This window comes from Pipistrellus kuhlii, unplaced genomic scaffold (genome assembly GCF_014108245.1).
Source record: "Pipistrellus kuhlii isolate mPipKuh1 unplaced genomic scaffold, mPipKuh1.p scaffold_m20_p_1, whole genome shotgun sequence".
NCBI lineage: Eukaryota > Metazoa > Chordata > Mammalia > Chiroptera > Vespertilionidae > Pipistrellus > Pipistrellus kuhlii.
In genome coordinates this window covers 38,010,402-38,082,490 of record NW_023425404.1, presented here as the reverse complement: position 1 = coordinate 38,082,490, position 72,089 = coordinate 38,010,402, and the positions used below count along the sequence as shown (strand labels likewise).

The window sequence follows — 72,089 nt, the reverse complement described above, 5'->3', positions numbered from 1 at the left end:
CTGATTGGGTTTAATGGCAACCAGCATTTCTAATAATTTTGCAAGAAAGATGGGTTGGGGATCATTTCATCTTCTAGAGTGAGGGTAAATAATCTATTCAGCAGTGAGCTTACATCATATAGCATAACCATCAGCAATCAACTCAGAAATGCAATTTTTAGTACTACATATTTGCAAATTAAAAAATTACTATTAACTTTAGTCAATGCAGAAAATAAACTTGATTAGCAGAATGCATTAATATCAAATCAGCTTTGCAGATAACGTTGTCTCACTCTTTCTCGAGAAAAGCCCAAAGGAAACCACTTTTCATTCTAATTGTATTATTTTAATATTCATTTTGTAAATAATGCAATATTTTTGCATGAAGGTAAAAATGCAGGTTGCTTTGTAAATAAATCCCCCAGGAATTGGGAAATTAAAACCTCTAGTATATTGTTTAATTGATAACAAAGAACACCAGAGGAACCGCAGGCATCATGACATCATGATTTTCCTTTTATTATTAAAAGTAGGATTATGTAAAGGGGGAAGATTCTGCAGTTATTCCTCTGAGTAATATACAAACCCTGAAATGCATTTTCACACAGCACAAACACACTGTAAACAAAAATAAATGAAATAAAAAATGAATGAAAATCTATAAATATTTAAAAGTACAGACCTTTGTATAGATATTTAATTATTTTGATTATTTAGAAGCAAAAGTGGGGGTCAGAAAGGCAAGAGTATTTTAATAACTCAAATCATGGTGGCAGCCAGCAAAATTCAAACATTTTTTCCAGATGTAAGAATAATGTATTATAAGGAATATAACCAACCCTTCCTGTCCATGTTTTATAATTTCATAATCACAGCCATAACTACTTCTGATGAGATTATGCTTAATTATCAGGAAATAAAATATGATATAACATAGGAATTACCAAGTTATGAGATCTCCAAATGTATCTGTCTTTAAAGGTAAAGATAATCTGACCAAAATTTGATGAATAGTTTAGGAAACCTTATGTCTATTGAGTATAGTAAAATATATAAGATATATTTCTCTCATTTCTCTCTGGCAAATGAGAATGAAAGTAATTACTTTGCAAAGTACTTAATACAGAAGAGGAAAGAAATATTTGAACACATTTAATTTAATATACTTCTCATTCCTCAAACTTCTGCCTCTTAAGTTAGTCTTCAAAAGCCCTGCTAAACACAGAAACTCAGCCCATTACAAAGGATTAGACTATTCAAGAAAAGAAAATCTCAAATGTTTATAACCTTTTCACAGAGCTCAAAAGAGTAGAATTTTATTCCTAAGAGGTGCTGAATGTTCTTTATTGAAGTGGGAAGTATACATTCTGATACCAGCCATATATTGATATTGTTTATCCTTATTTGGTACTAAATTTTGATGTTGATAATGGATTCAACCACACTTTATATGAAGTTACTGATGGTTTATCATTTTCTTAAAAAAATTAAGTTCTCAGATACAGGGAATGCCATATTAATTATCACTTGTGCAATTCTTTTTTAAAAAAATACATTTTTATTGATTTCAGAGAGGAAGGAAAGGGGAGAGAGAGAAACATTAATGATGAGAGGGAATCATTGATCAGTTGCCTCTTGCACACCCCACACTGGGGATCAAACCCAAAACACAGGCATGTGCCCTGATTAGGAATTGAACCTTAACCTCCTGGTTTATAGGTCGACACTCAACCACTGAACCACTTGGGCTGGGCCATTTGTGTAACTCTTAAAGCCCAATTGGTAACTAGGAAGAAAAACAATAATTTAATAAGAGTTTAAATGAATGGAAAAGTCTCTAGCCAGGTGATTCAGGTGGTTCAGTTAGTTGGGGTGTCATTCCGTACACCTTGTCAGGGTACATATCTAAATTTTGGGTTCCATCCCCGGTTGGGGAATATACAGGAGACAGTTGATCTATGTTTTTGTCTCACATTAATATTCTCTCTCTCCCTCTCTCTCTCTCTCTCTCTCTCTCTCTCTCTCTCTCTCTCTCTCTCTCTCTCTCTCCCCTCTCTACAATCAATAAAAACATATCTCCAGGTAAGGATATTTTAATAAATGAGCAGAAAAGTAGTGCATTTTCAAGTGAAGATAATCTCAAGCATCTTAATACCATGTATTTCCTTATAAAATCTGTGTGCATATAAAGTCTGATATTTAAAAAGTGAAAACCTATAAAAAATAAAGCACTGATATTCTCCCTGTTAGTCCAAGAATGTTGAAAATGAGAGATTTTCAGTTTGTCTTAAACTTAGAGACATTATGACATTTTAAAATGAAAAAATACAAAACCTTTACATTAACTTCCTAGAAAAGGGGATATTCTACTCAGTAAATAATATTTTTCACAATAAACTTTATTCTTAGTCAGACTTCTGTTTTGCTTATGAATCTTCCCACTCTAACAAACTAGATATAGGATGCAAAATACATTTACAAACCGTTTCAGGCAGAGGAGAACTGTGGTCCCTGAGCAATGAAAAACACATGAGAGATATCCCAAGATCATCCAAGCTAACGGTAGTTTCTAGGCCATAGGACAAGGAGAACTAACTAACCAAAGTCCTGTAGTAATCACTGGCTAAGGTAACACACACTGGAGTTTGGGATGGAGTAGGTGTCTAGTCTTTGCAGACTAGATCACAGAGATCTGCCGAGTTCTTGGAGTCTAGCTGATTACAGGTCCATTCATGAGGCCAGGGGGAAAACAAAACAAAACAAAACAAAACAAAAAACACACAAAAAACAAAAACCAACCAACCAAACAAACAAACAAACAAAAACACTGAAAAAAACACTGGGCTCACACAGAATTAGGAGTAAAATAAAGAGGCCTTGGAAAGCATAGAGCATCAGACAAGAGTTCTCCAAAGGGTCATACCTCAGGAGTAGGACTCAGCTAGCCCTGGAGTAAAGTCTGCTCTAAACCTGCCACAATAAAGCTTAAAATCAAGACTCAGAAGGATTCAAATAACTTAATATTGTGCAACACGCTTTTAAATGCCTTTAGCACTCAACAACTAAAAGTTCACAATGACTGGCATTTATCAAAAATTATCTGGCATGAAAAAAAATATGAACCATAATGAGGAGAAAAATCTTTCAATAAGAATATATCCAGGAAGGACAGCAATGATTAATTAGCACAGATGAGCCAAAGAAAAGACCCAAATGAAACTTCTAGACAAGAAAAACTTATTAGAAATGAAAATGTACTGGATAGAAATAACAATAGATTTTACGCTGTAGAAAAAACAATTAGGAATTGAAGACATAGGAAAAATCATATGAAGTCACTTGCCCAAGGTTATTCTGTTAGTAAGTAGCAGGGATGGGAGTTTAAATCAGATCAATGAAACAAAAAAGCTGGTTCTTAAAAAATATTAATAAAATTTATAAACCTCTAACCAGACTGATTAAGAAGGGGAAAAAAAACAAGAGAAGATTAAAATACTAATAAGGAAATATTATAACCAACTTGAGCAATAAATTAATTTGGATGGAATTACTTCATTTAAAAAATTATTTATTGTTTAAAGTATTACATATAGTATTATATATGTCTCATTTCCCCCCAATTGACCTCTCCCTGACCAATCCACTCTCAGCACGTGTCCTCACCACCCTCTCCTCCAGTGTCTGTCCATTGGTTATGTTTATATGCATGCATACAAGTCCTTTGGCTGAACTCTTACCTCCCCCTCCCCTTCCTTCCCTCTGAGGTTTAACAGTCTGTTCAATGCTTCTCTGTCTCTGGATCTATTTTTGTTCATCAGTTTATGTTGTCCTTATATTCCACAAATGAGTGAGATCATGTGATATTTATCTTTCTCTGACTGGCTTATTTTGCTTAGCATAATGCTCTCCATATCCATCCATGCTGTTGCTAATGGTAAGAGTTCTTTCGTTCTTTTTTTTTTACAGCAGCGTAGTATTTCATTGTGTAGATGTACCACAGTTTTCTAATCCACTCATCTGCTGATGGGCACTTAGGCTGTTTTCAAATCTTAGCTATTGTAAATTGAACATATGAATGCATATGCTCTTTCTGATTGGTGTTTCTTATTTCTTGGGCTATATTTCCAGAAATGGGATTCTGGTCAGATGGGAGTTTCATTTTTAACTTTTCGAGGAAACTAGGATGGAACTACTTTAGACAGGGAGATATAGATAACCTGAATAGCATGACATCTATTTTAAAATTTGAAGTTTAAGTAACAACTTTCCTGCTAAGGAAACTCCAGGCCCAGAGGGCTTCACTGGTGAATTCTACTAAAAATGAATGCTTTTCTCCGTCAACAGCCAGTTTCCTAGCACACCACCCAATAGGGGTACAATAGAGCTCCTGTGGGAAGAACCTGCTAAAGCCTTAGCTCAGTTACCAATCGCGTGAGCTGAGGCAAATCACATCATCTCTCTGAGTTGCAGCATTTTCAACCATGAATAGAAACACTTCAATTTCAACTATAAAATGAAGCCTAATATCAAATTTTGGACGCAAAGAGCCTTGAGCACCCAACCTACCGTCTGTGGAACCTTGGAGTTTCTCCAGCTCTCTCCCAATCTTTGTTTCCTTATCTCTAAAACAAGGGTGATAGCAGAACCTACCCCAAAAACTTTGTCTATTGGAATCATATCTATAGATATCTAGGATAGTACTGGAAACTAAATCTGAGAAAAACGTAAATATTTATTTATTCATTAAAATAAATAATAAATCCACTGCATGTCATCATGAATAACTCATTTATATGAAAAACTATATTCTCTATAACAAAATTTATTAGAAGAGTACAAGTGTTTTATTTACATTTTTGCAAATCTGTTTAATGTCTAGCTTAATGGAAGATAACTGGATTCTCATTGCTGTTTCTTTTTTTAAAATATATTTTATTGATTTTTTTTACAGAGAGGGAGGGAGAGGGATAGAGTCAGAAACATCGATGAGAGAGAAACATCGACCAGCTGCCTCCTGCACAACCTCTACCGGGGATGTGCCAGCAACCAATGTACAGGCCCTTGACCGGAATCGAACCTGGGACTTTTCAGTCCACAGACCAATGCTCTACTGCTGAGCCAAACCAGCTTCGGCCTCATTGCTGTTTCTGTATTCAACATGTATTGTGTTTCCTTCTTTCTTTGTTTTTGGATATTTTTCCATTGATTTTTAGAGAGAGTTATTAGGTAGAGAGAAAGACAAATAGAAACATCAATGTGAGATGAACACATCAATTGGTTACCTCCTGCATGAGCCAGGGAGGAGCCTGCAACCAAGGAACTGGTCCAGAATTGAACCCAGAACTCTTTGTTCCTCAGGCCAAATGCTCTATCTGGGAGCCAAACCAGCTAGGGCAAGTATTCAATGTGTTTAAAAAAACCCCACAAATTATGTGATTATTATGAAGGTCATTTGAACCTCACGGAACCCATGTAAGGTTCTCAGGTAACTGCAGAGCCCCAGAACTGTACTTTCAGAACTCTTGGACTAACAGAGAGCACTCAATGGCTGGCAGCCATTTTTATTCACAGATTCCATCCCCAATGGGTTGTTCTTGAGGGTCAAATGAGAGAATAAAGTTTTTTGTTTTGTTTTATTTTGTTTTTACAAATAGGAGGGGAGAGGAATAGAGAGTTGAAACATCAATGAGACAGAAACATCAATCAACTGCCTCCTGCACACCTCCTACTGGGGATGTGCCTGCAATCAAGGTACATGCCCTTGACTGGAATTGAACCTGGGACTTTTCAGTCCACAGGCTGACGCTCTATCCACTGAGCCAAACTAGTTAGGGTGAGTTTTGTTTTTTTAAGACAAAAATTGTGAAGAGCTTTCAACATGGACAAACTCCACTCAGATTTTGGTGGCTATTCTTGGGTATGTATTTTCTTTCACCAATTGATATTCAAACTCCTGAAAGAAATGTATTAGAGTCCTGCTTTGCTATTTAATGGCCTAGGTCAGAATTAGTCCTCAGAAATGCTATGGAGGAAGAAAAGGAAGGAGGGAGAAAGAGAATGAAAGGAAGGAGGGAGGAAGAAAAAGAGGAAGGAAAAAAAGGAGAAAGGGAGGGAGGGAAAAAGAAAGAAAGGGAGGGAGGGAGGGGAGACTGGCTGCTTGACTTCTAAGATTTTTTAAGAGCTTAGGGATATGATGATGGAGGTATTACTTTAGCTCCTCATCCTAAAACTGGCAGTCTCTAAAGCCTGGATAAGTATCCCCAAAAATGTGCAATCACCAAACCAATATATAGTGCCAACCAGGAAAGAAAATTCCTTGGGACCCAAAGCCAATTCGCCCTTCATGAGTTCCTGGTCGATTTGAGTTGCTCCTCCTGGTGAAGAGAAACAGAAGGGACAGGCAAAATTTTCAGCATGTAAGGGACTCTGGATCTCTTGAATATGACCCTTTCAGAACTTAGCTCAAACAAGTTCAAGGGAAAAGAAAAAGTTTTGGTTCACATAAGTCTGTGACTCACTAGAAAAGATATTTCTATTTCTTTCTTCATCTCCTCCTCCTCCTCCTCCTCCTCCTTTTCTCTTTCCCCCCTCTCTTTCCCTCTTCCTCTTCCTCTCTCTCTCTCTCTCTCTCTCTCTCTCTCTCTCTCTCTCTCTCGCTCTCGCTCTCGCTCTCGCTCTCGCTCTCGCTCTCGCTCTCGCTCTCTCTCTCTCTCCTTCCATTCCATAAATTCTGCTTTTGCTTTTGTCTCAGAAGCTCCTAGAGACAGTTCTTAACTGCAAGAAGTCTCAAGAGAAAGCTCTTTTCTAACAGCTCAAACCACATTCTAGTTTGCATCCTATTTGCCTGGCTTGTGTTTCTCTATCCATCCTACAACTGGACAATAGTACTAACTTGATTGAAGGTTAGTGATCCAAATTTATTTCTAACTGCCTTAAACTCACTGTTTTGATCTTCATTGGGCATTATATTACAATGCAAAGACTGTCTACCTATTATATTATGGATGACTATAAATCCATCCATCCAAGTTATCGACCCAAGGGAATTGTTCGGTATACTCTGCACAGACATGATTATTGGAGTTTATTAGCAAGGTGTTGGCCTTGCCATCTCTGGTCTGGCAGGATAGAGGCCAAAAAACAAAACACATACACACAAAATACAAACAAACAAACAAACAAAAAACCCCCAAAACATTGTGTATACAAGTCACACTCTATGAAAGAAAGCCATTTTTCCTGTTTCATCAAAATTTATTGTGTTGGACAATCATAAGATGTTTACAAAAGTCTGGCCTCTGCAACTTATTAAAACCATGGGAAATAGAAATGCCCTCTTGCAAACTGCAGAATCACAGTGTCATTAAATGGCATCAGTTTGGGTTTGTTACGCGTGGCTCATTTTGAAAATCATTTCACAGTAAGTGAGTTTCACATTTTAAAGGTAGAATGAAAAGAGAGGGAGGAAAAATATTTTAATAAGAGAAATTTAAAGCTCAGTTCATTAGGAGAAAATGTTTCTAATCCAACTCTGTAAATTTGCCCCCCAATTTTTTTTAAAGCAGACTAGCCAGTTAGCAATAAAGCATATCTACTTCCCATCCACACTGCTGCCAGCAGCTGCTTCAAGAATCTGGCAAAACTAGACCTTGGTCCAATAAGTCCACTTCTTGTATTCCTGGAGACATACAGCCTTTTTGAACTTGGATGGTGATTTTATAAAGTGCTGTTTTATTTGCTTGCAATTAATCACACTCAACTGTAAACAAAGTGTCTGTTTTAGTTCTGCTGACAATTATCCACTTGTCAACATCTCCCTCAAGTACCTTCAGCATCTGGCTCCTGCAGAAAACCTCTACATCAAAATGAATGTTTGTCTCAGTAATTTAGGAATTCATGGGTTTCTTTAGTCCATCAGCAGACAGGATTATATCCGAACAGATGTCGCCGGACACCTTGATGAAGATGTAGATAATCAGATGATAGAGGGTTCCTCTGGGTTTCCTTTCCTTCTTTGTGTTTGCTTTTGCAAAACAGAAGAAAATGATTACAACTTGGGAATCCTGGGGGTGGGGACACAGATCTGTGACTTCAGACACTTTACAAACCACCAGGCACAGGATGACAGCTCCAGAAGCTGCTGAGAAATCTGTCGCTCCATTAGTAACATTCCATTAGGTCAGTGATTTTCAATCCTTTCCATCTCACAGCATATATATACTAGTTACTAAAATTCTTAATGCTAGTAATTCTAAACTATTTGCTATTACATCTTTTGCAGATCTGACAAAAATAGGTATAATTTCGATTCATTTACTCCAGATGGCTATTGTTGTGTTGGCTTTTGCCTTTTTTTTTTTTTTTTAATTTGACAATCTAAGGAAAAAGAGGTCAGTGGCCCTGACTAAATGGTCAGGTACTGCATATTTTAAAAATTATTGCAGCACACCAGAGTGCCAGAACACACAAGTTGAAAATCTCTACCCTAGATCGATAGAACCAAATAGCAGTCGTGCAGTTGGTGGTAATTTATGTAAGGAATGCATCATATGCGTTTTCGAGATTTCACTAGGGTTTGGAAGTGGCATGACTGTCCACTGCCCAAACAACCCTTTTACTTTGGGACACTTTTCTCTCCCACTTAAAATGTGTAGAGAACACAGGGGAAAGTCACTGCCAAGATCATTAACATTTTGCCAACCACAGACTGTTTTAAAAGCAAAGCAAATGCTACATTTGGTGGTTTGCTGAGGGAGGATTAATATGTGGTCTGTGGAGCTCCCATTGGAGAAGGGAGTTCCTCCTCCCCTCCCAAACACATGCTATATCTATTCTGTTTTTTGTTTTGTTTTGTTTTGTTTTGTTTTGTTTTTTTCATTCATAAGAGAGCAGAGAAACCATATACGGTGGGGGGGCAGGGTTTGGAGCTGGGGGCTCTGACAAACCATGCTCCTAGGAGAATGTGTGGGTTATTTACTAGATTTTACATCACAGAGGTTGATTTACACCCACTTCAAAATAAAACAAACAAACAAAAGAACTCAAACCACTTGGCCTCACTCCCTGGAAATTGAATTCCTGGGTGAGTAGTGGCAAGCTCAGAGGATGTAGATCACCAAGAGATGCCAGACATCCTAAACCGCCAGGGCTGAGTCCAGGTCAATGGAAAGTGGTCCAGAGCTGACGTCAGTCTCCTCATGGAGGGAAACTGAGGACCGGAACCGCAGCACCTGCTCAGCGAGGGCCCACAGGTGACTACTGAACCAGCTGAGGTGGATGAGGGGAGTGGCGGGTTAGTATTAGCAAAGGGGACTGTTTGGCTCCTTTCTGACAAAAGCTGATCAATCTAACTGCACATAATTGATTTTAATGAGTAGGGGAGTTTCCTTCGCAGTAAGGATTGCCCAGGGTCATCAGCCTGCTCAAGCGCGGCCTCTCACACAGGTGTCTCGCCTCGCCTGCCCCTTGGTCCAGCGCTATGCCGCCTGGTTTGGGGGCTCTAAAAAAGAGCAGAGAACCCAGATCCTGGCTGGACCACCTTCCCATTTCACCTGGTAATTTATGCACAATTAATTGAGATATCTTTTATACTTGATGTGTTGCAAAATGAATGCCTAATTTATGTAATTAGTCAATTAACTCTAATTCCAGCATATGTTCCCAATGCCCAGAAGGTGTTCTGTTTCCCAGGTACTTATTTTGATGTCACGAAAAAAGCAACTAATTAATTTTGCATGCATATTAATTTGGGATCGCTTTAGCAGTTCCCTTTGTGAGAGTAATTTTAATATTTGTCTTTCTAACCTTTCGGGATAGGGTGGGGGAGGTGCAGGTGGTCGCGAGCCCGGTTCACAAACCAGGATGACGCCAGTCTGAGGGATGGCTCTGGTCTAGGACTGAGCACTCCCCCGCGGAGTTCTCCAGTGGCCGCGGGCGTGGGTGCTGCGCTCAGCCGGCCGTTAGGGGGCGTTGCAGACCCTGACCCCCACCAAGTGCATTTGGGGCACGTTTTGGGGAGGGGGGGGGGCGGGAGTGAGCATTCAGGTCTGGAGGCGAAGCGCGTTCAGCGCGCAGAAGGTAACCCCAGGGACAGACGAATCGCTCCACGCCCAGGAAATCTCATTGTCGAGAAAGAGGGAGAGGTTTTTATTTTTTTGGAGTCCTGAAAGTGGACTCATCGTCAGGCCAGTCCCAGGAGGCGGCAAAAAGCGAAAGGGCTGAGCTGCAGCCACAGCCTTCCTCCACCCTCCCCCAGGGCTCTGGGCGTGCGGGATTCGGAGCGCGGGTTGGAGGGAGCGGAGCGCGCGCCTCTGTGAAAGCCTCCTCTGTGCCATTCAGGCCGGGAGCGACTAAGAAGCGGACGAAAGTTTACTTTCCAACTTATTGGGTGGCACATAAAAACTTTCATTCCCCCTCCCCCCTTTTTTTTGGACAGATTAATGAGCAATTTAATTAATAAAACCAGAGAGCGGTGTAAGTGCTCTGATAATGAAGTTAAATGAGCGCACAGTAAAAATATTCACTCATCCAGCGCCTTGCCAAATACCCCCTTCATTCTGCTGAACTCGAACGGGGCTTGGAGCGCCGTAATGAGACGCCTCTGTCTGCTAATTAATTGACACGCTCCTGAATATTCATACGAGCTAGCAACCGGTACGTGTTCCTAATTGCACCGCGGAATAGATCTCAGAGGAAAGCAAATCGCCATAGACTTCATTAAAATAATGTATTCCGGAGCCCGGACGGGGGAAGATGAGACGTTCGCCTTCCAGCGCGCTGAGCGAGGGGCACCTGGCTGGTTGGGAGGGAGCGAGATCAAACCTCGGCGGCGCCGAGCTTGAGCCGCGCGGCGCGGGACCTGGAGGGAGGGTACCCTGTCCCTTCGGCTTCTGAGAGCAGCGGCTCCGCCGTGTCCGAACCCCGCGGCGCGGGAGGCCGTTCCTCCCCAGAGCATACGTGTCTCCGCCGCCCCGCTCACGGCCGCCCTCCCGGAGCAGGTGGCTGTTGGGTCAAAGCGAAGGACCCCGGCGTCCTGGTCCTTTCTCCCCTCCCCGCGCCTCCCCTCCAGGCTGGGCCGCAATGCCGCCTACGGATGCGCGTGGGCTAGGGTCGTCGGGGGAGAAATTCCCTGGTAACTTTTCCCCGAGGTTGTCAAAGCCACGGCTGGGGAAGGTGATCGGTGGCTGGGGGAGGGCACCTGGACCCTGGGGGTGCCCTCCCTGTCTCCCCGCTCTCACCCCCACGGGAAGCGCCGCTGCCCTCAAACCCCGCTTCTAAGGACGTTCCCGGCGCCTTCTCCCTTTCTGGGCGAGGCCAGCGCGGGGCCGGTCCGGCCACGCTGTCCGGGCGGCTGGGTCTCCCGCCTGCGGACCCGACACCTGGGCTCCTGGCACCGTCTTCGCCAGATCTACTCACGCACGTCAAATACACTCGTTCGTTGGGAAGACGAGGTTCCCTCTTCCCGTTCTCCCCCTCCCCCAACCCTTCCTTTTGGAAAAAAAAAAATCACCACAGGTTAGAAACTAAAAAGAGTTTATTTGGAGACATACAAATGCATATTTATTATACACATGTAGGCATTAACAATGTAAATGACACCGCCAGCAGTTGCTGGTTGTTTATTCATTAGATCTTTAGAAAATCTACATTGCCCGCAGACAGCGCGGGGATAATGTGAGATACACAAGCAGTTTACACAACCGGCTCCGGCTCCAGCGGCGGCAGCAACAGGTCCCGCCCGCGCCCGGCGGAACCCGCGCTGCTCGGTGACCACGGTCCCGGCCGCCCAGGAGCCCGCAGCCCCTCTGTCTGAACGGAAAGGGGGGAAAGACAACGTGAAATGGGGAAGAGGGGACTCACTGTGTGTGTGTTTAATCTATTCCACCCTCTTTGTGTGTAGAATTCTTTTTCAATGAGAGGAAAGTAGGTGAAAAGAGGATGAACGGACGAGCGCAAAAGGTCAATAGTCTCCCCCAGCTCCGGGCATTGGGGCGCCAGTTAAAGACGATGGATCCTAATGGCTGGGGTGGGGTAGGGACCAAGTGAAAGGGGAGAGGTTTTCGTTCCCGGTTGTGGTTGCTGGAAGACCAGGCAGCGGAACTTAGCTGGGGAAGCCACCAACTCCCCCAATCCAATCGCCACGGCCACCCCACGCAAAGGTTACCACTGCCAAGAGAATCGCCTACTGGGCCTTCCTCCTTTCTGGAATTCCTAAGGGCTCCGTGGTTCTGGGTTTACCCGAAAGATAGAGAGGAGGAGGAAATACCTTAAGGGGGAATGGCAACACAGAGTTAACATTTCTTTAATTCCCCACCCCAATTTTTTAATTGATTATGGTATCACATAATTGTCCTCATCCCCCCCATACCCTTCCCAAACCCCTCCCTACACAATTGTCCTCATCCCCCCCCAATCCCATCCCCCCCCCCCCCCCGTGGTCCATGGCCACTGGCCAGGCCCATATGCATGCATATAAGTCCTTTTGTTGATCTCTTTCCCTTTACCCCCAACCCTACTTTCCTTCTGAGGTTTGAAAGTCTGTTCGGTGCTTCTCTTTCTCTGAGTCTGTTTTTGTAAACATTTCTTTTAAACACATAATTTGTACATATATCTTTCCCAGTCTTACCTAATAAAATATTGAATAAAATAAATAAGGGGAAGTGAGGGGCTGCTTACTAGGGTCACAGGTGTTGGGGTAGGGAAGGGGGACGGTGGGGGATGTCAACCACAGTGAGTGCCTCAGGAACGGCCAAGTGAAGAGGGGTTTGTCCCACTCGCAGAGTCCGGTCTTACCACTGGCTACTGCTGCTCCCTTCCTTCCTTCCTTCCTTCCTTCCTTCCTTCCTTCCTTCCTTCCTTCCTATAGGGCAGGCAGGGCCAATCTGGACCTTCTGCACTGCTGGTAGGGCTGCTAAGTTCATTCGCAAAAGGACCTACAGTCTGATGTTCCTACATCAGACATGGAAGCAAGAATCCGAGAAAGAAGAGATGAGGGGAGAGCAGGAGAGAAAAGAGGGAAGAAGAGAGAATTAGAATAAGGAAGAAGGAGGTGGATCTATTTCAGGGGCATGGGGGCGGGCCCTCGGGGCAACCTGATTCCCCCCTAAAGCTTGTCAGTGACCCCCCAAGAGTGAGCGAGCTGAGCGCCCAAGGCAGGGGTGTGCTGAGAACGTGGGCGCGGCGGGGGCTGGCACTCTGTTTGGGGCCGGCACCGGGATGGGGGGGGGGGGCTCGGGAGGGAAGCCCTGGTCACAGGTGAGACCCCCCTGAATGGAGAGACCCGCCTGGCGGGGGAGGGAGCGGGGGCCGCGCTGCCAGCCCGCCAGGCCCCGCCTCCAGCCATTCTTAGGATCAGCCGCTTTCTTTCTTTTCTTTCCTTCTTTTTCAAACGGCTTTGTGGGTGGCAGCTCAGCGGGGGGCGCATGGAGACAAAAACCAAAAAAAGGAGAGAGAGAGAAAGAGAGAGAGAGAGAGAGAGGGAGAGAGAGAGAGAGAGAGAGAGAGAGAGAGAGAGAGAGAGAGAAAATCAAATAGTTTTTTAACCTTCCCAGGAACACAGTGAATTGCTATATCTAAAGGCTGTTGTGGTCTTCAGCGAAACCTGCTTCTGCCATTAAGAAAACACACAGTGTGCGGGTCCACGGGTAAGCTCTCCTCCTTGTCAGCCTGAACAAACAGAGCAGAGGCTCGAGGTTTCAAGGCTGGAGACCTACAGGTTATTTGGTTTCGACACAAATTAAGTGTGGAAACCAAAATGCACCAACAAATGTTAGGGATGCAAACTATTCTTCGTTTCAGATATCTGCAGTTCAACTCCTCCTCCCCGGAATCCATTTTATTCATGCTCACTAGCAAAGAACATTCAGACCTACCCATGCAGGATTTACCTTCATATTCTATTGCAATCATTATCTTTTTTTTTTTTCAGGTAAGACATTCAAAGGAGGTTAAAACATTTCCCCCATTTATTAGAAGCCTTCAAGCACTTTATAAAGCTAACATTCACCTTCCTGTTTCTGCTTTCCCCAAATCCCTCCAAAACCACATTTTAAGAGTGGGTGCCTGATCCCCCACCTCTAAGATCTGAGCAAACAAGTAATTCCTGACAAAGAAAATTAATATGAAAAGCATAGGGTGATTTTCTCCCCCCTCCCTCCAAAAAAAAAAAAAAAGACCCCTTGCTCCACCCCGCTATTAAACAAAACACAATACCTTTTTCTGGGTGGTACTGCACAGAAGTTGATTCAGTTTTGACAATGTTGTTTAGCTATCATTTGCTATTTTGAATGAATGGGAGCAATCCCCCCTTTTACAACATTTGTTTCCTATTATGGAGAGGTGCAGCAGTTGAGGGCAGACATGTGAAAGTGGCTGTTTGATTCTCTTTTTCATCCCCCTGACCCTGCTTTTGTCCCTCCTCACCCTGGGAATGTCACGCCTCGCTACTTCACTTTGAGATGCTCAAGAAAGTGGCTTTGTTATTCCCTTTTAGACATACACGAAATTGTTCTCATTCCCCCCGCTGTAAAAGATACTTCACATCGGGACTCGGTTCACAAGTGCAATGCAATTTGGCTTAGTCCAACCTTTGTTCTGCTTGTACAAATGAGCGAACAGTGCACACATTATACAGTTGATCTACTGCTGTCTTAACCCCAGAGTTAGGGGCTGGGAGAAAAGCAAGTTAATCCCTTCAATACCAACGTGGCTTTAGCAATATTTCCTCCAATAATAATAACAGATTTGAATTGCTGCTTCTATTTTCACAAAGTGCAGGGTGAAACTTACGGGAAAGGGGGTGGGGGAAGCGAAGCAACAACAAAAATCCCTCCACAGTCCTTTTGCAAATAACTTTCCTAATACATTTGTAGGTTTGCTAATGCTCCGTTTAAAGCCATGCAATTGTCTGTGCAAAGGAGGGATGGGATTTGGAAACTGAAGGCTCTAAAGCCTTGAAATCTCAGAGCAAACCACAGCCAGCAAAGACCAAACGGTATTTAGTGAACTGATTCTAAAGAGGGGGCATTATGGTGAGCGGGGCAGGAACTGTTTTCACAGGCAGTGAAATCGCCTGCTCGCCATGGGTGGGGGTTTGCACTACTTGGGGATGGAGGTCTATTGGGACCTGGCACTTAACAGGGGCTACTGTTTGTTTTGTACTCCATGTGGAGAAAAAAACGAATCTTCCCTACTTTCCAAGTTGTAGGGGCTGCTTAAGAAACACTTGTAAAAGGTGTGGGATGTTGCTGCTCCCTCTCTCCCAACGAGGAAAATACAGAATATTTTAAAAATGCAGGTGCCACAGCCAGAGGCCTTACCAGGCCACAGGGGGTCAGGGGGGTGGGGAAGCACCTCCGAACCTGACCAACTCCCACCATCACCCCCACTGCCACCCCTACCCCCTCCAATATGGATGGGAGTGAAGAGGGAGCATGGGTAGAGATTCTTGCCTTTCTTTGAACCCAGCAAGATTGGCTGGGGAGGATGAACTGAGGAGTACAGGCAATACACTCATCAAAAGTTTCTTTTCAACCTCCCTGTTAGGAGTTAAGGTCCTATCCAATCCTCCTGTAACCCAGTCACCAAACATGGCTCCAAAGTCCCCAGGCAGGCAGTCTGCTCCACTAGTTGGGAAAATAAGTATGCTCCTTTCAAGAGTCCTGGTGTGTGTGTGGGGGGGGGGGGGCGGGGGGGCTGTTGGGGGCGCAGGTGAAGTGGTGGAACAGAGTCCTTTCACCCACAGTTAGCTCTGGAAAGTGCGGCCCCTCCCCTGCCTCCCCCCCCTTCCCCCACCTCCGCCCCCGCAGTTTGATTTCCCGCCAGAGTGGGTGGAAGGGGCCAGCAGCAGTGGGCTTCAACCTAGCAGGCGGGCCACGGTGGGAGGATCTTGGCCTAAAGGTTTTCCCTGATGTGGTGCCCAACTGGGTGCGGGTCTCGGTGGCCCAGGAATCCAAAAGACCATTAGGTCCGGTGGCCCCCTGCAGGGAGCAGGTCCCCTCTGGTCTCCAGACCCAGGACCTTAGAGCCAAGCTGAGCCCTGCCTGGTGCTGGTGGCCAAGATGCACAGATCCCTAGGACAAACAGCCCCCAGAATACTCGGAAGGGCAATTTAAAAAAACCCGATCTCTGACAGGTTGTGGGAATTGGTGTTAGTGCCACATGCCCGGGAACGAAGTCCTTTTGAAAGGAAAGCTAAGTTGTTTCACGCCACCCAAATGCAGATTTGGCGAAGAATGAGGGCTGGGACGTGCAGCAGCGCGGTGCCTTAGCGAGGATTCCCATTGAGAGGGGAGAACTCGGGAGAAGGGAAGGTGGGGGGCGGCCAGGAAAGGTGGCGCGGGCTGCAAGAGACCCTAAACACCTGACATTGATGGTGCGCCAGCCCAGACCTTCTCCCCACCTCACCCTTCTAGCACATTGCACAGCCCATTTGGTGGAGAAGATGGACAAAGTGAAGGGCAGGTGGGGGAAGAGATGCGCAGAAAGCGAGGAGCAAGGGTGCCTAGGGAAGGGGACAGAAGGAGGAGAGGGCGCGGAGATTCAGAGGAGGGTGGGGAGAAGCTTCGGCAGTGGGAGGGAAGGACTGGGGGGAGAAAGGAGGAGGAGAAGTGGGGGGGAAAGGAGAGCTGAGCTCCAGCACTCCCGCAGCACAGAGTTCGCTTTCCAAGTGGGGAAGGCGGGGATTGTTTTTGGCGCCTAGGAAACCTTCTGAAGCTGCTGGATACTTTCCCCCCACCCCGGCCGCCGGTGTTTGGTAAATATTAACAAACCAGGGCTCGTTCCTTTCTCGAGTGTGGATGTCTGGCCGGCCTGCTCTCCGGAAGGTTTCCGTCCTAGAGCTCCCGCCCCCGGACGCCGGCCCGCCGTTCACCGCGCTCCCGCACACACACACACCTGCTTGACAACAGAAGGAATCAAAATCAATATTGTATTTGTCACCTCTCTGTCTCCTTTTGACTCCCCTGGCAGCCCGGGTGCCACTGGAGCGAATTGTGGATTTATGGAGGGAAATTAGCATAAATTATTACGAAATCCATAGCCGTGTGTGGTCCAGCTTGTGGGAAAGGAGGCTATTGTAAACTCTCCAAGCAGAAAGGTGGTCGGCGGTGGGCGCAGCGGAGGCGATGAATGGCTATGGCGCAAGAAAGATTTCCATTTGGTTTGCACATGGGCATAATTGACTTATGTGTATTTTATACAGTTTTCCCAACAACTCCCTAAGCCTCCGGGTCGGTGCCCCCTCCCCGAAGCTTCTGTTTGTTTTGGGTTCTGTACAATAGACTTGGATGCACTTTTCAAGATTTCTTAAAGTGCTCCTTCCCCCCTCTCCTTCATAATAACACTCTTAAAAGGCCATAAATAGCATGCAAGCCCTCCCGCCTCCCCCTGGGCTTTGCAGATCTTCAGTAGGCACCAAGACACAGGGTTGTAGCAAAAGGGCTGTTTTAAACGTGCAGTTCCCAACTCTTCAAACTTGTGCCTTTACCGGTTTAATTCTCTTCACTAACGCTGGGCATAGGCAGTGGGCTTCACCTACCCACATCCCCCCACCATAGCCAAACTTTGAAGAGTCCTTGGGCACGAATTCCTTACTTGTAACTTTGCATGTCCCAAACTTGGTGGTGACAACGTTCCTGGGGAGATAGACAAAGATTTATTCCCACGTGGCTTCTTTTTTTTTTAACCCAAAGGTTTCCCCCTCAGAATTTAGTTAATCTTCTATTTACTCCGAGCAATGATTTCGACAGCCATACAAAGGCCCTTTGCAAGGCAACAAAATGCCAATTGTTAAAACAAGAAAACATTTCTCTCCCCATCCCCCACCCTCAATGTGGTGTGTGTGTGTGTGTGTGTGTGTGTGTGTGTATGCGAGCGCTTACAGATGGACACACACCCGCCCACTGGTAGAGAAAATCTTCCTGGCTGTCACTGGGGAACAGAGACCTTTCACTCCTATAGTTCCATACCCCAAATCCATTCCCTCAATGTCTTTCTGTATTCTATATATCAGTGTCCACATATTTACCAGGAGGACTCAGACCCTGGCACCACTCCTTCCCAGGAGCACTCCTGCCTCGCCTGCAGGAGTTGTAACTCTGAGGCCTTTGGAAAAGGAGAACTGTGGACCAATGCCTTTCCATCTGGGAAACACAAGTCCTCACCACTGCTCCTTGCCAGAGGCCCCTCAGGCTCTTGAGGTCCCTCAGGCTCCTGCGCTCCCCAGCTCCTCCCATCCTAGAACCCTCAAACCTTACTGGGCCGCACCTCCTAAGGAGCTGAAGCCACAGCTCTGCCAGGCTCCGCTGCCTCCAGCCAAAGCTCAGCAGAGGTCCCTCCCTCACCACAGTTCTTTGGGTTCAGCAGCTGAGGGTTGATCTGCCCTTCAGGAGCCCTGCCCCCAGAGACAGGTCAGCATCCCTCCCTCACCCCTCCCACCCACCTCCTCCTCCTGGTTATTTTTTCCGAATTAAGAAGGTGACATTATTCTTTCCTTCAAGCACTTCTGCTAATATTGAAAAACGTGCGCTTGCATCTCAAGTGAGGCAGCCCAGACACGAGAGCCATTTCAATATTAATGAAATTGTTTAATCTCCTAAATTCATCGTGTTTAAGTTACGTTTTGGTGAGTTATTGACCAACTCTGAAACTGTGGTTAATGTAGGTGTGTTTGTGTGTGTGTGTGTGTGTGTGCCTGTGCGCGCGCGCTTACAAGCTGGAAGATTATATATAATAACCCCCCATATAATAGCTCCACTGGTCATGCTAATGTCACTACAAGTATCAAAACTCCACACCCAGAACTGTCCCACCACCACTATCTCCTCATCCTCCTCCTCCTTAAAAGAAAAAGAAAAAACATTCTCACATTTCCCGACTGAAGATGATTCAGTGTGGGCTGCAGGTATTGAGTTTTTAACAACACGGTAAAATAAATCTCATTTAAAAACCATAAAGGTGGAAGAATATGCAGACACCAGTGGGAACTCCTAGAATCTACTCAGACTTCCTGCAAGCAAGTGGGGTCAACTCACTCTCATAGCAATCTGATGATGATGACAATGACGAGGACGACAAGACCAACGGCGGTAATAATGATAACAATAATAATAACAGCTCATTGAACCTCCCAAGATGAATCTGAACAGTAGGGAGCCTGTCACCTTGCACCAGGCAGGGTGACCCAGGGCATACCCCATCCTCTCCTCTCTCAAAAGAAAGTTAAACTCTCTGGTCTTTGCAAGTCTAGAAAGTACTGCTGTTTCAGCAGGGCCTCAGGCAGCTCTTGCTGGCCTCTCTAAACCCTAAATAAATTCTCTTTATGCAAAAATCAGGGGGGAGGGAGGGGAGAAAGTTCCACCTGTAAAATGCAAACTTCCAGGCAACACCTAACTACCAAAATTTCAAACCACCTGGGAGAAGCGAGAGCCTGCAGTTCACCTGGTGACAACGTGTGTCAAACAAACGCAGACCCTTCCCGGGTCTGTCCCAGCAGCCCTGGAGGCTTCGTCCTGTGTCTATGCAATTCTCAGAGAACTTTTAGAGTGAAGACCTAGCCTATTCGTCCAGATACACTACTTTAATCTTTAAAAAAAATTTTTTTGTGTCAATACAGTTAGGTTCAAAACGGGCTCTTAGGGAGCTGCCCACTATATTTTTCTAAATGTTCTTTAAAACCACCACTTAAAGCTACACACACACACACACACACACACACACACACACACACACGGTGCAGAGTTAGGGCAGCAGCCTAGGAAGGTCAAATCAAACTTTGACCTGCCTCTTGGAGGATTTGGGGGCGGGGTGGGGGGTGGGGGGGTATTTTCATTATCATACCCCATGCAACCAGGCCCTGGGTAATGCCAAGCGCAGGAAGAGGGTCAGCTTCAGGAGGAAGCTGAGCCTGAAGTTAGCTAACAATACAAACCCGATACAATGCGGAGGAAACAGAATACTCCGGCAAGGCAATTTCCATGTCAAACATCATTCCCGCGCAGGCAGCTTGCTCTGTGATCCCGAGTGGTAGCCTGGATCCCGGCTCCACGGCCGCCGCCGCCTCATACCTTCCCAAGTAGCACCTTGGCCGGCGCTCCCGCTCGCTCCCCACCGGCGGTCCGGGCTCTCCCCGGTCCGGAGCTGGAAGTGGTTACTGCTGGCCCAGGTGTCCATGTAAATAGGTGCGAGAGAAACCGGAGCTGGCCGGGCTCTCCCCCTCGAGCGCTCAATCCCCTCCCTCCGCAGCCCCCGCTCCCGCCCCCCCCCTCCTCCCAAGGCGATTGTCATATGATAGCTAAGAAGTGGCACATTAATGAAGCGCCGCTACAGGGGTCTTTTCTGCTCCTGTCACCGCCTAAAACTATCAGATGGTTTGAGGGAGGACATGGAGGCAGCCACCTAGCTCCGCGGAGCCGCCGCGCAGCCCACAGCAGCGCCTTCCGGAGCCCCGAGGCCGCCGCTGCCCCGGTCCTGGGTCCTCGCCGAGACTCCGCGGCCGAGCTCCGCCGCCAGCGGAGCAAACAGCCGGGAGACCCGCGGACCGGGAGGCTCCTAGCGCTGCCAGGCTCAGCAGAGGAGCTCGGAGATTTGCGGAGCCCGACGGAGCCGGGACTGTGCGCCCGCCCGGGCTTCGGGCCGGGAGGGACGCGGCGAGCGGCAGCGCCATCCCGGATGCGCACGCTCAACTTGGAGCAACTTTAAGGTGAGCTGCTCTTTGGGTTGCATCCCTGCCCCGGTCGATTCCCCATCCAGGTCCGGCTTAGGCTTATTTCCGTGTTACTCTTGCAAGGATCTCGCGGTCCTCATCCCCCGCCCTCTCGCTGCGCGCCACTCTGAGCAAAGTTGCTGGCAAAGGGAGCGCGGGCGCGGGCGGGAGCGGGCTGGTCCAGCGCCGCAGCCTCTCCCCTTCATCCTCGAAGCCTGTGCTCGGCCTGGCTGACCTCGGGGTGTCTGGGCATCCATGCCCCCTTCTCCCCTTATCTCTCTCCCCGTTCCCAGGTCTGAGCAGCCAGCCGGCAGACCCCGCGCGCGCACCTCGGACCCCGGAGTGAAGAAGGGCTGGGGGGTGCGATCCCAAGAAGATGCCTCGCCCCGGCCGCAACACGTACAGCGACCAGAAGCCGCCCTACTCGTACATCTCGCTGACCGCCATGGCCATCCAGAGCTCGCCCGAGAAGATGCTGCCGCTGAGCGAGATCTACAAGTTCATCATGGACCGCTTCCCCTACTACCGGGAGAACACGCAGCGCTGGCAGAACAGCCTGCGCCACAACCTGTCCTTCAACGACTGCTTCATCAAGATCCCGCGGCGGCCCGACCAGCCGGGCAAGGGCAGCTTCTGGGCGCTGCACCCCAGCTGCGGGGACATGTTCGAGAACGGCAGCTTCCTGCGGCGCCGCAAGCGCTTCAAGGTGCTCAAGGCGGACCCGCTGGCGCCCGGCAAGCCGGCGGACGCGGCGCAGTTCCTGCAGCAGCAGGCCAAGCTGCGGCTGAGCGCGCTGGCCGCCTCGGGGGGCTCGCCCCTGCCGCCCCTGCCCGCCGCCGCCGCCGCCTACAGCCTGGGCGGCGTGGCGCAGCCCTCGGGCTTCAAGCACCCGTTCGCCATCGAGAACATCATCGCGCGCGAGTACAAGATGCCCGGGGGGCTGGCCTTCTCCGCCATGCAGCCCGTGCCCGCCGCCTACCCGCTCCCCAACCAGTTGACGACCATGGGCAGCTCGCTGGGCGCGGGCTGGCCGCACGTGTACGGCTCGGCGGCGGCGGCGGCGGGCATGATCGACCCGGCCGCCCCCATCTCCATGGCCGGCGGCGGCGACTACGGCGCCTACGGGGTGCCGCTGAAGCCGCTGTGCCACGCGGCGGCGGGCCCCACGCTGCCCGCCATCCCCGTGCCCATCAAGCCCACGCCGGCCGCCGTTCCCGCGCTGCCCGCGCTGCCGGCGCCCATCCCCGCCTTGCTCTCGAACTCGCCGCCCTCCCTCAGCCCCACGTCCTCGCAGACGGCCACCAGCCAAAGCAGCCCCGCCACCCCCAGCGAGACGCTCACCAGCCCGGCCTCCGCCCTGCACTCGGTGGCGGTGCACTGACCCGCGGCGGCTCTCTGGTTCTCCTCCTCCCCGCTAGCCCACACTGGCCTCCCCGGGCTCCGAGTCCTGCCCTCCCAGACCCGGGGCCGCCGCCCGCCCTACCGTGTCAGTGCGCTCCCAGCCAGCCGCCTCTCTTTCCCGCACCACAACTTTGTTTGGGACTCCGAGACGAAACATACAAACTTGCAGATGGGCCTGGAGGCGCGTGGGAGTGGTCCTCGCCCTCACGCGAGGGGAAGGCAGGGGCACCTGAGCCAAGCTGTCCCATCCCCGGGGCCCTGAACCCCGCACCTCCCATCCCCTCCCACCCCCCCTCATCTAAGAGGCATGGGAAATCCTGGCTCCCGCCTTCACCGAGAGGAGCGCATCTTCCCTCCGCTCGCACTCGGCGTGGCCCCGAGCCTCCGCACAGTTTGTTCCAAGACCAGAGAAACCGGCTCAGAGGTGTCCTCCAACACACACATCCATCCGAGGGCCGGATCTCTCCGTTCCAGTCCTGGAAATCTGCTGCGGAGAGAGACCGCTCCTCTTCCCACCCGGCTCGCCTCCGCCCATCCGGCAGGGGCTGGGCGGACCGCAGCTGCCCGGAGTAGCTAGCGGGCTTGCCTCCCCTGCTTCCTTCCGCAGATTTTTTTTTTTTTTTTTCTTTCTTTGCGTTGGGTGTCTGGAGGCTCTGGGCCTTGGGAGTTAGGGGGAGAGGCTGCCAAGCTGGGGAGGAGAACGCTTGTCTGGAACGCCAGCGAAACAAAAACTTAAATGTAACCTTGTGTTGTTTACAAAGCGCCCGGTAAAATGTAAACAGTGAACTTGAATCTGTATGGCTTGGCGGCCGAGGGGGCAAAGCCCACTTTACAAGTACCTGTTGTAATGTGAATGTTTACTCTTTATTTCTGGCTAGGTTTGGGGGAGGGGAGAGAGGGAGGGGAAAGTTAATTGGGATGTTAACTTCCCGATTACTTAAGATACCTTTATAGCTATTTATTTTATTGTTGGGAAGGGGGAAAACGAAGTAAGCCCAAACTAAGAAAGCATCAAGGGCAAGCCTAGAAGAAGTGAGATAAGCTGACTGGTAACTTGGAGGAACTGTCACCGGATAGGTCTCCCAGGGCCTAGTCCTCCTGTTTGCTACAAGTAGTTTTCCAAGAAGCTAAGGGCTGCAAGGAGGTGTAAATGCTTGTGAATAGGAATGATTATACACTGTGTAAAATGCACTTTTGTTTGCTATATTCCTTTAGAGTCTTAGGTAATTTGCTGAGAAAATGAACTGTTGTTCTGGTGTGATCTGCTTAAGTTAAAAAAAAAATACAAGTTGTAGTGTCATCAGAGCTGTACAATTTTTATCTTTCGTTTTTTCTCCCTCCTTGTAGAGAATTAGCATGACATTTTAAATATTGATGTTCTTGTTCCCAGCATGCCTGTTTTAAGACAGAAGATATTAAGAAGAAGGTGTCTACATTAAATTATGAACCTAGTCCAAATAATATTTTCTCATTAAAATATGTGAACTCAAGTTTTAGTTCTGTGTGGTTTGGAAGTTTCTGCAATCACTTTCAAAAAATAGAGGTAGTGTTTCCCTAAGCATGCCTTCTGCGGCACATTGTCTGAGTAGTTAGTCTTGCTCAGATCTTATTTTCAAAACAGGTGAAGTTCTCAGGCATTCACAGACTGGGAGAAAAGTTATTCGGATGGACTCTTGGCTGCAGAGGGAAAGAGGGAGCAGTCTATTTTCAGTGTAGAGTAGGTGCACAGATGTAGTGCTGAGAGAAAGACTGCATTGAAGAAAAGAACAGTACTTTACATATATTTTGTCTCTCTTAAAATATACATTTTACACAGCATAACCAGCACTTACATAAATGCAAAGCCTATGTAGAAATTAGGTAGAGGTGATCAGGTAGATGGAGACACAAAACCAGACTTGCCTACACAATGTGTACATCCTGACACATTGGACTTTGGAGTGAGGAGTCATTGCCTTGCTCCTTTAAATGATTGTAGTTGTCGAAATTTTCTTTTTTGGAAGTTGCCTAAAAGTCCACCTTGCATGTTGAAAGCTGTTCACTTTGAATTGAACAGATTTCTTTTTACTCCTTCCTGTGAGAAAATAATGTTCGGTGCATTTATTTTAAAGAGGTAAATGAAGTTACTTAAAATGCTCCACTCTTAAGCATTTGCTTTTCTTCAGATATTTGCAGAGAATTAAAATTTGCCAAGTATTTGTGGCTCAAGGATCATTGAAACTTTAATTGAAGGCCTCACAATATTTCCAGAGCCAGGGGTGTATTCAACTAATGAAGTTGCAAGACAAAGACAAACTTAAATAGTGATTAACACTTTACTGTGTAAAATGATTAAACAAGAGACTGTGCAATGCAGGGAAGCCCGCATAGAAATCACGCTCTATAAGGAGAATCCTTGGCACCTGCGACCCTTCAATATATTTGGAGGGCTATCTGAAAAAAAAAAATTTTTAGGATTAATGCAAAGGGTAATTAATCCTGTTGTGACCATTTTTTTTTTTTAAAGGAAGGATCCCACACACAGCCAAGAAAGAAAAAAAAGAAAGAAAATAAATGAATCATTGGACTGATTAAAATGCATGAAGCTACTAAAGCTCATCAGACAGGGGACAACCAAACTCATTCATCAAGCCCAAGTCACAATTATATCAACAAGATCAACCAAAGAAAGCCTGTAAAACTTGTCCATCCTGGGCTAGGAAATTCTTGAAACTTTGTTCTTAACAATAAGTCCTCTGCGTTAAAAAAAAAAAAAAAATCAAATACAGTTTCATCATTTCCTACAAAATAAAATTAAGACCACCTCTGGGATATTATAATTTCATCGATTTTACTAACACTGAATTCAAAATGGGAATGAAGGAACTATATAGACATGGGTCTCAAACATTTTACAAATTATCAACTTAGCTAGTTAGATAAAATATTCTTCCTAGATTAGCCAATAGGGTTCGGAGTTAAGTGGTACCGTATATACATACATATATACATTCAATAAACGGAAGTAAAGAAGATGCAGATCTTATTTCTGAGTTTTAGCAAAGGAGTGGTTTCAAGGCAGCACTTGAAAATGTCCTTTTCAGCCGGTAAGTTCGTCATGGTGTATTGCAAAGAATGAAATAACTTGGGCATTGTGAGCTCTCTTTTCACCATCGCAAGCATCTCCTCTCAGATGAAGTTGAATGAGTAAAGTGAAAAAAAAAAAAAATCCATTGATGATATCTTGACCTTGATGAGAAATCCAAAGGCAGCCCCCAAACACATGCCTCCACCCCACTCTATCCTCAGCTTTGAGACTTACACCCTGTTTAGCTGAAGTGCCCCACAAATAAGGAAGTTTATAACCATGATACCTTCAATGGCTCTCTTTGTCATGTTAAATCTTTTCACCTGGCTCAAGTCCAAAGTCAATACACACAGCTTCAAAATAAAACTGGCAGAGACACCCCCAATACAGGGAGATGTGTGCTCCGGGTCTTATCTTAAGAATCCATTTTCTATTTTGTAAATTTGGGCAGGATTTGTTTTTAATGTGGGTGTTTGATTTTGGAAACTTGGCTTTTCTGTTACTTTTGCTTTTTAATATGACTCTGTACTCAATTGAGGTTTTTAACGGCTTTTCTGAGGTTTGGAGAAATGCTTATACAATGGATGGATTTTGTGCCCTTTCTCAAGAAAGAAGCTACAGAAGTTCTCATTAGTCCTATTGCCCGGGTTGGGGTTTGGAAAAGTGTAAGACTAGCAGAAAAGGTACTAGTGAATGATCCTCAGGATGGCTTAAATATTAGAGCAGCTAGTTCAATGCCTTTGAAAGAAACAGGAACACTGAGTGTTTGGAAGCATCAATGTCTCCAGGTGCTGGAGAGGGGTGAAGCTGGGGGTGGGAGGATGAGGAATCTGATGAAGTGCTGCAAACAGGTTTTCCATTAGCTCATGCAAAGTGGGGAGGGGAAAGTAGGGTTTTACTTTCACAAAAGGCAACTAACTCCCAGTTATAAGATATCCATTTAAGAAACGGGAAGAATCTGGGTCTGCTCTAAAATTCTTAACATAAATGTCAATTAATTTTTTTTCTCTCCCAACACCACATATGCACAGAGACACCCTAACAAAACAAAGCAAAGCAAAACAAAACAAAACAAAAACAACCCAACCCACCGGCTGTGAAGCCTCAAAGGGGATGCATTTGTTTCTTTTAAACTAACAACAAATTATCTAATTAATATGTTTCAATTACAGCATGAAAGGCCCAGCCCGGGGACCGCCCGCCGAGGGGGCACAATAGCCCCAGAGCCCACTCTAGGAATTTACAATAACTTCACATCTGTTTCTTTATTTTCTACTTTTTGAGTCTAAAACTCCTCTCAAGATCACTTCAAACCACGGCCCGAGTTATGAAATATGTCCCCGTGTTAAAGGGGGAGGAAACTTTGCCCACAGATGCTTCATTTGCAAGAAGAAAAAAAAATGTGAAAGCCCATTGAAGAGCTTTAAACAAATATATTAGAATTCTGTCACTTTATGCAATTGAGTAGATCAAATGAAGGGTCCCGGCCACTTCATTCACTCTCATTCACTCGAATAGAAAATGCAAAGAATAGCAACCCGAGACTGGGCCACCGATGTAGATTTAGCTCCTTTTTACTGGGAGACAAAAAGGCTGAATTTTCACAAACACATTGCTGACTCGGGGACTAGGAAACCAGCACTGGAACCCCTTTGGAATTTAAATTCATTTTATCTTCCTCTCCTTTGCGGGATCTGTTTGCACTACAGTGCAAGATGCAGCAGGCATCCCCTGGCTTCTGAAAAGCGGGGGAGGGGAAGACAGTGCGTGGGGGTGGCAATGTGGGCCTCCGGATTCCCAAGGAGCTCTGGGTGATGGACTAACACTCAGGGCTGAGTTAATAACTTTGGTTTAAACAAATCTTTATCTATATCAATATACACATCATTATAGTACACACATCTCCAAGTCTCTCACCTCCTTGCTTGGCATGGATTATATAAACAGCTTGTTTTCAAAGATTGAAATTGCACCTGGGTCATCCAGTTTTCTTCTTTCAACTAATATCTGGTCATTGGTGTCACAATAGACTTGAAAGCTGAGCTTTCAACCTCACCTGCTTGATATTCTCTCTCTCTCTCCACACACAGCACTAACACCACTTTCTGAGCTCACTGTGATGGTGAACTTTTTATGCAAAAATCAAGAGAGGAGATACTCTGGTTAGAATTTCCAGGCTACTTCCCATTCTTGAGCGGTAGGGGCGGTGTGTGTGTGTGTGTGTGTGTGTGTGTGTGCAAGGTTGACAAGCCACATGTGTCAGTGGTGATTAAGAGAATTTTGTGAAAAAGATCTCTGTCCTTGTCTTTGATGGTTGACATTTTTGTTTTGGTGAATTTCATAGCCTTTAATGTGTCAACATCTTAGACAACTTACAGTGACTATAAGAGCCACTTCAAGGGGCAGAGCAGGGAGAACTAAAAAGGTAGACTTCCTGGCTTTTGAGGTGTGATTGTAGAGGGATGAACCCGTTTTTCTCAAACTTAAAGCCTAAATGAGATCTGATCAGAAGGTGAAAACACGTAATGGGTTTTCTAGTCTATTTTAACATCTTGCCTAGGACTTTCTCCAGGTACATCAAAACTTTGAACACTTTTCATTTTAGCCTTAAGACTTATAAGTTCATATTTGACACTGTTCTCCATTTAATTCATGGGACTGGTGTCTGGGCTGGTGGCTCAGACCTACGGAAGCAACAAAGGTTATGAAAGGAAGAGTTGGCTGCTTTATGCCCACAGCCATCAAGCTCACCTGAACTAATACTGGGCTAATCGGAAATTATCCAAGAAAAACTGTAGTTGGCTAAATAAAGACTTCCTTGGAAGGTTTCCTTCCAAAACATTTTCAAGAACCTATGGACACAGGACTCTTCTTTGGAGGCAGCCTTCTTTGGCCTATGTCAGCAAATAACCATTGTCAAATCAGCTGCAAGACCTTGAAGGAATAAACTCAGAAGTGTTCATTAAAACAGAGTAAGTTCACAGATAAAAATCCATTCTTTAAGCTTCTGTTGTCCGCCTTGTCCCCGCGTCAGCACATGAGGCATTGACTGTAGGCATTGACATGGCGATTTTGATTCAGGTTGTGTTGCAGCTTGTATATTTTTAATTACTCAATTAATTTCTTCCCCAGAGTGTTCCAAGTTGACTGGGTTTACTCAGATATACAGTACAGAAAGAGTTGTTGGTTTGCAGCAATAATTATTTCCAAAGTCTGCTTTTCCTGTAGATTCCTCTCCCCCTCCTTCCTGAGATCCAGCGTATTGGTCTGATGATTCCAGCACATAGCAGCACATAGCGAAAATGTTCAATAATGTGGTGCCACTTAGAGGAAGCTAAGTATTTATTAAGTAGTAACCGGAGTGTTTTGCATTAATTAGAGCAGCTCCTTGGAGAGACATTACAGCCATCTATGGTTTCACACAACAGGAAAACGCCCTCCTAGACCTGCTGCAGTGAAACAGCTGCAAATGTCTGCCTCACTTGGAAATACCAACACATCTTTTATTTACTTACATATGTTTGAAAGACTGGGGGTCTATTCATAACAATAAAATGAGCGCCATGATATTTAATGTCTGCTACAAAACAAAACAAACAAAAACCCCCAAACAAAAACTGAAATAATGACCTTTGTCAAGATTCTGGCCATGATTTCAAATCAGAAAAGCTGACAAATGACTGACTAAACCAAATTTCCATGTTCAACGAAATAGTCAGACTGAATGAACTCTTCCTGTGACTGCCTGGGAGATGCTAACAAGTGTGTGTTGGTGGATGGGTGGGTGGGTGGGTGGGGAGAAGGTGGGAGAACAGGTGGGGATGAAATTTTGTCTGTCAGATTAGTACAAATCATGTAAATACGTGATCCTTAACCTCAGCACAGAAGAGCAACTGACAGAATGAAAAGCGGTTCTGAAACCAGTGTGCTAATTTAGCTCAGGTAAAAGCTGCATGCCTTGTCCCCGCGTCAGCACATGAGGCATTGACTGTAGGTTTCAGCCGTGATTCCAAGTTTTGTACAACTAATCACATGAAATGCATTTAAATTTACTTGTGGATGCTACTGGTTTTAAGAAAAGGAGAACCCCTTCCATAAAAGAAGAAAATGAAATGATTAACTTTGACATAAAAATATCAACAGCAATTTGATTAATTATATTGCTCATTATCTTTTGCTGTGTAGCCAAACATTAACCAATTCTTAAAATGACAGATGCTGAATAGATCATATAAAATAATTACTTGAATTTTATGGCAGTGAGTTATGGTGGAATTTATGGAGAGATTTATATTGATTTCTAAATTTAAAATAGGTTTTATTTCATTTAGAAATTCAGTCTTTATTGTAAATATACAACTATATTGTAGAATTTTTCCTATATTTTTCTGTGTATTTTAAAAGTATCCATTTCTTTTTTTCAAGATTTTCCATAATTATAATCATTATACATACAATTGTATTTATTGCTTTTCTCTGGCATTGTATAAGCAAGTTCCATGTTTTCATAACTTGGCAATACATAGTTTTCATCGCCGAGACCGGTTTGGCTCAATGAATAGAGCATCGGCTTGGGGACTGAAGGATCCCGGGTTCGATTCCGGTCAAGGGCATGTACCTTGGTTGCGGGCATATCTCCAGTAGGGGGTGTGCAAGAGGCAGCTGATCGATGACTCTCATCGATGTTTCTAACTCTCTATCTCTCTCCCTTCTTCTCTGTACAAAATCAATAAAATATATTTTTTAAAAAAATACATAGTTTTCATTACTATCAATTTTAATAGTTGTATATAGTATGCCAACTGAGTGGAATACTAAATGCCTTGAATGATTTTAGGATTATCTATTTGTTTTAGTTTTGTGTTTGCTAATACAAAGATTGTTGTAGTGAACATCTTTTATACCTAACTAAACATTGTTTCCAAGGATGTAAAATATATTAGCTCTGGCATGTGAAATCCCCTAACCGCTCCCTGCACATTCAGTAATGTGGTTTAATTTAGAATATCAGCTTTGGTCCTTACATATCCATTGTTGTCTGTCCTCTACCTAGGGTCCCAGAGCAATAGTGCCTCAACTTAGAATTCTAAATACCCAGAGCAATAGTGCCTCAACTTAGAATTCTAAATACCCTAAATACCCTGGCACCTCCAATGCCAGACAAATGGCACTAAATGTCAGAAATCAAACTATTCCACTACCCTGGAGCTAATCATTCCTACCCTCAGCGTGACTCACAAAACAGAGGAGAGATATACAGTAAGAGCACAGGAAAGGGAAGGCTGCGAGGAAGAAGAGAAGCTGGATGAAGATGTGATGCTCTGTTAGCATGGTCCTTTAAAAGGACCCCCTATGATATCTGACCACATGTCCTTGTCATTCAGTGCAAGCCAGTTCAACCCAGTCTGATTCAACCCAATTTGACATTCCCAAACAAGATTTTTCAAGAAAATGTTTTCGTTAGAAGAGCTGAATTTGAGTTCTAGTTTTATCACATTTTACCTAAATGGTTCTGAGCAAGTCTCCTTAGCTCTGTTACCTGTCTCTCTTAGGAGAACAAGGGTGCCCTCAAAGGCTTGTCTCAGCCATCAAGTGGAGCAGAGGAGGTGAAAGTGCTTTGAAGTCTTGCAAACTTCAGCTATTATTACCAGCTAGGACAGGGGAGTAACAAAGTAAAAGTACCTGTGAGACATCGTCCTGCCCGAAAGGAATTTAGTTTTAAGTTCTTCAGGACAGATTGCAGACTCGAAGAGGGAAGGCCTATTTTTTCATGCTATTTTCTAACCCTCAAATGGTCACCGTCTGAAAAAGGGTTGCCATGGCAAGGGAAATTGTTGCTTCTTTTTCTGCATATCCTCCCAAAGTGGGCCTTTCCTTAGATCTTAAGATAGGAGGTTGACAAAATGTTATAATTGCTGAAAAGTCATGTGCACAGTGTGACACATAGGAGCGGTTAACAAAAATTGGAGCACTTTTTTTCTTTTTAAAACATTTTTATTAAACTTATTGGGGTGACACTGGTTTATAAGATTATATGGGTTGTGAGTGTACAAAATTGGGGCATTTTTAGTCTTCTTTTTTCCCCACCAATCAATGGCACAAGCTACTTCCCTGCCACTTTTAAATATTTAGTAAATACCTACACAGCATTTACCAGGAACAAGTTACTATATATTTTACGTTCTTTACAAATATTAGGTCATTCAATCCTAACAACAAGCTTATGAGTGGTGCTTATGCTCATTTTACAGATAGGAATACTGAGGCACAGGGCATTTAACCAATTTGCTCAAGCTAACTTGGCTAGTAAGTGGTATCAATGCCCAATAGACTCTGATACAAGTTGGTTTAATATAAAGACACATGTTACTGAAGGCAGCAGCTCACATGATTTTCCAGACGCAGGGGCTATATTACAAGCTCATTCAGGCCTGCAAACCAAAAGGGTTTTAAGCCAACATCTTCTGCTTTTAAGCCAACTGTCTCAGACACAAGATAATTTTCGCAGATAATTTTCTTTTTACTTCTCTTACCCTTCCCAGCTTTTGGTGAATTGTGATTCACTACATTACTAACTTGCATTTTATTCCCAAACTATCTTCTATTTAACTTATGTGGATGGGAAGCAGGGAAAACCACTTCAATAGAACCCAACATATCCCTCTATGATCACAGGAATTTTTTATATCTTTAATCTCATCAGATCAGATACCTAAAATGTCACAATGGAACACTCCCCACCCCCTACCTTTGGAAAATAAAGATGGGCCTCAAAGTATAGCCTACCAACCTGGATCCATTTGTGATTAACTCAAATCTTTTGGGAATGAGGGCAGCTGAGATGAAATCTAAGTAGGGATGTGTTCCTGTAGTTAAAAGAAAATTTCTGACCTATGTGTCTTTTTATTCCCTCGCAGTCAGATAATAAAAGGAATGAGAAGTGGGGGAAGTACCATTTTTCTACTTTCAATGTGATTCGAGAAAGAAGAAAAAAATAAAAGAGGGAACAAGGAGCGGGAGGAAGGATAAGATTGATGTAACTTTCTATCTCGGTAAATAGAATTTTTGTTGCTGTAATGTTCCTGTGAGTTCCTGCAAACTAGAAGTCCCAAAGGAATGTTGGAAGGAGAGAGGAGAGAAGGAACCTCCCTCCTGGTTTTGCTGTTTCTGTCAGCTTCCCTCCCACAGTGGCGTTGGCTCCAACCTCCACCTTTTTTCAGCACCTCCAGAGCGAGCCTCACCAGACTGCCTGAGTGGTGCCAGTCTGAGCACCAGTTCCTCAAGGTCCCTTTCTGGCCATGCAGGGCACTAGCATCAACAGGGAAGCATCCCCTCCTCAGGTCTGCATCTCAGCTCTCTGTGGCCTCTTCTCTACTCTCTGAGGTTCTGATATCTGCAACCTCTCCCCTTCTGTTTCATGGTCCCAGGAGTGGTAGCTGCTTCCTGAGTTACTATTTTGGTATTTTCTCAGTGTTCCTTTTTTTGTGCTCTAAGCCTACAAACACCCATGTAACTGACTCCCTGTAGTAAATTCATTGTATTTTAAATATCTAGTCTGATTTATGTCTTCCAGACTGAATCCTGAGTAATAGTGTGCTTATGATCCTGGGTCTCTTCATTCATTAGCTCTGAAAGTCTGCCTGTCTTGCTTATGGAACACTGGGCATAAGCACACCATTAGGCATGTGCTAGGAGTTGAGCAACAGGGAAATGGTTAAACAAACATACCCAACAAGCCCTGCTCCAGGTAGAGGAGAGGAGGGCACACATGGAGAACATACCTAGATGGCAGAACAGGTTCTATGAGAGATCTGAGAAGAAGGAGGGTGAAGAGGAGGAATAGCAGGCCAAGAGAGGATTTGGGGTTTAGGACTGAGTGAAGGCTAACAGCTCCAACTCGAGTTTATTAGCATAAGTACTTCAGCTAATGTATTTGTCAGACAGCGAAGAGGTAGCTTGGTAGAAAAGAGGCCTCGTGGTGAAGAGAGAAGATGGAAGGTTTTGGGGACCAGAGTGAAGAGTCTGTGTGGCTAGTGACCGTCTTAGGAAATTCATGAACAATGAGGCTGCACAGTAAATAGGAAGTGATGAGCAGGGTGAGTGGAATGGGAGCAAGGCCCATGGAAAGGAGAGCTGAATGTCAGTCAGATCTTTTATAGCTCCTTTCACCCAATAGGAACCCTTGTTACTAAGGCGCTGACTGTGTATTTTACTCTCTGATTCACATACATTATTCATCTTTAATCCTCACATCAACCTATGAGGTAATTCTTATTATACAAACTAAGAAACTATTATCTAAAGGAGTTTCATTTTCTGATAAGGGGCTGAATGAAATTCAAACCCAGGTTCTGCCTGACTGCATCCAGTGCTCTTGTCAATCTATTCTCCTGCCATTGTAACAAATAGCTTCAAAATTATTTATTGGCCAGGCCAGTGTGGCTCAGTGGTTGAGCATTGACCTATAAATCAGGAGGTCATGGTTCGATTCCCAGTCAGGGCACAGTGTGGCTCAGTGGTTGAGCATTGACCTATAAATCAGGAGGTCATGGTTCGATTCCCGGTCAGGGCATATATCAGGTGGCTGGCTGATCCCTAGTATGGGATGTTCAGGAGTCAGCCAATCAATGATTCTCTCTCATCATTGGTGCTTCTATCTCTCTCTCCCTCTCCCATCCTCTCTGAAATCATTACAAATATATTTTAAAAAATATTTATTGAATAGAAAACCACTGAGGTTAATGTGATAAATAGAAGTAGATGATGGTGAAATAATTAAGAAAAGAGAGCAAGGGATGGGTTTAAAAGACATAGCCAGTAATTTAGAGAACATAGCGACAAACTAGATAGTGGGAGTGGGAGGTGCTGGGAAGGAGAAGTAAGACTCAAAAGAATTAAATGGCAATTTAATTAGTTAGGATTCTTTAGGTCACAAGTAACAGAAACCCAATTCAACCCAATAGTTCTAACCAAAGTTCTAGGAACAAGTATGATTGTTTCTCTTTGGGTCACCAGCCCATTTCTAAATTAATCACTGTAGCTAAGGAGATATGGCCAGCTAAAGGTCATAGCCCATTCCCAGGACTCCGGAGGCAGGTCCACAACATAGAATCCCTCATACTGAGTAGGATTCCTATAGCATGTTCATAATATAATGACTCTGAAGATTCAATCCTGGTCAACTAGCAATAAGGCTTTATGGATGGAAATAGGGCTAGTGGAGAGCAAGTGACCTTGAGAGGGAAATGTTGAGTTTGGGGAAGAACTCTAAGCCTGCACCAGCTTCAATAAAGATGCAGTCTAACCTTGAAGATGACCATAGACTGAAATCACTTCCATGTTTCTTCAAAAAGCTTAAATCTTTATAAGTTTAAGAGTAAAAGTGTGAATTCTAGAAACTTTGGATCATTCAATGGTATCCAAAGTTTAGTGAAAGGAACAAAAAAAAAAACACAATTAAACTTTCATAACCTATATGCAAATTAGAATGACATTTTATTGTGAATATGCAATCTATTGGTTCAGGTAATGCATTTTCATCTTCTTTTCATAAATCTCATAGTTTTGCAGCACTGAGCTAAAATGGGGATGTCAAATTATAGTCCATGAGCCAAAACCAGCTTGCCACAAAACCAGTTAGCTCCCTTTACTATTGAAGTCAGTATGAATCAGGTTTTCATTTATTGTGACTAAAAAGCATTAGGTAACAAAGGTCTGTCTTTCCTTCCTTCCTTCCTTCCTTCCTTCCTTCCTTCCTTCCTTCCTTCCTTCCTTCCTTCCTTCCTTCCTTCTTTCCCTCCTTCCTTCCTCCATTACTAAAACATCATGTTTTCCTAATACCAAATGGTGTGCCCTTTTCAAAGAAACAACCAATTCTTTGATTCTCTAATACTAAATGGGTGTCCTACAATTCAATTTAATCCTGAGACTAGCTCCCCAGAGCTAGTGTAGACCCCATGCAGAGATAGAGGGTTCAGTCCCACAAAACTGCCCCCACTTCAGCACCAGCTGCAAATGGTGTCCCCAGGCTACCTGCACTTTTGCTTGCTCAGCTGATTGCAAATTCAGAGGGTTCCACAACAACCCCTTCATGTTCAATAATTTGCTAGAACAACACTCTGGTTTAATATAAAGGACACAACTCAGGAACAGCTAAATGAAGAAATGCATAGGGCAAGGGCCAAGGTATTTGGAGGTGGGGAGTGTGCATAGTTTTCATGCCTTCTCTGGGCGTGCCGTACTCAGCACCAATCTGGAAGCTCCCTGAATTCCATCATTTAGAGGTTTTAATGGAAGTCTTATTTACATAGGCCTGGTTAATTAAATCATTAAACATTGGTGACTGAATTCAATCTCCAGCTCCTCTCCCCTCTCCAGAGGTGGGACTGAAAGTTCTAATACCATAACCACTTAGTTGGTTTTTCTGGTGACAAGCCTCCATTGAGAAGCTATCTAGGGGTTCCCCCCATGAGTCATCTCATTAGCACTTAAAAGACAATGAATTCCAAGGGTTTTATAAGCTCTGTGCTAGGAAGCAGGGGCAAAAAACACATATTTATTTTTTTATTATACCACATTTATATTTACCTTCTCTGGTCATTTATTTTGCTCAGTCTTGGAAGATTGTACTCTATGCCTTCAAGAAACTCATTTGGTGAAAAGAAAAGAGTGGGGGTGGGGAGGTGCATAGAGATACAATATATGGAGCTTAAAGCAATGAGCTATAAATAGTCTCTGTCAGAAAAACGGTAACAGACTAATACAGGAAAGACATTATTCCTGGTCTAGGTCATATTTTGTATCTTTTTCCTCAAATGATTCCCAAAGTGTCATTAATTAATAACAAATTAATTATAGCAAATCAATCTAACAAAAGATTCTTCCCTTGAGGTTGCAATGGTTTTCTTTCAATACCAAACTCATCACATTATATAATCTACAGATTTTTGAGACACGTCCAAATTATATGCATCTAAGGATTTCTTTACAGGTTTATTATTATTATTATTATTAGGTTTTTTAAAAAAAATATATTTTATTGACTTTGTACGGAGAGGAAGGGAGAGAGACAGAGAGTTAGAAACATCGATGAGAGAGAGTCATCAATCAGCTGCCTCTTGCACACCCCCTACTGGGGATATGCCCGCAAAGGTACATGCCCTTGACTGGAATCGAACCTGGGACCCTTCAGTCCCCAAGCTGACGCTCTATCCATTGAGCCAAACCGGTCTCGGCATTATTAGGTTTGTTTTAAAGAAAGTCCCAGTTTTCCCTTCATGCTTTTTTTCCTTTCAGCAGAATATCCTTCTATAAGACTTTGTGCAGCCTCTAACTTCCAGGAAAGCTCAGCTCCATAAGTCTAAAAGGCTCGCTGGCTCAACTTTGTGAATAGCCCCCTAAATATATGGGATTTCTGAAGATGCCCATTCCCAATCTTCATAGCTGAGGTGACTTCCTGACAGGGAGCTTGTCAGCTCAGTTGCTGAACAGAGATTAGAAACAGCTAATCTCCACAGAGTAATGTAATTTAATCATTATAACAGGAAGAATGTGTGGCTTACAGAAAGGAATCTTAGAGTGGGATGAATGCAAGTTCACCTACTGACCATGTCACCTTGACCCAACTAACAAGCATTTTAGAGCCTCAGTTTCTTTTCCTGTAAAATAGGAGCAAGAGTTTCCTCTTCACAAGATGTACACAGTCAATGAGTTAAAAATGTCTGTATGGTGCATGGCCTATGGTTGGTGCTTGATAAATGACTGCCATGTTTATTTGAATAGATTCTGCATTATCGTATGCTTGGTTATTGTTTTGAAAAATTTTAAAACATGAGATGTGTTTAGCAATCCTAGACTATCTGAGTGCTAGGCCTGTGTTCTGTTGAGCACCTACTATGTGCAGATCCCCCATAGCTTATAAGTCATGCCAAGATGTAGCTCCTCACTCATGGAGTTTATAGGCCAGGCCACAGAAAACTTAAATCAGAATAAAAGATGAAAGTGCCAGTTCAACCCAGTGATAGAAAAAGTTTAAAATTAAATTCATGCCCTGGCCATTTGGGCTCAATGGGTAGAGCATCAGCCCTTGGACTGAGGGGGTTCCAGGTTTGATTCTGGTCAGAAGCTCCTGCCTCTGGAGGTGATGTTGAAATGTTAAGGAATTTACAGTTCCTGCTTCACTGAGTTCTCCCCCTATTATAGACAGAAGATATTGAGCTCATTAAGTCAGGAGCAAGGGTTCTTCCTGAAAGTGAGCAACCAAATCTATGTTTGGGTACTTGAAAGAGCTACACACACACACACACACACACACACATAATATATATATATAATGTATATATAAAGAGTATAAAATTAATCATTGCCAGGTTGGATTCAAATTCACAGTGGGCAGTGTGGGTCTGTAGATGACCTGGTCGCCATGATTTAATGGTTTTTGTCCAGCAGTGCTTGTCAGCTGTGTTTTGGAATTAGAACCACAGATGTGGGAGCCGCTATCTAGAGCTGGATGTTGATCTGACAGACACCTGGGAAGTTGAGGCTGGTGAGGTAGGGAAGGTTAGGGAAGACCAGGGGATCAGAACAAACGGATTGGAGAAGTTAGAAGTAGTGGAGACCCTGAAGCACGAATGAAGGAGGAAGGAGAGGAGAACCACAGCGGGTCCCGAGGGCCTCTCGTAGGGCGGGAACAGGTGACGGATTTGGTGACAGTGGGGGATGTGGTAAGCCCAGAGACGGTCCCAGACCCCCACGCATACCGACCCTGGCAGGCGTTGGCACTTTGGGGATAGCATGGACTCACCAGCTGCCCGCCCTGTCGGGACCTGGACCCTGTGCGGCCGCAGGAAAACACCCACGAGGCTGCCTCCCCTTTCCGAATGGCTGTGACTGGCGCACCCTGTGGGGAGTGGCAGGGAATGAGGCAACTGTGAGGTATCTGGCCAGGCCAGGGGGCCTCGTGCTCAGGGGACCCCACATCCCTGTAGGCTCAATCCTTGGTCCCAGTCTGGATGCGTATGGTAGGCAACCAATCAATGTGTCTCTCTCACATCGATGTTTCTCTCTCTCTCTGTCTCTCTCCTTTTCTTCCACTCTCTCTGGGAATTGGTGGAGAAAGTATCCTCTGGTAAGGATTAACAACAAAAATCCAGGATATATTACCAAACATTAAAAAATGTTCAAGTGTTGCCGAAACCGGTTTGGCTCAGTGGTAGAGCGTCAGTCCCAGGTTCTATTCCGGTCAAGGGCATGTACATTGGTTGTGGGTACATCCCCAGTAGGGAGTGTGCAAGAGGCAGCCGGTCCATGTTTCTCTCTTATCGATGTTTCTAGCTCTCTATCCCTCTCTCCTCCTCTCTGTAAAAAAATCAATAAAATATATATTTTTTAAAAATGTTCAAGTGTTACATAAGCAAGAAGAAAGAGTAGTTGTGAGTCAGAGTACTTCAGGCAATTTTAGTTTCCACCCCAATTTGGAACTATAGAATTCTTCCTTTTTTTTTTTTTTAAATGGAAAAAGAACTATTGGGATGTATTGACATCACATTCCCTAATGACAGGCCTTTCTGTTTCAAAAGTTCTATCAACACTCTGAAGTTATAGCTCAGTGATGCAAAACCAGGGGGAAAATGTTCCACACAAAACAAACCTCGATGTCCTAGAACAACCCTTCTTTTCTAAATTTGGTTCTTCTTTTCAATTCCAAAAACAACACACAAGGCCTTAGAAGGTACAAACTAACTCATGTTTATGCATCTGGCCTTGGTAAAACAAAGATTTCAGATGCTTTTAGTTAGGATTCTTTTTTTAAATCCTCACCCAAGGCTATGTTTTTTAATTTTAGAGAGAGAGGGAGAGAGAGCAACATTGATCAGTTGCCTCTGATATGCACCCCGATGAGGAGGAGGACAGGGAGGCAAAATGGAATCCGCAATCCAGGTATGTGCCCTAACCAGGAGTGGAACCCACAGCCTTTTGGTGTATGGGAAGGCTCTCCAGCCAGCTGAGCCACCTGGCCAGGGCATTGGTTAGAATTTTGCTGAAGAAACATTCACCCAAAGTTACTTCCTGAAGAACTGATTCTCCCTGCCCCCTCCTCACCACAGACCTGCAGAAATCTCCACCCTGCATCAATTTACAATGGAGCACTTGACATGACTTTATTGGTATATCTTTCTTATGTATTTGACCAATCAAAATGATAATTTAGACAAACTGGGGATGGCAGAGTGCATTATCCAGCAATATCTCATTATTATGCAAAAAATCAGATATTCACAGCAACTGTCTCATCTATTTATTGTTTGGTTACTCATCTGGAAATTTTAATACTTTCTTCAGGGGCAGGGACTGGCAATAAAAAAATAGACCTATATATCAAACCTTTAACTTCCCGCCATCATTGTGTGCCATAATACAGATGGAGTAGCTATCAGCAAGCTTTACTGTGTTGGTTTATTTCCTTCAGCAGAGAAGGTGGATTTAAATGGGATAAAGGAACAAAGTCTAAGGTTGGAAAGCCCCTTGGAACCTTCCAGGGACTTTGCAAGCAGGGATAACTGTAGTCTGTTTCCCAGGGAACTGATGCCTAGGGCTGCCAATAACTCTGCAAGATCAAAAGAGAGGCTATGAGATGAAGGAATGGGAGTTGTTGACAGTGAGGGAGGAGGCCACTGCCTCTCGGAGAGGCTGTCTCCCACTCTCCTTGGCATCGCAGTGCTCCTATGGGCCACATTCCCCTTCTCACAGAAGCAAAGTATGCTGTATGCCAGTACTGTTCTACTTCCCACATGATCCAGAAACTCCCATATGACCCAGAAATTCCACTGCTACAGAATTTACCCAAGAAAAATAAAAACTCTGCATAGCCTTATACATGAGTATTTATAGCAGCTTTCTTTATAATAACCCCAGAAATAATCCAAATATTTTTCATCTGTGAGATGAACAAACAAGTGAGTACATCAATACAATGGAATACTCCACAATAAAAAGAATGAATTACTTATATATACAATAACTTGGATGAGTCTCAAAAGCATGGTTCTAAAAGAAGCCAGATATGTAGGTTACATGCTGTATGATTCCACTTATATGAATTTCTGGAAAAAGCAAAAATACAAGAACAGAAATCAGATGAGTGGTTGCCAAGGGCTGGAAGTAGAGACAGAGATTGACTCCAAAGGGATGTGAGGGAACTTGGGGATAATTAAGCTGTTCTATACCACGATTATGATTTTCTTTTTTATTCAACTATATGCATTTGACAAGTCATTAAATGGTACACTTAAAATCAGTACATTTTACTCTAAGTAAATTATACTTCAGTAAAGCTGACCAAAAAAAGCAATAACACACATCCCCCAAACACACACACACACACACAAAACAAGCTCTTCCAATGGCTACCATTTCCCTCAGAGGAAATGCCTGTAAGCCAACATGCCCTGTAGGATTTGACACCAACCCCACCACTGGAACATGTTTTCTTCTACTCTCTCTCTTGCTGTCTCTATTCCAGCTACATAGCCTCCTGGCTCTGAGGCCTTTTACCTACACGCCAGGCATGTGCCCTCCTGAGATATTGTAGCAACTTCCTTTACCCCCAATAAGTCTGTGGTTAAATGCCACCATCTCTGAGAGGCTTAATTTCTCAGTGACTATTCTTTTAATGGGCTTCAATTTTCTTATCTGTAAATGGAAGAAGCTGAATCCAAAGATATTTCTGAGAACTTTCTAACATCCTACAGTTCTGACACTTGACTTTAGAATGCAAAACTCTCCATAGATAGTAATGGAATTATGTAAGAAAGTAGTACACGATAAACAGCCTCGAATTGGAGTAGAATCCTGGAGTGTTCTGAGAGGACCACTTCTAGCTGTCAGAACTGAAAGAGGCTTCAGAGAGAAATTGACCCCTAAAGAAAATGGGTAGGATTTCTTTACACAAAACCAATTAACTGGACAATTGAAAATGTTGTCCCAGCTTCTTTTAGAATGAAATTCTGGCTTCTCTTTCATTGTGCCAAAGTTTTTGTTTGTTTGTTTTTTAAAAATATATATTTTATTGATTTTTTTACAGAGAAGAAGGGAGAGAGATAGAGAGCTAGAAACGTCGAATGAGAAAGAAACATTGACTAGCTGCCTCCTGCACACCCTCTACCGGGGATGTGCCCACAACCAAGGTACATGCCCTTGACCAGAATCGAACCCGGGACCTCTCAGTCTGCAGACCGACGTTCTACCACTGAACCAAACTGGTTTCGGCCATTGTGCCAAAGTTTAAATACATTCCCCTGCTTTGAAAACATTCTAGAAAACTCATACCACCGATGATTCAGAATCTCTACTGTATGTCCATGGTGCTGTTTTCTTAGTCACTGGCCTGCTGGGGTTATTGGCAATTAATGGGCCAAGGTGTACATTATGTTGCTGCTGTGCCAGACATCAGGAAAACTGATAAGATGTTTCCTTGTTGTAAAATATCTCTTCACACATCATTTGTACTGGATTCTGAGCTTCTAAAGTGCAGAGTTGAAGTCCCCGTCAACTTTGGATCTACAACGATGGAGCATAGTAGGATCAAAAGAACGAGTGTTCCTCAGCATTTCCAGCATACTGCTTGTATTAATGTGCACACCAGGGAAGAACAATTAGCAAGGTCATTAATCATGACTCTATTTAATTGTAAAAACTAATTGCCTGTTAAGATAAGGCAAGCCTTATTTCCTTAATCAAAGGGGTTACAACCTGAACATGTTGGGAAAATTTGAGATGCTGATGTGAAAGACAAAATGGATGAAGTTCAAGCACAAAGCTGAAACCCCAAGGTCTTCTCATTTACTCTTGTTTACTCACTGTCTTTAATAAAAATAGAGCCTTTTACCTAGATAAGCTTTACAAGGAAAATACAGAATTCTAGGCTGTGGTTTGGATCACTCTCTACAGACGTTCACTCTTGTTAAGGACTGAAAGTGTGCATCCTCCCTAAACACACATATTGAAGTCCTAACCCCATTGTGAATGCATTAGGAGATAGAGCCTCTAAGGAAGTCAAGTGAAGTGAGGCAGTTTAAGAGTGGGGACCTGACCCCATAGAATTAGTGTCTATAAAAAGAGACATCAGAAAGCATGCTCTCTCTTTCTCTATGTAGACACATGTCCCCAGGAAAGTTCAGGGGAGCACACAATCAGAAGTTGGCTGTCCACAGGCTAGGAGGAGAGCTCTCACCAGAAATGGAATTGGCTGGCACCTTGCTCATGGACTTCTAGTCTCCAGAATGGAGGGAAAAGAATTGTCTGTTGGTTAAGCCTATGGTATTTGCTATAGCAGCCTGAGCAGACTAAGACAATTTTCTCAACACTATAGTGAACTTGGTGACACATTCTATTAAATTATCTGCTATGTTGATTCAGAATCTCCCGTGTCTCAAGATATGAAGTAGCCCATGGCTTTCCAGAAATCTCCCATTCGCAAGATGACCTGGTCTCTTTCCTAACTCTTTTCCTGCTACATTTTCAACAAATACATGAAGAGAGAATTTTTCTTTTTGTTCTATATTTTCTACTTGGCAATGACTTTCATTTTCCATAGCCAATCTTAATTTAGATTTAAAAATCACATTTTCTAGTAATTTTGGATGATAGAAAATTTTAGAATAACCCAGCAGAGAGTGTAGGTATTACCTTTGTATGAGTATTTCTAAGGAGAGCTGGAACCATCAGAAAGCATGCAAAAATCCACATTGAAAAACAATTCTTAGTATTCTCAGTCCTTGGGGATATTTATGAATATTATTCTAGGAGACTTTTGACACTATATAGCATGAATCCAAATTCCTCGGCTCATTATATCAAACACCACGTGGCTAACTCTGATTCTTGTACTCATTCAGAAGAGTTAAGAAATATATGATGCCAATGTCACCCATCTTCTCAAGCCAGGATGTCCAAAGCATTTTTCTTCTAGATGCTTTATCTTGTATCACAATGTAAGTGTCATTTGAAGCCCAGTGCTCTGAGTTTGGAGCTGGAAATGCTGTCTCTAGTCTATTTGGAATGCTGATTTTTCAGTTATTAAGACACTGTTCTTTTACATTGTGTTTCCTTCTTACTTTGGGAGCCATGGCAATATAGTATGGTGGAAAGATATGAGTGTTGGAGTTAGATTCTCAACTCTGTGGCTGACTTTTCTTTCCATGTCACCTTTCTTACTTGCAAAATGGAGACATCAATGCCTAGGTTTGCTGTGCTGTTAGCAATGGCAACACAAAGACATGTCTCTGGACATTTTGGAGTAATACATTAGTCAGAGTACAATCAGAAAACAGAACCACTATAAGAGATATAGGATACAGCATTAATTATAGAATTTTAATTAATTCATTTATTTTATTTTATGCAAATGTGAGAACAGGTGGAGAAATTTATGCAAGGCTGTGGCCTCTCTCTCTGGTGTTGGGTCTGAATTTGGCACACTCAGCTGTATTGGCAATTGGGAAAGAAGACTTAACATTGAAGTGCAGGAGAACAAGGACATTAGGAACTCGGGAAGTTGTATTTGAATCTGCAACAGTCTCTCCAGGCCTCCATCCTCACTGATGAGAATGATGTGAAGAAAAAAGCTAGTACAGTTTGCCACAGAGCTGCACACATACCTACTCCAAGATCTGGAAAAGCTTAGGGAGGAAATGTGGTGGGAGTCAGAGGAGTGTGGGCCTAGTTACAACCCACACCCAAAGGTGAACTGGCAGATCAGTGACAGCCTATAAAGTTTTACAGTGCCTGGTACCCTAAACCAACATTCATAGTCTATAGCTAAAGGTTGATACTACTTTACTTCTGCCTTCCACATCTCATGCAGATTTCTATTGTGGCAAATCCTAACCTGGAACCTTATAGGAAAAAAATCCTGGGAAAATTAGTTTCAATGTAGCTATGCTTACACAGTGTAAAGCCACTATAACAAGGATTTCCATAAGCGTTTAGAGAAGTGAAAACAAATTTATTATAAAAAGCATAACGGTTGGATCTGTGTATTTTTGGAAGGAAGGAAAATGAGGGGCATAAATTTCCTTGGCTTTACTAGTTTGTAAATAGTATATAGCTTATTCTAAGCAGGCATCTTGGTCCTCTTCCTAAAGCCCCCAAATCACCATTAGAAAATAAAAAATTTGAACCAATTGATATTCTGTATGAACCAATTGATATTCTTTCTGGAAAAACCAGATAAGTAAAGAATCTTCCAGAAAAGTTCCTGAACCAAACCTACTCCTGTTTGAATATAACATGAATTATAATACACAAATCCAGATTCATGCAATGAGAACTATGGACTGTGTAGTAAATTATCAACCATGTGTTACATGTGGTCAACAAATCTTAGCAAAATCACAGGAAAAAGGACAAAGGATTAATGCTTCTTCCTAGTTATTAACACATAACCATATTCAACCCCTGAATTAATTAATTAGTACAACTGACACTTATTTTTTTCTCCTTGATAGAAAATTCTCAGTGTAAAATATGCACTATAAGTTAACCTATCATGGAAGATATTGTTGGAAATCAAATAGCTTTATTCCTGTGGATAGATGTGCATAAAAGCAAACTAATAAAAATCTCTATATAAAAGCCTAAGTGGCTGAATGACCTGTTGACCAGTTGCTATGACCTGCATTGACTACCAGGGGGAAGACAGTCAATGCAGGAGCTACCCCCTGGTGATCAGTGCGCTCTCATAGCCAACCTGCAGCCGGCCAATCTTCTGTGGTCCCTCCCTCAAGCCGGCCAGTCCCTCCCTCCTTTTATTCCCCCTCCCCCCTCCCCTGCCATGGGCCCTGATCATTGGCTAGGCTGACGGGCTCCACCTGTGCACTAATTCATGCACTGGGCTTCTAATGTATTTATAAATGTACCAGCATGCTATATTCACTGGCTTGTCAATATGTTTTATAATGTCACTTTCAAAACTTTCCAACCCCATTTGGATTTATTTAAATTTTTGAAGGAGTCATACATTTAAATATTACATTAAATAAATGTATACAATAGAATTTGCCACCCCCATCAGCCCAGGTTCTTCTTGCTACCCCAAAACAGATAACAATTGTTGTTAGTGCCTCGTATATATTACACCAGACACTCTTACACATATGCAAGCAGAGATTCACCAGCCTCACCCCCAAATAGTATAAGTCTATATACTGTTATTTTCCACTTTACATTTATTTATTTATTTATTTATTTATTTATTTATTTATTTAATATATTTCATTAACTTTTTACAGAGAGGAAGGAAGAGGGATAGCAAGTTAGAAACATTGATGAGAGAGAAACATTGATCAGCTGCCTCTTGCACACCTCCCACTGGGGATGTGCTCACAACCAAGGTACATGCCGTTGACCAGAATCGAACCTGGGACCACTCAGTCCACAGGCCAACGCTCTATCCACTGAGCCAAACCAGTTAGGGTCACTTTTTTTTTTTTTTTAATATATTTTATTGATTTTTCACAGAAAGGAAGAGAGAGAGATAGAGAGTTAGAAACATCGATGAGAGAGAATCATCAATCAGCTGCCTCTTGCACACTCTCCACCGGGGATGGGCCCGCAACCAAGGTACATGAATTAGGGTTACTTTTATTTTAATACATCCTGAAGTTCTTTCCATGTCAGTACACAAAGACCATCCCCCATGCTTTCATTTAGTTGCTTAGTATTCCATTGTATGTAACCAAATAGTAATTCAGACTTTCAAATTTTATCTTCTATTTTCAACTCTCTGGAGCTTGATTTTGGCCTCTCCCTTCATACCTTCTGGAAATAACTGTCATTCAACAATTGGCGATTTCTCTGTTGCAAGAGAAGCAGCACAGATAGATGATGCTGACCCCAGGATTTGAGCTGTTCTGGTATTTTCACCTTCGTGTAGAGCCCACAAACACACATGCGGCTCTTTGGCCCTTTGAGTGTGGCTCTTCCACAAAATACTACGGCCTGGGCAAGTCTATTTTGAAGAAGTGGCGTTAGAAAAAGTTTAAAAATTTTGACTCTCAAAAGAAATTTCAATTGTTGTACTGTTGATATTTGGCTCTGTTGACTAATGAGTTTGCCCATCACTGCCCTAGGGGATGGGTGGCCCAGGTGGCTGTGGCTGGTCATCTCTGAGCCATCCTGGGTTCAAGAGCCTTTCCTCCAGTGCTCTTGCTATCTGGGGTATACCCACATCTCTGGGGCACAGGGGTGAACAAGCATGCACTCACCTCTGTGTTGGACAAGCCGTCTCTCAGGCATCCACAGGGTCGGAAAGGACAGATATTCTCCTTTCAGTAATCTTTTATTGACAATAAAAGTCATATTCAGGTGACTAAGAATTCATCTCAGGCCTTTTGAATCAGTCATCTGTAACAGTTGTTGGGAGCCATCAGAGTTGGGACAAGCAACTCTGTCTTAAGGAAATAGAATTAAGTTCCTTCTAGCAGAAGTTATGTGGTGCTCTGAGGGCTTGGCCAGAAGATAAGATTAACCTGCCGCTTAGCATCTTCCTGCCGCTTAGCAACTTCCCCTTCCTGATCCTCCCCCCCTAGATAGCCCAGCCTTGGAATGTTGCACCTTGGAATGTTACGCAAAGACCCCTCTGCATAGGCAACCCTTTGTTTCTGCTGTATAAATACAGCCATTTCAAAGAATAAAGTTGAGGCTTGATCAGAACCTTGTCTTGCCTCCATTCTTCCGCGTTCCTTGTTTGTTTCATTCTCTTAGGTGGTTCCTGCGTGCCCCCCGTTGTTGCCCCGCAGGTCAGGACAAACAGTAATTTGGTTTATAAATGAAAATAAACGTGAATGTGTGTATGTATTCTGCAGCTTCACATGCCCAGGTGATTATAGCATTATGATAACTTAAATTCTTATATTCTGCCAGCTTTGTAAGAGTCTTAGGTTCATTTCCATAATTTTGCAGTAATGTCCTCTTGCTTAGGGGTCCAGACGCCCTCTCCTTACTCATACTAATGATGATATAGCTAACACTTGCTGATTACTTAACTAGAGGCCCATCACTTTACATGTACCATCTCATTTAGTTACCATGAACAACCTTGTGATGTAGTTCCTATTATTATCCAAGTTATAAGATGAGCAAGCTGAGTTGGAGTGGCTAAGTGACTTGCTCAAAGTCACACAGCACATCCAAGGGAAACTGGGTTGTCTGAGTCACCAATATCATCATAAAAAAATCACTCTTTTTATTCCTAGGTATCTTAATTTTTTTGGTGCATATATTCATTGGCCACTTTATCAGTAGATCGAATCCTTTGGGTTTGCCATTGGTCCTTGTTTAGCTTCTCTCTTGGAACAGGTAATTTATAAAATTGCAATTTGAGTGGGGGGAAAAAATCACTCTGGCCCAGGCAGGTGTGAGTCAGTTGGTTGAGTATCATCCCATGCACCAAAAGGTTGCTGGTTTGATTCCCGGTCAGGGCACATGTCCGAGTTACAATGTTCAATACCCAGTGAGGAGTGTGCAGGAGGCAGCAGATCCATGATTTGCTCTTACGTTGATGCTTCTCTCTCTCTCACTCCCTCCCTCACCCTTTCTCTCTCTAAACATTAAAAAAAATATCACTATGGCACCTAGTTTTTGTCACAGATTGTTTAACAAGCTGTGGGGCTTTCTAAATTTGCTGAGAGGGACAGGGAAGAGAAAAATCTCTTTTAGGGTTTAGCCATCTACCAACTACAGAACTCTCTGCTCTTAAATTATATTCTATCCATGCATTTCATCCATCCTCTCTTTCTTCTGCTTCTTTGGCCTAATGTGGAAAATGGAAGCTAAGCATTTTGGACTCTCTCCCATTTCCAAGGTGTATTTGCATTATAGAGTTCTGCTTTCCTGCTCTGTGCTTAGCTCCTCTGGCTAGAGAAGCACATGCTACAGTATTACAGTGGTTTGTCTGTGACTCTTTTTTCCCTGTGAGCTAATGGAGAGCAGGAAAAGTGACATTCATCTTTGTATCCCCTACATCTGGCACGTAGTTGTGGCTCAGTAAATAATTGAAAGGTATTGATCATACCAGCGTCAGGGTAGTGTTGAGATAAATCTGCTAGCCTCTTCCCCTGCCATTGCATATGCAAATGAAGTTCCTGAGAGGCTCTGAGCACCCTGCCAAGTTCTGCCAAATGCCTCTAGGATTTGTTGCTCTGGTTGGGAGGCGGGATTTCTTTGTGAGGTTTGGAGCAGCCCAGTCTATGCCGGGGCTCCTTAATTGGCTCAGAATAAGGGAACTGGGTGCTCCAAGGAATTCCACCAAGGGTAAAATACGGAATTTGAGATCATTATGGTCTTCATTTTCCCAATCTTTCCTCTAAGTTATAAGGTGAGGTCAGAAAAGAGTTCCATTTCTAACAGTATGATATGATACTAAGAGCTAGGCTTTGCTAATAAAAAAACAATCCTATTCAGCTGGGACCGGTTTGGCTCAATGGATAGAGCGTCGGCTTGGGGACTGAAAGGTCCCGGGTTCAATTCCGGTCAGGGACATGTACCTTGGTTGTGGGCATGTCCCCAGTGGGGGGTGTGCAAGAAGCAGCTGATCGATGACTCTCGTCGATGTTTCTGACTCTCTGTCTCTCTCCCTTCCTCTCTGTACAAAATCAATAAAATATATTTAAAAAAAAAACACCAAAAACCAAAAAACAAAACAATCCTATTTAGGCATACGTTGGAGATTTTGCAGGTTCAGTTCCAGAGGACCACAAGAAAGTGAATTGTCACCAGACCGGTTTGGCTCAGTCTGAGGACTGAAAGGTCCTAGGTTTGATTCCAGTCAAGGGCATGTACATTGGTTGCGGGCATATCCCTGGTAGGGGGTGTGCAGGACGCAGCTGGTTGATGTTTCTCTCTCATCAATGTTTCTAGCTCTCTATTCCTCTCCCTTTCTCTCTGTAAAAAAATCAATAAAATATATTTTTTTAAAAAGAAAGTGAACTGTCATCTTTTGCTGGTGGAGGGTCTTGCTTTCAGTTTGTAAAGAACAAACATCTGTGCATTGCAATAAAGCAAAGCACAATGAAATACCTGCCTGGTTCCTTTATCTGTCTCATCAACATGAAGACCAGTTGAATCCTACAGGTCAATTGCTTTTATACACATTTCCATTTAGATTGGGGCTTGGTGAAAAATTTACAGAGATGTTGGAGTAATTCTAATGTTAGAATTTCAGGCATACCCAATTGTTTCCCAGAGCGAGTAACTTTTCTTTGGGATCATTTAAAACATATCACTCTCAATCATCTTGTCGGAAATGAGAATGATTCAAACACTGAATCCATATGTCATTAGGAAAGCCCTGTGAGAGCATGTCTACCAACAAGATTTTTATGAGAGAAATCTTAGGGTCAATGGAAGAATCACCTTAGGCTGCTATCTCTTTCCTATTACTGAGAGCTGATGTTTGTAGCCTGATACACTCTCACACTTGTGCCTCAGGACGAACTTAATTTGCCACCTCCTCCTCTGAGCCTTCCCTGACTCCTCAGACAGAGTTGGATGAGTCTTCCTTGGGGTTTCCAGAAAGTTCTGTATGCTCACCTAACACAGTACTTGCCACATTGCATGGGATATGTTTGTCTTTCCCAGTGGACTATGAACTCTCTAGATAGTTTTATTGTTTTAAATTTTAAAATATCACATGCTCATGACAGAATAATAAGTACCATTCCCTCCCAATTCAGATCAGATTTCTAGTACTTCCCAGAAACAAACCTCTCAACAGTTTCTTGTGCATCTTCCTAGATATGTATATATACATATATATATATGTGTGTGTGTGTGTGTGTGTGTGTGTGTGTGTGTGTGAAAGTAGGTTTACAGCTATAATACAAGTAAATAAAACCATAATTAAACCTACTTTGCCAACCCTGTACTTTGAAATTATCTACCTATCTATCTACCTTTTATCTACCTACCTACCTACCTACCTACCTACCTATATATCTATACATATATTTGCAAATGTTCCTTTTTAAAAAACAAAACAAAACAGAGAGCATTTTCCAGTCACCATGATATTCTGGCACCTGGCATAGTGCTAGGAATACAGCAGGTGCTCAGTATGTGTTGACTGAGTTGGGGATTATCAAGGTTTCTGGTATCTAGGCAGTCCTTTAACTATTTGATTTTCTCCTCCTCCATTCATACTTTCCTATATATCAGGGAGATAAAACCCAGAGCTATCTATTTCACTACCTACAAGCAGGAGTTCAGTGAAGACAAGAGAAGATTAATATACATGATGAGAATAAACTTGAGTTAATTTTCTCTATTGCTCCATCCACAAATGGTTCCAGAGAATAGAAAACTGACTGTATCTCTGAAAACTAGACTCCTGATATAGACTATTTACTACAATTGTGCAATAAAAAGGCCACAAAGAAAAGAGCGCCCCATGCTTAGCAGCGCATATACTGAGAACATTGTTAATATCTATTATTTTCATTTTAAAGACTGCTCTCAAGTTTTTTGCTTTGTTTTGCCCCCCCCCCACCTTAGTATCCCCAGCAGAATCATAACTTTTCAGCGAGACATCTAATTTCTTAACCACAAACCAGAAGAGAAACATTTTTCAAATTTTCCTATGATAGTCTAGCGTTGGGGGGTTGCTGAATATATATACTTAGATGAATTAAACTCAGACCTTCTTCAGTTGGACATGTGAGCAGCCCAGACAAAGATGAAGGTTAACGTAATTTAAGGATGAAATATAGACCATCCTGTGCAAAACCACTGTGTTGCAGTTTAATTAAAAGAATTCATTAAGGTGGTGCCCCATCCAGGGTAATTAGTATGCGTAATTTATGCATTGCCTAATACACAAGGGCAGTAGCCTGAATAATAAACTCAAGTTAACCTTAAGTGGAAGAGATTGAATGGTCAGATGTTTATTTAGCTCAGGTTTGCTCACTAGTTAAGGTTAAAGGGGTGAAATTCAGTTAATTAATTAATTTCTCAGATTTTCTTCGTGAAAATCCCACCTGCTCAATTGGGTAAAAGTTTTGTCAAAGGCAGGCAGCACTATTTTTACTCATCAGCTATTTTCTGACATGTCCTCTAGCAAGTCAATAACCATTTGAAGGACCAAATTTAAGGGAACTGTAGAGAGTCAGAAAATAAGACCAAAAGCAAACAAACAAAACAAAACAAAACAAAACAAAACAAAACAAAAACAAATATCGTATGAGCTGATCATTTTGTTTGTCTACAGAAAAGAACAAAACTGGGACAGAGTTAAAGAGGGTGTCACTGCCCTAGCCGGTTTGGCTCTGTGGATAGTGTGTCAGACTGCCGACTGAAAGGTCCCAGGTTTGATTCCTGGCAAGGGCACATGCCTGGGTTTCAGGCTTGATCTCAAGTGGGGGGCCTGCAAGAGGCAGCCAATCAATGATTCTCTCTCATCATTGATGTTTCTATCTCCCTCTCCCTTCCTCTCTGAAATAAATTAAAATGTATTTAAAAGAAAAAGAAGGTGTCACTAACATTATCTAAATATTAGGCTTGACTAGGATAAGGATGTCTGCTTTGTTTTCAATAACGGGCCATGAGTTTACAAATTCATATGTGTATTTGAGCTTTGTGAATTTTTATTGGCAGGAATGGCAAGCGTCTATGTCTGGTATGTGTCTGGTATGTCTGGTCTGTCACAAATATGTACCAGTGCTTATACAAGTTTTGTTTATTCCTTTGTTAGAAATATTTTCATCATGTCCCAATTCTGTGATGTAATTTTTGTGAAATTAAACTTGAAGAGTTGAAAATGATGCAATTAATTGTATTCAGCTTCAATTATAATGATGTATTAATCAATTCTGTTGGCAAGACACTGACCCAGTAGTTGTGATGGGAAGTGGCTAGGCCTGAGGAATCTATTGGTTCATGTGAGCAAGCTAATTAGGTGAATTGTTAAGTAATTGCTTCATTGGTGGCTGCATGTAGGTAGGGGTTCTGAGGTTTAGGAGTTGGGATAAGTCAGAAAAGAGCTAAATTAAAAAAAATTTTTTTGGACTGGAAAGACTATAACAATAATCAATAAATAATCAATAAAATCTATCAGTCACCTGATATTTATTGAACACCAAAGGTGCAAGGCACCAGGCCAGTCTGTGGGCTTCCATATTGAGTCTGAGCTTAAGATAGAGGCGTTTCCCCACCCTTACCCCATCCCCCTGAGCTCTAGCCCCAACCCCCTTAGGACTAATGGTCTATTTGGATGTTACAACAAAGCATAGCGAATACAATCCATCACACACAACAATTGGTTTCAGAGTTACTTGAGGACTACGTAATGGACTTCCTCTACTGGTGAGCATTCCTCCTTTCCATCTTTCCTCCATGACCTATCTTATCAGGGTTGCCAACCACCCTGCCCAGATGTGGACACATATACGACCCAAGATAAATTAATAAGATCTTCTCCTCTGTAAATTAAGACCTGAATGGAGAGACACACATGGGGAAGGAGAAGAGTTGGCACTGAATTCTCCCATGACCCACCCCGAGGAGTTGCTGAGATCCCTGGGTCTGTCATGTTCTTTCCCAGGAAGTCCTTTTTCAGCTCTTCTATTCTAGACCCGAGTGAAATCTTATTTACTATTTGTCAGCCAGAGTTAGTTTCTGAGAAAGACAATGAATGCTCCCACAGTTGAGAGATGGAAGAGCTTACTGTTGGAGCAGTGTTGAGCAACAGTGTAGACTAGGGGTGTCGAACTCAATCAGAGAAGGGGCCAAAATCTAAAATCCAGCCTAAATCGCGGGCCGAATGGTTTACTGAACAGTCATAAACTGTCATTGTGATGGAAACGCAGCGGAGTGCAGTGATGACAGCGCGGTGCGGGCCACATTGCAAGGTCTGGCGGGACGGATTTGGCCCGCAGGCCTTGTGTTTGACACATTTGGTGTAGACAGAGAGTGAGGTGCACTGGATTCTGGTCTTGCTTGCTGAATACTTCCTGTCTGTACTAAGTATTGTATATACAAAATAGGCAATCGACCCCATTTTACAGAGGATGAAACTGAGGCTCAGAAAAACTCCATAATTTATCATAGGACACACCACTAAGGAGTGGGAAAGCTGAGACTGGAACCTAGGACTTCCTGACCCCAAAACCTGTGTGCCTTCTTACAGACCAAGTGCTTCTCAGGTTTGTGGCCTTGGGCAAATTACTCAGCCTTTATGCACATTGGGTTACTTTGTGGTAAAACTTGGATGATAACAGCCCTGTGTCCCCTGCAGGGCTGTTGTGAGGATCAAAGACGAGAATGTCAGTAAAAGCACTTTGAAGCCTGTCACACTATCCAAATACTTGAAAAGGCTTCCCATTGTTAGGTGGGACTCCAACTAGGATGGGCCAGATATTGAGAGGTGGCAGGGAAAAGGCTAGAGAAGGGGGCTCTTGGGGAGAACTGGGAAAGTCTTGGGAGACAAAGAGTCCCAGGGGAAGCTGGGAACAGCAGGTGGAGGGTAGCAGAGTTTGATCCACTGATCCAGAACACGTATGACTGGGGCCTGGGGAGCCAGATGTTTGAAATAGATGGGTTAGAGACCAATAAAAGGAAATAGTGTTTGAGATATGAGTAAAGGAAAGGTATTATTTTTGAGAAATTGAGGCGTTTTCACGTGCATCATCTTACAAATCTTCACATGACCCCTAGAAGTATATGTCATCCCATTTCACAACTGAGTTTCTGAAGCTCAGCAAAGTTAAGAAACCTGCCCAAAGTCTAAGCAGAAAGAACAGAAGCAGGTTTTTAAGTCCTAATCTTACTTTACACACAATCTTTAACTTCATCAGATTCTTCTTTCCTCCTCCCCACTTCTTCCTCTCCTTACCAACTTAATAGTTGGAAAGAAAATGTAAAGGTTCTAGTCTCACCAAATGCTGTGCAACCTTGAATTAATCACTTCATTTTTCTGAATTTTAGTTTTCATTTGTACAATGATCTGGTTGCACTCTACCAAATAAGAGTTATTTTTCCCTATGGTGGGGTTCAAGGAAGAATTCCTTTCATTTGCATAAATCTTTACCCTTGAAGATCCAATCCCAGTGCTCCTCAGCTGCATCCTACAACACAGGTAGAATGGTATTATAAAGTTGACTACACCATTCAAAGAAAATTGTGCTACTCATAGCTTTTGCAGTAGTCTGAAAATAAGCCATACTTAGGATACATTGTAAGTCATGATTTTACTGATCAAACATATACCTTAGAGGGTGATCTGATTATGCTTCCCTAGAAGGAACAAAAAATGTTCCCTAATCGGTCTGATGTTCTGGGTCTGAAAAGAAATGCCTTTTAGTTTTACCATGTGCCTTTTGGTCTTGTTGCCCACATCTACTGAGAGAGAGATTGGACCATGTTAGCTCCAAGAGTAGCAATGCACAGAGATGAACATCCTTACCCAGAACCAAAGGGAATGACCTCACATTTAATAACAAAAGCTCCTACAAAGCAACTATTTGCATGACCACCCTTGGCAAAATTACTGTAGGCATAGATACTTTATCCTCTTCTAAGTTCCACAAACTACAATCACCTTGAGAACTTCTCTGTAAGCCCTTTTCTCAAGGTTTAACTTTGACAAGTCTGAGATGATATCTCATTGTTGATTTAATGTGCATTTCTCTGACAATTAGTGCCATTGAGTATCTTTTCATATGCCTATTGGCCACCTGTATGTCTTCTGTCCATTTTTAATTGGATTGGTTTTTGTTTTGGTGTTGTTGGGTTTTTTGTTTGCTTATTTTTTTGGTGTTGAGTTCTTTATAAATTTTGGATATTAACCCCTTATCAATGTATCATTGGAAAATATAGTCTTCCATTTAGTAGGTTGTCTTTTTGTTTTGTGGGTGCTTTCCTTTGCTGTGCAAAATTGTTTTAGTTTAATGTAGTCCCATTTGCTTATTTTTTTTTTCATTTGCCTTGCCCAAGGAGATATATCAGAAAAAAATATTGCTAAGAGAAATGTCAGAGATTTTACTGCCTAAGTTTTCTTGTAGGAGTTTTATGCTTTCCAGTCAATTTAAGTCTTTAATCCATTTTGAATATATGATTGACCAACTACTATGCTATACACCTGAAACCAATACAAAATAATTTTGAAAGTAAACTGTAATTGAAAAAAATGTTTAACTTTGCAAAAAACTATCTCACTGAAGTGGGTTATTTGTTGCTATTGTTTAATTTTATGTTCCTTTGCATAAGATTGTAAACTCCACGAAGGCAGCGACTTGGTGTTTTATTTATTAAGCTCATTCCTGGCCCATACGACATTATAAATACTTCTCGAATAATGTTCCAACTTTCACTCATACAAAGTCATTAAAACAATTAGAGGCTATAAACTTTAAAAGGTGGTAGGGAAATATATCACTGCATGGAGCAATGGTCATGTCATCATAACATATACGTGCACTTTGGGTTCAGACTAACATTTGTTCTTCCAGCTCCCTCACTGAACCGTGTCCAGCAAGGCCAGTGGTGAACCTGAGGAAGGGTGCTGAAGCATTAAAGAAAACAGACAAGAGAATATAGTTGGGGCCAGGTGGATCACTGCACCTGGATTAAGACACAGTAACACAGCCTGTAAACTAAATCTTTATTTTATAGTCAGATCACACAAAGCAAAACAAGGGAGTGGTCAAGATGTTTTCAATGTTCTTTTGAGTTTCAAATCTACTTTCCTGTTGTTGCAATTCTCTGAACTCTATCAAGCTTTGTTTCGGCAGCACTTGCTGCACCTCCCACAGCCCAAATCCCTCAGCTACCTAGGACAAGGTCTGACTATAAGGTCAAGCTTACATACAACCTTAGCCTTTGGCTATAATTGTGCTGGGAGGGCTTTGCCCTCCAAGCTGGGACTTGTATGTGGCTTTGCCACAAGAGGACCGTGTCAGTCTGAGGCTTGAACCTGTCCAAATGCTGTAGCCACTTTTCACACTCATTGATTAACTGTCTGACTTTGGACAAATTGCTGAATCTCAAGGAGCCTATTTCTTTTTTTTTTTTTAAATATATAAATTTTATTGATTTTTTTTACAGAAAGGAGAGAGATAGAGGTAGAAACATCAATGAAAGAGAAACATTGATCAGCTGCCTCCTGCACACCCTCTACTGGGGATGTGCCCACAACCAAGGTACATGCCCTTGACCAGAATCGAACCTGGGACCTTTCAGTCCACAGGCCAATGTTTTATCCACTGAGCCAAACTGGTTAGAGCTATTTATTCCTTAAAAAAAAAACCAAAAAAAAAAAAAACAACACCAACCCACACATATATTTTATTTGTTTTTTACAGAGAGGAAGGGAGAGAGATAGAGTCAGAAACATTGATGAGAGAGAGAGAGTCGCCTCCTGCACATGCCCTACTGGGGATGTGCCTGCAACCAAGGTACATGCCCTTGACTAGAATCAAACCTGGGAACCTCCAATCCACAGGCCAACACTCTATCCACTGAGTCAAATCAATCAGAACAAGGAGCCTATTTCTTTATATACAATGCAGATAACAACACACAGGACTGTTTTGAGAAATACCGTGTTTCCCCGAAAATAAGACATATTCCGAAAATAAGACCTAGCATGTGGAAAGATAAGACATCCCCTGAAAATAAGACCTAGCGCAACTTTGGGAGAAAAAATTAATATAAGACACTGTCTTATTTTTGAGGAAACAGGGTAATTGAGGTCATGACTTTGAAAGTTCCTAATAAAATGCCAGGTACTCTAGTTGGTTCTCATTCTCTTACTGTCCATAGCTGTGCTGTCCAATAGGGTGGCTATTTGACACATGAAGTGTGGCTACTCTGACTGGTCCCTTGTATTAGAGCCATAGGCTAGTTAAGACCATGGTGAATTAGAGGGAATGCCACTGAGAGCTTATTTCAGACTTACCAGCATCTAACTACAATGACCAGTAAATAATAAAGTGGCCAGTATTTATGGCACCTTCCACTTAGTTATCAACACATTTCTCCCCATCCCCATTGTCCCACAAATATGGCAGCCTGGTCTCCTGTCTCACTGATACTGTGTGACAGCCTACTCTTCCTCCCTTAGATATCTCATCTTCATCCTCCCCACTCCAACTGTCTGTGACCCCCAGATGCCCAGGCCACTAACTTTCTCAAGGCACTGAAACCTGGTCATGAGAGTAATAGACCATGGGCACAGAGCTCAGTTTGTTCCCAGAGACATGCTAGGGTGGCTCATTTTCCAAATGAAATTTAGTTCCACTTTAAAAGTCAAGGGTGTTATAAAAAATGACATAGAAACTGAAGATTTTACTTATATAATGGAAATCCTTTAGAATTAGAAATTGGGCATGTGCAGCTTAAAAAGTAAAATAGGCTAAGGCATACCAAAGAGGTTACCCATGATGCTCTTCCTCTTCAATACATAGTTTTAACTCAGACTATATCTTGCATCAGTCAAGTCCACAAAAGTGGTGGCTTGTGTGTCACTCTATTACGTGCAGCATTTTCAATGTATCCTTCATCTTGGTGTTACTTCTGGGGGATTCTTCAATCACACAGTACAGTCTCTCAGTCCCAGTTCTGTGGGAAGTTTGATTGCAACAAACAATAAAGCAGTGCCTCAGTCTCTTTAGAATGCACCTCACAAACCATGGCTTCCAGGAAACCTCCCTGTACATTTTCTGAATCTTTTGATAAATGAGTCTATATCAATGTGGCAACAGATGCTGAAGGGCTTACTAGTCCCATTTCCAGAGGATGAATGTTGCACCTTTTTGCTGGGGCTTATTAGAGTTTTGATGTCTCAAACGGGGAAAGGATTTTTACCAGGCAAGCCTTCTTATGACCCCTCATGTCTCCTGGCCATCTTCTCAACCCAAGCAATTCCAGCTGGTCCTTTGCCTCTTTTTTTTTTTTTTAACAGAGAAACATTGGTTTCTCCTTCAGAGATATTAGGGTGATCTCTTGGGGTTTTATGATGGCCTTTAGGATTTCTCATAAGGTTGCAGTCGAGATACAGTCATCTGAAGGCTTGACTGGGGCCAGAGGATCTGCTTCCAAGATGATGCACCTACACTCCTGGCTTGGTGCTGGTTGCTGGTGGGAGGCCTCTATTCTCGGTGACATGGGCCTTTTATATAGCTGCTAGAGTGTTTTTAATGACATGACAGTTGGCTTCACCAGAAAGAGTGATCTAAGAAGCAATTCAGAAGCTGAAATGCTGTGCATACTTTGACACTTTATCAATTCTTCATGTCCTATTGGTACTCTGATCAGCCCTATCCAATGTGGGGATGGAGGAGTTATATAAGATCATGACTACACAGCAGGGGAGGATCACCAGGGGCCATTGTAGAGATTGCCAGCCACAACTATATATATTAGAGGCTCAATGCACAAAATTTGTGCAAGAGTAGGCCTTCCTTCCTTTGGCTGCCTGCATTGGCTTCCCTCTGGCACTTGGGACCAGGCTTCCCTCTGGCCCTGGCTTCATCCAGAAGGATGTCCAGAATGATGCCCGGTCTAATTAGCATATTACCTTTTTATTATTTTATTCTATGTAATAAAGAGGTAATATGCAAATTGACCCTCATACCCTCACAAGATGGCTGCCTATGACCAGGAGAGCAGGAGGGTTATTTAGGGATGACCAAATGACTGAACAGCAGGATGTGTGGGTCAACCAGGCCAGCAGGGGGGCCATGAGAGGGTGACCAGACTGGTGGGGGGGGCAGTTGGGGGCAGCCAGGCCAGCAGAGGAGGCAGTAAGAGGCAACCAGGCCAGCGGGGGGGAGGGAAAGGACAATTAGGGGCAATCAGGACAGCAGACAGGACAGTTGGGGGTGGCCAGGCTGGCAAGCACGTGAGAATTAGGAGCCAGTCATCCAGGATTGTGAGAGGGGTGTCTGACTGCCGGTTTAGGCCCGATTCCTGGGATTGGGCCTAAACCTGCAGTCAGACATCCCCCAAGGGGTCCTGGGTTGGAGAGGGTGCAGGAGGGGCTGCACCCTCCTCCATGGAATAATTTTGTGCACCAGGCCTCTAGTGATACAATATTATGCATGCTATTGGTAACCATTTTTTTCATCATTATTGTTTCTTATCAGTATTGTTTTACAGCATTATTTTTAGTGGTGGCATACTATCCTCTCATATGATAGAATGCATTTAATTCCATAACTTTGAACAATTAATTATTTCTAATATTTTGTTTATCATATATCAGTGCTATGATGAACATTCTCATACTTGTTCACATACTACCTTCAAAATAAATTTAAAGGAAGGAAACACTAATATCCAAGGTAATTTATTCTACTTGTAAATTAGCCTATAAAAATGATTGTATATAATTCCTGGACACTTGGCCTTTATAATTACCATTTTATAAGAGCTCAAACTGAATTTAAAAAAACAAAAAACATCACCTTCTGTTAGAGGTTTCAAATTAATTTTGGAATGTTAACAAGAGCTTAAGGCAGATTAACCTAAACATGCAAAGGCCCTTGTTTTCTGTGTTGGGGTGACAATTAATGAGCAACTTTTATTAACTATTTATTTGGAGATGTTGTTATGTCTAATTTGATCCCCCCTCTTTTTTTTATTATTACAAATGTACATCTAAGAGGTAAATTTATTAAAATGTTCTCGCTGTTTGCTGTGATATTTTAGTTCCTAATGCCCTTATGTACTGATTGAACATGCCCAGAGATAGAAATCAGTGTTCAAAGAAGTACTCCTTAGGGCTCTAGTCAGCTAAGTCTCACTGATCAGATGGTAAAGCAGTAAGAACTTTAGAATTAGATAAACTTTGAATTTATTATAGACCTGATGAACTTATTTTCTATCAATTAAAAAAAGTGCGCGTAAGATCTCAAAACTTGAATTATCAAATACATTCTCAAAGAGACGTTTGTCACATGAGTTCAGAAGAGAACTCGAGCCTCCATCTCTCTGCTGCCATATTTATCCATGTATTTAACACTTGCCAAGTGAATTTGGGTCAATTTAAGAAACTGTAAATAAATATTGATACATCATAACAGGAGCTATTACTCACATTCTAAGTAAACCACTAATTCTAATTTACTCACAATTTTGCAGTGGCATCATTCCATGGAGAAAATTAGATTTTTACATATCAAAGCAAATCACAAAGCCAAAATGTCAACCTCATACATCAGGCAATTACTTGTAGTGTTTATTTTGGGGGGATTTTCTACATATATTTACTCAGAAAGCTGCACGGGTCCTCCAAAATAAATAGGGACTATAATTCTTGCCAAAAAATCCACAGTTTCAGATAGCAACTCATCAATTTCTAGCAGCATTAATGAGGAAAGGCGCTGAGATAGTCATTCATACTGTCTTTATGATAAGAATAACCTACAGGACATATCAAGATTAAAGACAAAGGCGAGACAAATGATTTGGAAGACTCTCTTTTTTTTAATCAATCATTTAAAATTTGCATTTACTCCCTGAAGTCCCCATGGAACTCTAAAAACCTTTAGGGAAGAGAGAGAATTGGTACTGAAGACATCACTGAACTATAATATTTTTAGGGTGAGAAGGCCTCTTTATGGTTACTGAGGTTCTTATGTTCCCACAAACTGGAAGATTCTCTTTGGGCTAGACAGTTCTTTGTTGTGCATTATAGAATGTTTAACAGTATCCATGGCACTCTCTTCCTAGTTGTGATAACCAAACATGTCTCCAGATATTGCTGAATGTCCCCTGGGAGGCAGCAAAGTTGCCTCTAGTTGAGAAATTCTGCCATAACATATTGTCTTTCTACAAAAATATATTTTTTTAAATTGACTTTAAAGAGAGAGGGAGAGAGAGAGAAACATCAACATGAAAGAAAAGAATCCATCAGCTACCTCCTGCACATCCCCTACTGGAGAATGAGCCTGCAACCCTGGCCTGTGCCCTGACAGGGATCTAACCAGTGACCTTTTGGTGCCAAGGATGATGTCCAACCAACTGAACCATGCTGGTGAGGGCATAATATTCTGTCTTAAAGATACATTTCAGTCTTAATGGCAGAGGACAGCCCCAAATTGGAAAACATGCCAGGGATTTACACAATGAGTCTGGAACACCTTGGTGGGATTTTTCCCAGGATGCGTATTTTTCAGTTTGGTGCTACAAGTTCCATAGAGAGTGGTTGATTTTAAAGAACAGGTGGGTAGGCGTCTACAGAGGCAAGCAGGTTCATTTGGATGAGTCCCTCATAATTAGCCACATGCTATATGACTCTAATCCTTTGCCAACTTTTCTTATGATCTGAGACTTCATTCCAAAGAATACATTTCTATATGGCAAGTTACGTGGAACAAAATAACTTTAAGTAAAAAGAACCTCTACCGTTTTCAGGTTGTAAGCAATGGTACTTAGACAGTTAGAATCTTCCAAGATGGCCATTGGACATGACTCTGAGCAAGAGAAGTTAAAAGAATGTTATCAGGACCAAAGATCTCTTTTCTTCCCAGATAACTGAAAAGAAGAAGAGGACTGAGAGGCTCATTGCATTTCCCTCCTTGCAACGTCTGCTCAGATTTTTCTCCCTGCCCCCCCTTTCCTACTTGCAGGCATAGAAGATACCTAATGAAATAGAAACAGAATAAAAAAAAAAATCAACATTAAGCCTTTTGGTTTCTGTTGATCTATTAATTTATAACGTTTCATAATCTACTTACTGTGTATTTGACCCAATTTGAGATAAAAATTATTTTAAAAGAGGAAAGGGATTTGAACTGGTTTTAATTTGGAATCCTCCCATTCCCTTGCCTCATGTCATGGCCTGTTCTTGCCTTTTCTTCACTCCTGATGCCCACGGAGTCCCATTGGCAGCCTGAGAAGACCCCTTTGTGCACTCTGGCAGGGTATATGCGATACCACCTTCCCACAAACCAGGAGGCAGACAGGCAGGCAGCCCCACCATCCAACTGTAGACCTTTGGACCTGCCTGGTAACTCTGCAGGCTGCCTTTGGGTGGCCCAGCTGCTGCATCAGGGAGGACTGATTTCCTTTCACCTGATCCATCTGTCATTCAGCCCCTGGTGTCGTCTACTCCTCTGCCAGACTCTCATTAGTCAAAAGAAGGACACTTCCTTCTAGATCTCCTCTTCAGGTCTAGCCAGATGGTGGATGAATAAATAACAGAGCAATGAGGGAAAACATACTTGCTTTTGCTTAATAAAATACTGATTGTACACGCTGTTGTCACAGAAACTATTCAAATGTCACCAGGGGACAAGTACTCACAGTGTGGTGGAAGGGAGGCCTGGAGGGAGACAGAAGACTGGGGGCAGTTCTGAGGGCTTTGTGTGCTTGGAGAAGTCAAGGAGGCTCAAGGCTTTAACCCCAGCCAAGGCATCCCATCATCTCAGGATGGCATTAGGATTCTCTAGAGAAGTGACTGCCTAGGAACCAAATTCAAAGTGGGGACAAGTTTTGCTTGAATGTAATTGCATCCTAACACCTGCTGGACAGACCTTCCTTAGAGAGAAGGAATTGTGAGCCACCCTCTCAGAAACTTCTGCTAGAGTTTGGTGCCTGGAAACAAGATAGGGTGTCCCCCTCCCCCCCCCCCCCAAATATATACACACTTTGAATAATTATTCATTCCAATGTTTCTTCTTTTCAGATTTAACCCAATGGAATGAATAGTTATTCAAAGTGTGTATACATTTTTGGGACACCCTGTATGTCTGCTGATCTGTGTGTCCCCTTTTGCTTGAGCTGCCAGGAAACACTGAAGCCCAAATCAGTACCCAACTGTTTTTTGTTTTTTTTTTAAATATATATTTTATTGATTTTTTACAGAGAGGTAGGGAGAGAAATAGAGTTAGAAACATCGATGAGAGAGAGTCATCGATCAGCTGCTTCCCGCACACTCCCTCCACCCCCCCACTGGGGATGTGCTTGCAACCAAGGTACATGCCCTTGACTGGAATCGAACCCAGGACCCTTCAGTCCGCAGGCTGACGCTCTATCCACTGAGCCAAACCGGTTTCGGCAGTACCCAACTGTTTATAGTCATTTGCCCAGGGGCCAACTGTATGCTTCAATAATCTTCAATAATCTTGGTTTTGATACTGTTTGTACTTGTAAGAACAAATAAGGTTGGTAAAAGCTTGAAACAATTTTGGATGAATCCAGGGCTAGAAATTCAACCTAAGTAAGAATAGGCAATTTGCCCTAGCTGGTTTGGCTCAATGGATAGAGCATCGGCTTGCTGACAATTCTGGCCAAGGGCACATGCCTGGGTTTCAGGCTTGATCCCCAGTAGGGCGCATGCAGGAAGCAGCCAGTCAATAATTTTTTTCATCATTGATGTTTCTATTTGTACCTCCCTCTCTTTTCTTCTCTACAGTCAATAAAATATATTTAAAAAATAGGCAATCTTGTATCCTCAGATTCCTTTGCATATAGAGAAGCTTCATGATAGTCACATATTGTTTTCAATGATTTATCCAGGCAAGCTTTCTGAATTCCACTAGGCAGTATCTTGCCACTGTAGTTCAGGGTATTGAAAATATTTATAATTTTATCCTTCTCTCATCTCTCTCCTGCTTCCTTCAATAAATATAGCATGTGTTGTATAATCACAAAGAGGCAGGCACTGTGCTGCACTAGGCACACAGCAGTGAGCAAAATGAGACAGTGACCTTCTCTGATAAAGTCTAGAGCCTCGTTAGGTGAGAGACAGTAATCAAATAGTTTAACAAACAAAACAGGAAAAGTACAATGCTACATTACATTCTATAATAGGGGTGGGGAACCTTTTTTCTGCCAAGGGCCATTTGGATATTTATAACATTATTCATGAGCCATACAAAATTATCAACTTAAAAATTAGTCTGCTAAATATGGTCTAACATTTAGTTAACTCACCCCTCATGTCTTGGCAGGACCAGATGAAATGATTTCACAGGCATTATATGGCCTGCAGGCTGGATGTTTCTCACCCCTACTCTACAATCAATAAATATATGGCGCCTTCAGCATGCATAGCTGGAAATATTTAATAGGATGGACAATCAAAAAAGGCTTCCTTGAGGAAGGGATAGCTGAGCTGTGTAGAAAAAAAGAATGAGAAGTTTGCCGAAGCCAGTTTGGCTCAGTGGATAGAGCATCGGCCTGTGGACTGAAAGGTTCCAGGTTCGATTCTGGTCAGGGGTATGTGCTCGGTTGTGGGCACATCCCCAATGGGAGGTTTGCAGGAGGCAGCTGGTAGATGATTCTCTCATCGATGTTTCTAACTCTCTATCCCTCTCTCTTCCTCTCTGTAAAAAATAAATAAAATATATTTTAAAAAAGAATACCAAGTTTGCTGATAATGAAAAAAATTAGGTAGCATTTATAGACCACAAAATAGACTACATGTATTACTGTATTTAACCTTCACTTGTAATTTGGCACATATTTATTGAGATTCGATTACATGCCAGATTACATGCTAGCCTTTGGATCTCCCTTTGAAAGAGCGAGACTTACCAAGGGTAAGATACCTTGCAGAGAATCCTAGTAATGAGAAAGGACCTGAATTTTTATATTTCTATATATGTCTCAGTGGCATTGTAACCAACACTAGTGTCACATAAATATGAGGAAAACAATCTTCTAACATTCGACAACTTCTCCACTTCCTTAGCTACTTTGGAGCAATGTTCGTTCATGCTATACTCTCAGGGTCATTAAAAGAATCCTCCAACCTCTTCATCCTACACAAGGGAACCGAATCACTACATCGCTTATAAACACTCTACAAGACAGGCATTTAGCCCAATTTGTCCAAGTTTGACTTCTTACTGCACACACCATGGATCAAAGTTCAAAGATCACCCTCAGCAAATTGTTAGGGTAAAACTCAACAATATGGTTGGCTTTTTAGGCAAGTAAACATCTCTTCACAAAACCAGAATCTCAGAGAAAGTTAGCTGTGCTACTTGGTGACGTGAGCAGAAGGCTCCACAGCAGAGCAACTGGTCGCATGGTGCCTCCTGCGGATGGAGTGGAACCAGTACTTCAAGAGCAGGTGGAGCCAGGTTCCTTCTCTCTCTCTCTCTCTCTCTCTCTCTCTCTCTCTCTCTCTCTCTCTCTCTCTCACAGTTTCTCTTTTTAATACAGCCCAACACCTCTCTCTCAAGGGAGAAATACATGTAGGGGTCAAAGCATTCAGAGATAAGGTGGATTTTCTGACAGCTAACAGTGACTTCATTGATCATACCACCTACTAGGCTGCATTCAGTCCCCAGGTTAAATGCTGTCTTCCTCTAAGCTTCTTCTGGAAGCACCTGCTTTCCTGCAGCTTACTCACCTGAGTGTGAGCTTAAACCCTATTGAGGATGAATCGTTTAGATGTGGCTGGGCCCCCAAAGCACTTAAGTAAAGAGATAAAAGATGAGGCGCAAAGATAATCTAATCATTGACAAGTGAGATTAGCAGCGTCAGTCTCAGAATCAATGCTTGGATTTATTTTGCAATTAGTTTAATGTGACCACCTGCCATCTGCAGTTTAGAATACAAATGGATTCAAATTCATGGCTAATTTTACATCAAAATAGACCTACAACAGAGTTATTTAAAAAAGAAAAAAAAATAGAATCATGAAAGAATCAATTTCTCAACTTAAGCCCTTAATAAGTAAGAGAAAACTAATTATTGAAGTAACTACAATAACCCAGTGGAATAGTTTCTAGTCTCATTTTCAGTTTAAGAAACTGAAGCTAGGGAAATTAAGTAAAACCCTGTATTACTGTGTGCAAGGACTATATCCTACTTATCTATTTATCCATCATCTGACCCCAGCTCTTCCACATAGTAGTTACTCAATAAATGTTTGGTGATTGACAAAGTAAATGACCAGAGCTGGGATTTGGACACAGATCTCTCTGATTCTAAATTCCAGGTTCCTGCTGGTCACCATGCCTCTTCCACAGCTACTGTAATGAGAAAACCCTGTTGAAATTCAGCGAGGCTACAAACTTAAAAACTATTTTCAGATGTTCTCAATACAATGTTATAAACACTCATTGAGCATCACTATGCACTTAGCTACACATCACTGGAAGCTTAGACAACATGGAAGGCATGGGGTTTATGTTAGATACTTCCCATGCCAGCTGACAGAAACCATCCAGATGACTCATAGACAAGTCCGAGCAGCACTCGAGGACATGTGTAAGCATGTGAAGCAGCTAAATTACAGAAAGGAATGTTGGGCTGAATGGAAAAGAAAGGACTTCTTGAACACTAGAGGACAAGTGTTCAAGCAGGAGTTGGAGTCTTGAACCTGGTCCTTCTGGGAACTGCAGGGAGGAGAGGAGGCATTGAAGCTGCAGGAAGGTTTGAGTGATGGTATGTGAGGGGGATGGGAGGGCCCTGGTCTGATGAAGTCAGGTACTTTGTTGGGTTTAGGGGTAAACAATTCTAAATCAGAAAGGAAAAACACAAAGCTTGTTGCCTTAAGTTCGTGGCTCTTCCACAAAATATCACAGCCTGGGCAAGTCTATTTTGAAGGAGTGGCATTAGAAAAAGTTTGAGTTTAAAAAATTTGGCTCTCAAAAGAAATTTTAATGGTTGTCACACTGTTGATATTTGGCTCTGTTGACTAATGAATTTGCCGACCACTTTCTTAAGTCATGGCTTGACTCCTGGGTGCAGCCTGATAAGCCCCTGTACAACGTTCTCAAAAGAATACACAGGCATACTCTACAAAGATGACTAGGGCAGCACCATGCCAACAGGAAATATGGTATATAGTTTTAACAAGGAGTTTGGGTTGGTAGTGAGGGGAGAATCCATCATGGACAAATTCCTTCAGAACACTTTAGTTATTTCAACTCACATAGATTATCTGGAATATTTTTACTGACTCACAAATGTCCTGGTAACAGGAAGGCAATATCACACCTTGTTATGTTAGAAGCATGAGGGAAAATGCTTTCTTAGCAATTCAGTCAATTTCTTCCATTTGGGGGGTTTCTTGGGAGTATTACTTGTTTAGCTAGTTCATCGTCCTATAATTATATAATGTCAGAGACCTTAGAATGCAGAGTCCAATCCCCATATTAAAAAGAGAAGGTGGCCTTGACTCAGAAAGTTCACATGCTTCTCCAGGGTCACACAGTTAATTAGTAGCCATTAAGTTTTATTTCCATGGGCTAAGGGTAACAATTGTTCTATTGCTCTATAAACTGAGTTCGGCTTAGTAAATAACATTTGCCCTTATAGCGACATACAAGCCACTACATAATAGTTCTGTTATCACAGACTTTCTCTCCCACCCACCTCTGCCCTTTGAAGTTTGAGCAGAGATATTAAGTCTTGTCCTACAAATGAAGACACTGAAGCCCAAAGAAGGTAAAGATGGATCCGAAAGACAGCACTCAAGCTGGGTCCCAGACCTTCTTTAGATTACATGATTTACTCCTTGGTGAAAAGTATTATAGTTTTCAACTCCTATGGGTCTCAGATTCCAGAGCATCAGCTCTTTAAGGGACACAAAAATCTTCAGAGGATTTTTGTGCTTTCACACACAACTCATGGCTAGCAAGTAAGATGATAAAAGTCTTTGATGACCACATGATTAATTGACAAGTAGTTTCTGGAAAGAATTTCCCACTGAGCATGGGCTTTGGCTCATTTTGGAAACATCCCATAAATAGGGAAAAAATGGACCCTGAGAAAAGCAATGAAATAAAAGCTGGATAAAGGCAAGACAACTGGGCCACAGACTGAGATGGGGGTGCATCCTTACAAGTCAGTTGCTCCCTCAGTTCCTCAGCCAACAGTGACACCTCTCTATTCCTGACCCCTGCCCACTCCCTGCTAATTCCTGACCTAGAAGAACCAAGTGTGAGCATGGGATTGGTTTAGGCCTGTGGTCGGCAAACTGCAGCTCAAGAGCCACATGCGCTCTTTGGCCCCTTGAGTGTGGCTCTTCCACAAAATACCACGGCCTGGGCGAGTCTATTTTGAAGTGGCATTAGAAGAAGTTTAAGTTTAAAAAATTTGGCTCTCAAAAGAAATTTCAATGGTTGTACTGTTGATATTTGGCTCTGTTGACTAATGAGTTTGCCGACCACTGGCTTAGGCCAACCTGTCACTGTAACTGAGAAACAACACTCATTCCTGTCCAGCTGAAGGTGGTCAGAGCATTCTCTCCTAACACGAAGGGCTGACCACTAATCCTTCCCCAGTGAAGGTCAAACAGGAGCTGCTCTGCTGGTTTCATTCAAGTCCTTGATGGCTGTAGCCCTAAACGCTCTCTTTACCCTGACAATGTCTAGTGGAGGAGTCAGGGGCTCCGGGGGCTCTAGAAGCCACCTGGTAAAACAGCCGAGCACTCACAGGAAGTTTGGCCCTTAACTAGGAGATTGTATTCGTTTGCTTGGGCTGTCATTAAATATCATAGACTATGAGGCTTAAATGACAGGCATTTATTTTCTCACTGTCTTAGAGGCTAGAGGTACAAAATCAAGGGGTTGACAGGTTTGGTTTCTTCTGAGGCCTTGCTTCTCGGCCTGCAGGCGGTTGCCTCCTTTCTCCACCCTCCAAAGAGAAACACCAGTCCTATTGGATTAGGGGCCCACATGACCTCACTTAACCCTCATTACCTCTTTACAGGCCTTATTTCATATACAGTCATACTGGGGGTTAGGCCTTCAACATAGGAATCTGGGAAACCATAGTGCAGCCATTACAGAGAGAAACCAGCATACATCTTTCCGGCCCTCAGTGTGTTTCTTCCCGTTACTACTTACACTCCTTGGTGCCTTCTCAGAGACATTTGTGATTGATTTAGCAAGCAATGAGGAGAATTGCCTGCTAATTGAGATCTTACAGAAAGTTCTCAAATTTTCAATTAACAGGGGAAAATTAAAAAAATAAAATAAAAAGAGGAAAAATAAAAATAAAACCACACTGCCAACAAGTAGTAAAATAGCATTTGGGACACTCTGCAAGGTGGGAGACAAAATCAAACACACTGAGGGGAGGAAGCCGGGCTCAGAAGTTCTCTCGCAGAGAAGAGCACGTGGCTGGCAGGCTGGGAGAGGTCCCGGGGGCCTGATTTCCATTTACGCAGGTGCAGAGAGCGGTCCGCAGGCTGCGGGCCTGCTCCACCAAATGCCCATGTGTGCATGAAATTAGAATGTCAACATTTGATTCATGCTGCCAAGCTGTGACTGTGAAACAAATTATGTCAGTGGGTGGCAACTGCAATATTAGCCTAAGCAGATAACATTTGACTCCAGAGCGGGGCCTGGTTCCAGAGTCTCCCCTCGTATTATCTTAATATCAACATTGTTAGACTTAGAGAGGATACGATTTTGAGAAAAAGGGAGATGTTTTCTGTGGGAGGATAGGCTCTTTAGGAAAGGACTTTTCCATTCAAGGGATATTTGCTCCTCACCCTCTTGTTGAAATTTAGGAGTCAGATGACGCAATGATTTTTACAAACCACCACCGCCACCCACTCCACCGAGTTCAAAGCGGCTGTGCCATTTGCGGGGTAATCTAAGCCACAATTAAATAATCCGCCTCTTATAAAGGAAGCCTTTGATTCCTGGGCAGAAGCTAGGATCTTGGTCCTTGAATGCATTTCAATGTGAAGGAAGTGGCGAGTATCATGAAAGGGACCGTGAGCAAATTCTTCCAACTTATTTCCTGGGCTCCGCACTAACTAATTTCGCTCAAGTGAGGTCTGTGTAGGTGTTTGAGTTGAAACCTGTTATTTTCTACTCAATTGACTGAAGTCTATGCCTATTTAAAATCCATCTTACATTAATATGCAGCTGGAAATTTGCTGAGGAATTTCATATAAAAGTAGGGATTTTGTGGGTGTGTATTTTTTCTTTAAGACGTTCTTGGTGAAGCTGCTGCCTCCTCCAACTTAAACTTGGCCTCCACGATAACAATTTTCCCATGAAATGAGGCGCACATCTATCTCCATTTGAGGCCCACTTCTTTAACTAGCAATATGGCAAAACATCAATTTGAAGTTTTATTCCATTACAAACACCCACGTAGTTAAAGTTAATGCTGTGAAAAATCCAACTTGTAGCAGTGAAATGTTTATAGAAGCAGTATGCACTTAGCTGTTGAACCAGGCCAAGGCGACTAGCCACAGAATTAGAGTGCAGGGAGAATATGGAGAGGGTTTTTTTGGGGGAAGGGGTGCAGGAGGAGATGGGTATCACTGAAAAACATGTACATCAGTTTACAATATTTTCACGTGAGGGTCTTCACACATCTCCTCAGGGTTAACATCAATGCCTATGAAGGTCCCCCTCTTTTTCTGCTATAGTGTCCATCTCCCCAGTCATACATATCTATGTCCAAAGGTTTGGAATTGCATTTTTCTTTCTACTGAAGCATAGAGTAAAGATCTGGGGCCTTCATCAAAGATGAAGAATATAATTTTATTCTTTTAAATAGATTTCCTTTTTAACGAAGAGGGTTGTGGGGAGAGAGAAAAATACTTAAAAATTTACCAGTGAACATTCGGGCACCATCCTTGTATATCAGACAGACAGCAATGCCAAAGCAATACAACTAAGGAGTTGATTTTGAAATTGTTTGCCTTGTTGACATATTTCTCAAGACATATTGATCGATCTTCATTTTTTTTTCTTTTTTTTCTTCTTTTTAACTGAATGCACTGTGATACAAACTCTCAAAGGAGCAAAACAGATTTCTCAAAACCACAAGCTGCAGGGCAGGTCGCCACCACCTTGCTCCCTTGTCTCTGCCACACAGTTCGGTGAAGCTGGGCACCAATCTGGTTTTGGCTATACACGTAAACTCCCCCGGCTGAAACGCACACATTGTCTGAGGTAGTTGCAAAAAGATGGCCTCCTTGGAAGGTCTCTGAAATACATCACTGAAGAGGGAGAGGTCTGCCGAAACTGCCTGTTTGACCCACCAGCCTAGGCTATTGCTGTGACCAGGGCTATTGATGCAGAAATACGTGCGACCCTCTCCTCCGGAGCAAGAATGTCTACTTTGAAACTTCATTCATTCTGAACACAGCCCTCGGGGTAGGCCGTATTTTCTTCCCATTCAGATGATGTCAGAGCCCGCCATCCATTTTAAAGTCTCACCCTCTTCACAGCCATATAACATATCCTGTCATTTATTTCAAAACTGCTCACAGACCAAAGGGAATATCTTCTCTTTATGGGGCAATTGCAGGCTTGTAACCTCTCCATCCTCTGAGAACTATGGAAGAAAGCTGGCACCGTCATCTGCAGTTAGCTGTCAAATGCATTTAATGCTTTATCAGGAAGACTAGAGACAAAACTGCTCTCCTCACTCCGTGTCAGGCAAGTGTATCTGGGTCCCCCTCCCTGGAGAGAGAGCACTGTATTTCTTCAGCCAGAGATGTAAAAAAAAAATCAGGCGATCGGAGAATGGAATAAACAATATTTTGGTGTAAACAGATTATCAACATGAGAGGAATGACCGTCTGGTCACCCGGGGTTGGGGGGGAGGGTGTTATTCAGTTAACACTTCCACCCCTTAAAGACAATAGTGTGCAATCAATGCATATAGGGCCTTTCAGGCCCGTTGCTAAGTGATACGCAGTGTCAACAGAAAAATGCCGGATGTACAGAGGACAGCTCCAGGCCCGAGATAGAGCAACACCCTCTGATGATATTTTAAACTTAATTCAGTTCCCGATGAAGATTGTGACAGGTTCCGTGGCCAGAGCAGAAAAGATGTTTGCACTTCAAAATCCGACTTCGGAAAGTTCCTCTGCTGTGTGCAGTGTTTAATTTGGTAACAAATGAATCACGGCCCAAACAGTAGTCGGTTCAAATAGGAAAAGGCACCCAGCAGGGGCATCCTGAATATTCATTTCTTGCAAGGCCCAGTGGTCCTCTTACAATCTCAGTG

The 72,089-nt window shown here is 43.0% G+C and overlaps 1 protein-coding gene and 1 long non-coding RNA gene across 2 annotated transcripts; both read left to right on the top strand.

Annotated features, from left to right (window-relative positions):
* Nucleotides 1-18,857: 18,857 nt before the first annotated feature.
* LOC118720302 lies at nt 18,858-37,786 on the top strand. The gene is made up of 3 exons (XR_004988401.1): nt 18,858-18,870; nt 35,814-35,819; nt 37,497-37,786. It is a non-coding gene; the product is annotated as an uncharacterized LOC118720302 (long non-coding RNA).
* On the top strand, nt 20,303-22,153 carry FOXB1 (forkhead box B1). Its single transcript, XM_036440140.2, has 2 exons — nt 20,303-20,680; nt 20,977-22,153. Exon 2 carries the CDS (start codon nt 21,060-21,062, stop codon nt 22,062-22,064), a length of 1,005 nt encoding a protein of 334 aa, XP_036296033.1. The 5' UTR covers nt 20,303-20,680; nt 20,977-21,059; the 3' UTR covers nt 22,065-22,153.
* Nucleotides 37,787-72,089: the final 34,303 nt, after the last annotated feature.

Coding starts and splice junctions, on each gene's coding strand:
- FOXB1 (XM_036440140.2), top strand. CDS start 21,060: ATGCCTCGCCCCGGCCGCAACACGTACAGCGACCAGAAGCCGCCCTAC.